This window comes from Amphibalanus amphitrite, unplaced genomic scaffold (genome assembly GCF_019059575.1).
Source record: "Amphibalanus amphitrite isolate SeventyFive unplaced genomic scaffold, NRLGWU_Aamphi_draft 000311F_arrow, whole genome shotgun sequence".
Lineage (NCBI taxonomy): Eukaryota > Metazoa > Arthropoda > Thecostraca > Balanomorpha > Balanidae > Amphibalanus > Amphibalanus amphitrite.
The window spans coordinates 298,414-370,502 of record NW_024881806.1 but is presented as its reverse complement, the minus strand read 5'-3'; the positions used below and the strand labels follow the sequence as shown (position 1 = coordinate 370,502).

Below are 72,089 nucleotides of genomic sequence, written 5' to 3'. Positions count from 1 at the left end.
GCGCGGCGCCGATATCCAGTCAAGCATTCAGCCGGTGCAATGAACACCCAACATGCACCGTTCCTCTTTTGGTGGGGTGATTATGGCCAAAATGGGCTGGCCTGGAACATCCCCACCCTCCCCCTACTCCCCCGGTCACCGCCCGCTCAGCGCTCACCGAACCACCCTGCTCCGAGAGGTCGAAATTCCAGCAATCAGTGCCCGTTGGCGGTTTGCCAACACGGGTCGAAATCGCCCCGGGCTAGCTGCTCGGGCGTTGCATGCGTGTGCGCGCCGGTCGCCCGGGGGCTGGTTCGGTGTTCAGAGAAGGCGGGCTGGGCGGAGCTGGTGGGCGAGGCGAACATCGAACTTTTGTGAGGAGCTGAGGTTGTTGGGAGGGCCGGGGAGGTCAATCAGCAATGAACGATCGAAAACGATGGGCGTAACGTTGAAGATAATACGATTATTGGTTATCCTGGCGACCACAGCCAAGAATGGTTGCCATGTGAGATAAACGAAGATTTTCTTATATTTGAAATTGCAAATTAAGCTGAGATGTCAAATAAAAAATAAATAAATACATAGGAACCAAATCGTTCTGATATAGCAAAACTAGGATGTGACTGTTTTATATGACGAAGCGAAACACGTATTTTTCATTCCTAATTACGTTGAGATACACAATTGACATTATTTATAGCTCACCAATTGTCTTTTCTACTTTAGTTTCCATTTATTGTGACTCTCGACGTATCTTTCTATCCTCAACACCACCCAGGGGCGGATCCAGAAAATCTCCAAGGGAGGGGCCATTAGAAACCAGGAGGCCCCCCCCATAATCCCACCTGTTGGAGGCCCCATCTTCCCACTTGTTGGGCCCCCCCAAAAAAACTACGTCTATTGAGCTTATCTAGCTGTTCAGGCAACATCTCAACATCTGTGCAGGTTTGGAGGCCCTCTGTGCAGGTTAGGAGGCTCTGTAAAAGTGGTCATTTCTGTGAGTATAAGAGACCTCCAAGTTATGAAAAGCTTTACCAATCTTCTAACAAAGAAGTCTTCTCAGCTAGTCTTCTAAGAAATAACTAAGTGGGTAGGTTAAAAAAAAAACTCATCGGATTTCGGCCACTTTATTTTCAGGAGGCCCCCTTTTCAGCTTTTTAACTTTTTAACTTTTATATTTTATTTTTGAAAAAAATCGGCCAAGGGGGGGGGGGCCATGGCCCCCATGGCCCCCCCTTGTATCCGCGCCTGACACCACCTACCCACCCATTCACCGTTTCGCATTCCTCCAGTTTCCACTCCGTTCACCAACCGCTATATCTGCCTTCCCACTTCCCATATCTTCCTCCCCATCCCGCGCCGTGAACGAGCGGAACCAATGCGGTCCTGATGAGCTGCCGAATCGTCTCGGTGAGGGCCGCCCGCCGCCTGTCGGCTGCTGAGAGGACCATCAGAGGGGTGACGGATCACTCCCCCCCCTCCCCGGTTCCCTTCATTCCCCTCGGTACCTGCCTGGTCGGGGAGCCCTCCCCTTCCCGGGTCTTGCACCATGCCCTGTGTGACCTGCCCATGGCGTTGAGCCGGGCCCCTCCGAGTCTCCCCCGGCTATTCCTCCTCGCCCTGCCCCCCCCCCCCCGACCCTATAGATACCATCTGTGGTGGCTGTGCGGCGGCATCGGCGAAATGAAGCGGTCACTCGCCCAAAAAGGCCGTCGGTAATTCATTTACGGTGGGCGGACTGCAGAGATGGATCGGTGCGCCGCTTCCCGTCTCCGCCGCGCCGCTACCGTCGCCGCCGCGCCGCGTCTGCCGAACAATAGCAACGGGCTCCGGAAACGACACCGGCGCGCCGGGATCGTCACGGGGCTTAGCTGCGCCATTCTCAGCCGTGCGTAATGGATCTGTTGGACTAGTCTCGGCCCGACCGTCCAGACACCGCGCACGAGCCTGATAAATTCATCCTCGGTTCGGTACGAGACGTTACGAGCGGGATTAAGGTATTTGTCCGGTTTGCGGTGATCTCCACTTCGATCGGAGCACTTTCGGTCGTGTTTTTCACCGTTTGGTTTAATGATGCGCTGACAGAGGCGAACGGAGTGCCACAGCCAAGAAACTGAATGACACCGTAGAGTTAAATTCGTAAACTCTCCCGTCTCGCGAAACGGAGTCAAATGGTGAATGAATCAACCCGGGGTCCTCGGCACAACTTTGACCATTAGTGGTAAGCCAGCAATCGACCCGGCGCGTGTTTTCGACGTGTTATCCGGGTATATCGAGAGCCGCCAGTGACCACGGTATGCACATTACGCACACGGGTGGACGTTTATGTGACCTGTCTGTGTGTCGGGGCGGGTTATTGAGACGGACGGTGCGGCATTACAATGGCGGGGACATCCGGTGGCCAGACAGAGACAGATGACTGGGTGTTTGATTGAAATCTCAACACCACTTGCCATCGCTCTGTCTCTATCGCATCTTATCTGCACAGTACTGTGCAACCAAGCAAAAAGGTTTTTTCATGTGAGGAAGTTTTTTTTTGGCAGCTTCTCTTTCATACGGCTCCAAATCCAATTATATCTTTGTCCCTTTTTATGTGGTATTTAATTTCTCCGGTGAGGTTTCTTAAGTGATATGATCAATTTTCACAGAATGTTTTTATCTGTTCGGAATAAAGATTTTATGCCATTGCAAAGTGTTTCTCATCACTGTTAAGCCATATCTGGTGATGCTGGTAAGTTTCAAAAATAAAACCGTGCTATAACGCATTTTTAACCATTGCAATATCCTGTTAGCCCTCCACATTACGAAAACCAATTCCGTTTAGTCTGTAGCATTCGAAATGACAGCACTGAGTGACAAAGTGCCGCTCCAAGTGACACGGGGCGTAACAAAATAACACTACGTGACAGTAAAGAAGACAAAGTGACACTCGTGTTGATGCACTCTAGAATTGTAACACTCATGACGTTCCAACGACGTAGTAACCTCGCATTAAGTACGACAACAAGTCGTCTCGTCAGCGTATAAAACTGACCGTGACTCGCCGTTGTTTCCGAAAATTGTTGGCATTTCGCCAATAGTGGCGCCTTTGCCACCATCGCAGCGCATTTGTGACGTGTTTGCGGTCCCCAAACGGCAGTAAGTTCCGCCAATGGGACGTTAATTGTAATAATGAAGCCACTTTAACGGAAACAGCTTAATTGTGCCAATTAGACGGCGCCAGTCGGCTGCCATTACAAAAAGACCACAACTGCCACTGCTGAGCCATTCTGTCCTTCGGTCTGTAGCGTTTCCTCCATAACTACGTCCCTACCGTGTCCGAAACCCAAATGTGTGCGTTAAATTCGCCGTAAGATTAGCCCACTCTTCTGACCACCCCTGCGCTAAAAATACCCAAACATAAAGGATACTGCCCGGTAAAACGACCCTACCAGGGCCGTTATGGGCGTTCATGCCGCATCATGCGGACATTTGTTGGCGCACAGAACGACTGGGCAATCATCTGAGCGGCCGAGTACGCCGCTAATTCATGGCTGCTAAATTTATGGCGTATGTTCTTGTTTATGCAATGGTTTATGCCCATCTCGGGCGGAACGGCCGATAGCTGTCAGGGTGGGCATTATTCCATTACTGGGCCGGTAATGTGACTCGTTTTCGGCCGTTTAAGCGCTCCGAACACGGCCCAAATTACCGCATGTGCGCTCGGCCGCGGCGGCGGGGCGGCAGTGCGCACGGCGCAGCACGGATAATTTGGCCGTGCGCACCGGCACTGGCATGGCGCACACCCGGGTAAGGAAACACCCGGAGTGCAGGGATCCACGGAGCATCCGAGTTATAGGTTCAGAATGCTTCATCCTGAAGTGGAAACAGACAGAGTTGGGCACAGACAGTGCTGGGCACAATTCATAAGTATCAAAGTTTGGTAGAACATTCTTGTCAGAGCATAAATGAGTGAAATCCTCCTTATGGACAAAATTTAATAAAAAGCGTCAATATGATACTTCGTTTACTTATTTGACCATCACTTTCATTTAACAGTATCTTCATATCCTGGCATGACATCACTGCAAAATTTGTCAGACCCATTTCTAATTCCTTCAACATGTAAATACTGGCTTATGCATCATACCATGCCCCACGTATCGTAATCCAGAGGACGCTTTATCATTATTCATCAATGGGAGTTCTTTTGCATTTAAAAGGGGCTGTAAAACGCTCGTAGAAGCTAAATAAATCAGAACTACAGCTGGTTGTGATTCTGTTTTAGTGGCGGCGTCTCTTCATCTCCGAGGCGACGCTCGGGCGGACAGCGGCTACATCGATGGCCAACCGTCCAGCAGGTGGAGCGGAGGGGGGAGGGAGCTTCTGCAGAGGCTGCACACTGCACGCCCAGGCTAGTCCTCATGCAAGGTCGTGGGCTATAGGATCGGTGAAATGGTCGAGACGGCGGAGGAGGTGCGGTCATGTGAACTCTGTGCAGGTGTATGTACTGATATGAAAACAGAGGTCATTCAAGCGCCCGATATGTGCGTCAGACCTGACGTCAGGCTTCTCTTCGCAGCTAAGTTGATGCAGGCGTCGTCCTATATCAGCGTAATAACAGTGTAGCCCCTGCCTCAGTCCATGGAACAAACCATTCAAATAAATTATCTTCTTCATCTATACCACCTTAATGTTCTTATGCACTCATGCCATGAATGCCTGCCTATCTCACCCCTCATAGCCACATCTCAGCCCATCTGGCGCCTTCCCCAGTCCACCCACCTTCCCTGCCCTCTCGCCCACCACCCCAGCCCCGCCGGCGGCCACTGACCAGCGGGTGGCCCGGTCCCCCGCTGGGTGAATCAGACAGAGAAGCCAATCCCACTCCGGCCTCCACGTGCTGCGGTTCGAAGGTGAGGCCGCAACATCGCGCCGTCCAATCCAAACGGGAACCCCACTGTGACACCAACGGGCGGGAGGCTGGGAGATGTGGGAAGATGGCGGGCGCCCGGCGCAGTGCATCGTGCGAGTGAATGGGATGGCATGGTGGAAGAGGGTGGTCCAAGGAGACGTTGCATATTTTTTTTTGAATGACTTTAAAGTTTGCTTGTGATTCTAAAAAATATACGAAAACGATGCAAATGTTTCGCTTTGTTCTGCTTTCAAAAGTATTTATTTACTTTGACAATGTTATTGAGGCTTGATGCCTTGCACGTTTATTAGTGGTGCCCTTCACACTCTCCATAATTTGCGTCCAAAAACATTGATATTGGATGAAAATGCCAAACACTCTAAAGAAAATAAGTTCTTCATTTTGCTGTTAGATACGAATCCTTCCTCGCTGGGATGATGCAAATCTAGAACGTAAAGCTACATCGCCCTGTCACTCGCAGAGGCCAATCAAGAAAAAGTGTTTCAACAGCGCGAATAACACGGCATCTCTTTTATCTGATCGGCACCCGCCGGCAATCGCCAGGCTAAGTGCGTTAGCGGGCCAAAATTAAACTAAGTGTACCACTTATATGCAAATAAGAAGACATCCATCACATCAGTATTGCTGTTTTATGCCGGTCAATGCGAATCGTACTGGAATAATGGCAGCCGGTGATGTGCTCACATCCATCATTTCAGCTATCACCCAACAGAGCTATATTCCAATGCGTACATGCATATGTATGTTCACAACGCCAGTCCAATGAGCAGGCCGAAAAACGTGATTTATTGTCATGCACGTTTGACGTCAGATGAATTGGTAAATGCATTGGTTGGTGTATAATTTTGCTCGCCGGTCTCTATAGAGGACTGAATGCAATAGGAAAAACCGGTGTATCAGACATTAGCCATGACTGGGCAAGCAACAGTAACGGGCGAGAGTTACTGTTTAAATGCGCATTTGAATGAATTTAAATTGTGTTCAGACTTAAATCGGGCTGAGCTTTGATTGGACTGCGACGAAACTCTTGCTGAGCTCAAAGACAGCTCAGAGTGAGCTTGAAGCTCTACGTTTGGAGTTCTCGTAGTTGAGGGCTGAGTGTGCCGAAACTTGGAAAACGGGCCTGATTATTGATTAGTCCTAGTCCGCCTCTGCGAACCTGATGACGTTTAACGTAATATGACTAGTGTGAGATCTAATGCATGCAAACTTGTCTGTTTCGTGTCACCGAGGGCCACACAAACTGTGGGCGGGGTCGCGCATCTCGGGTCATGAGAACGAGGTCAGCACTGCTGTTACACCTCAAACGACGGTCATGCATCAAGAAACTGCGTCAGACCAGCTACCTCGGAGATCTCGCGAAACATGGGAGCTTAACCCTCGCATGTGTAGGGGGGGGGGGGGGTCGGATGGACCCCCCCCATGGTTTTTCGCGAATAACTCGCGTAAAAAGCGGCCGATCGCGACGAAACTTTCAGTACCCTCGCATTGATCAATTTGACACCTACCCTGAAAATTTCATGACCCTGACCCAAATGACCTTTGACCTGTGACCTCTTTTCCGAGACCATGTTTGGCCGGAATCGCGATTTCGCGTATGTCGGCTCGCACTAGCCGCGTGTTTGCAAGCTTTTCGTGGTTTCAAACGTTCAAACATGTGATATGATGTTACTCCCGTGTGTGTCAAGGTCACCTGAAGGTCAGGTCAGGTCATTGACCTTTGGTGACCTCGGGTGACCTCGGTTCACTTTTTCGAGTTTTACATGTTTCTAGGCTAGTTTTTGGAGCTGAATTCGAATTTAGCAACCATTTGAACATTTACGAAGTAGTTTTGGTGCCTTCGTAACATGTTACGAAGCTGTCAGAGGCGGTTGACACGTACTACGAATACCCGTCACGACGCCTACTGGTTGACCTGACCTGACCTGACCCGACCTGGTCTAAATGCTTCAAGACATCATCTGTGATCAAAACTAACACGATATTCGTGATCAGCACCCCGAAAAACCCCTTAGCAGCCACACTTTACGACTTTATAGCAGGTCCCGATTTTCCCGACTTTGGGTCATTGACCTGACCTGGAAGGTCAACCAATGACCTAGGACCTTAAAATTGGGTATCATCGGCTTCCTCTCGTCACGGGCAACACGCTCGTTTTTTCCGCGAAGCTCTAGCTCGATCAGGGGCCAAACGGCAAGGGGGGGGGTCCAACCGACCCCCCCCCTACACATTAGAAGCTGGCAAACGCCGCACACATGCGAGGGTTAAATCACAGCCTCCCCTCCCTCCAAGATCCCCACACCCACGCATGACTTGCAACAGAGAATCCCCTCCCACCTCTTGCTCTGCCGCTGCCTGGCACCGGCGAACCACCGAGCAGACCCACGGGACCGGTTACCCAGCGCTCGTGAGGGGGTGGCCCCGAATTGACCATGATTTCGCCGCGAATTGGCACCGGCCCAGCGCTATCGGACCATCTTGCCGGCGCTAACCGTGGCTTGTCGAACTCTCGTGCAAAGCTGGTCCCGATTATTGTCGAAATAAATCCCGGATTGAGCCGTTTTCTTGTGGCGCATTGGACGTCGCTGGGCCGACTGAGTCGTAAAGAGGCGTGGAAACGGCGACTGAGCCGAGCGAGTTGTAGGGCGGGGTGGGAGAGTTGAACAGGTACGAACTAAATCGGTTCGGCGTGGTCGGTAGTGGAGCTGTGAGAATCCCATAGTCAAAAGTGGACGGGAAGATTCTAGCTGATAGCACTGAAGTCGATTAAAGTTAGTTGGGTCGGCCAATGTTGGGAAGGCAATGACTGCAGGTTGAGCAAGGCCGAGGACTGTCACTTTATACATTATTTATATTTTCGAGAGGAAGACCTACCTCACTGGCAGAAACTGGAAGCCAATGTGTCATTAAATTAAGAAAACTTTTTGATATTGGGCCTTATGTATAATGTAGAATGTTGATTTATTTTCGCATGGCTGTTGCAGAGTGATGTGTGTTATATTTGATCGGCCCTTTGCATCTTCAGCTGGTGCTTTCTTCTCGATCTCCTGTCCCTCGAAGGAAATGTGTTCTGTCGATTTAGGTCTCTAGCCTGATCCGGAAAGCCTTTTCAGAAAATCTACCACGTCCCCTACCCATACACTTCCATGCCAGCTCACCATTTCGATCACAAGATCACGCCATCGCGGGCACAGTTCCACACTCTTCAAACCGGTGCCGCGTTTGTGTTGAAACTCACAGCGACCGGTGACACGGCACAATTCTGACAGCCCCGTTCTGAGCGACCCGTTTCACTAGTAGCACCGCTGGGGCGTGTGCGAACTGACGTGACCATTTATCTTTGGGCCCGCTGATTTTAGACAGGAGCGTCGCACGGTGTTTTCGTGTGACCGCGAGCTGCGAGAGACTCTCTCGCTCGAGGTCACTGGGCGAGACGACTTCTCTCTCGACTGCTGGGTGTGGTAGTTTGCGAGTGGCTTCTGCGAGATAATCTGGGTCAATGAAACAGTCAGTATGGGTTTTAAGGGTGGTGTCATTTTAGCTTAGAAAACACGATTTTAGAAGCGGTCTTAACTTCGGATTTTTAATTCCTACATTGATGTTAAAATGATGTCTCGAAAAAGTCATATGTTGCGGTAAGTGGGGGTGCATACACATTTGGCAATGTCAAGTAAAGTCAAATATTTGTCCCTTGGACTATTTGCACCGCACTTCAGTGACAGCAAATGGAGGGGAAGTCAAATACTCGGCATTCATCGGAGGGGAGGCTCACATCATTAGAAGCAGTCGGGAGCGCGACTTGGAGCCGTTCAAAGGCGCCCTTTGAGCGGCCCTCGCGCGTCGGCGCCTATTCATGCATTCACGGAGTCGCAGCCTGTAAAGCTCCGTTGTCCGCGCGGCTATGCATTTTAACTTGCCTGCGGTAACCGGCGTGACAACATTACCAATTGTCCACGACAGTCGTTTCTGCGTCATTAAATATTGTCACCGGGCGCTGGTTCAATCCGGGAGAGCAATTTGCAGTCCAAAGGCAATAACGGCATAACAAGCGGAGAAAAGGAGCGAGGTTAAGCGTTTTTCCGCATTTATGGCCATCGTCACGCATGACCAGACGTAGAGGTACACGGAAGTCTTCATCGGTGGACAAGAACGGTCTGGGCGTTACACTGACCGACGAAATTGAAATACGACGAGGCGAATTTGTAGCGCGACTTGGCGGCCGGCCCTCGGCCCGCCCCTTCCGGCGGGGGTTCTGTTGACAAACCAATCCGCCCGTGCGCCACCTTTGTCACAAACGCGCCACCTCGCCGCGCTACAAATCACACGTCGATTTTGGCAGGCGCCGCGGCGGCCGCCGTGATCAAGCGGCGAGCGCTTGACAAAGGCGGCGCGCCGCGACAACTGTGGCGCCGCGCCGGCAAAAAGGCGTCGCCATTGTGGCGCGGCAGCGGCGACCAACTAATGACGTGCCCATTGTGGCGCACGGCGGCGGCCGGCGCGTCAAAGGCGCCGGCCGACCCAGGTGTGTCGGCCCGCCTCCGCCGCCGTCCCGCCGCTGACCGGCGACTGTAGGCGACAAATGAGCAGTCGGCTGCTATTCTACTGGAGAAATTAAAGATACAAATAAATATGAACATTGTTTGCTCTAGCAATTGATTTTTAGACAAAATATTGCAGAACAATGTTTGCAAGAAATGCTTGCTCTGCAATTAAATCCAGAGTCTGCACCTCTTTTCAAGCCGTTGGGCACACAAATCATTCCTCTTTTCTGAGCTAAAAGATGATAAATTTGAGGACTTCCGACGTTTTTTATGTTCCTCCTGCCGTGGCCAGTGCGGCGCTACCCTATACCGACGGTCACGCCCCAGTTTTATCCGGTGAGGGACAGGGAGAGGCGACGAAATTTGCTTCCGTCGCACTCTGCCACTTCAGACGAGCCGAGAGAGACAGAGGGAGAGGGGGAGAAACTAATGTCAGTAAGAGTGGAAGGAAGAGGAGAGAAGAGGAAATGTGAGAGGAATGTGATTGACAGAATGTGGATGGAGAAAGGAATCATATTCGCAGATAATTATCGGACCAATGCAGCGATAATTAGTCAACTCCTTAATGAAATTAGTATGTTCAGAAGTTCTTTCATATAATATGGTGTGACTGTGTGTTCTATACTGGCTATAAACTGTGCATAAAATAAACTGTGTATGACTGTGTTCTATACTGACTACACAGTCTGCTCTACAGATGATACCGATCAGAGCACTGCATCAATGGCCCGCTGCGAAGATATACAACCGTGTTCTGGTAAGCAGTGCTCGCTCGCAAATCATGCTCGACATGGTCTCACCACCCGGTGGCCCCTGCGCCCAACTACAATCGTGCTGGGCGCAGTTATAGTCGCACGAATCGGCGGCGAGCAATAAAACTGTGAGTGATGGTGATATTATCTAACACTTATCCGTCTTCCACCATTCATTCGATAATTAACATAGCATCTTAAGCTCATACATCAACGTGCAGAAGGCTATTATGAAGCATTGCTATGGGTTATTCGTTCAGTTCATGTCTGTCTTTAGAGCCGACTATTAACACTTGCAGTCATGTGCGCTGTGCATGGTTTAATTGTTCAGAATATGCATACATGCATATTTTCCCATAAGGTGCAGACAAGTGTTTTAATTACAGGAAACAATGAATCCGGGGCAGAGTCATTTACCACGCCAAGTTTGCGTGATAGGCCCACTTGCAAAGTCATTGCCTACCTACCTCAAGAAAGCTGGAAAATTATTATCCTCCATTACATGTTCGGGAAATTCCAGTTTTGTTATCAATGGCGGGGATTTCCATAATTATTTAAGCAATGAAGATGAATGAAAGTAAAAGGAACCAGGAAATAATATGAAAATGTTGTAAGCGAGCAACAGCAAGCTTGGAAAATAATAATGCATGTCACATGAACTTCTTTGTTAAATAGCGTGTCAATTATTTATCTTTAATCTTAACCCGCGCCCAGATGGGGTCTGCCGAGCAACGCGGTCTGATGGGGGGGGGGGGCCATTTTGGCCCCCCCCCCTCATATCTCGAGAACCACGCAACATAGCGACAAGCGGTAAACGGTGTTGGATAGCCCCAACGGGGAACTACCTTGTGACCCAATTTCATTGACCTCGGTCAATCCGATGACGTCACAGGTCAGGTCAAAGGTCGAATTTTCACCGTTTACAGGCATTTCAAGAAATGCGTTGTAAAATCGAGTAAAATGCATTTCATTGAAAATCATCGGTGGAGAAATGTTCTTCAAACACATATTTTGCTATTTGAGGTCACTGATACCAGGTCAGGTCACAGAGGTCAGGTCACTGGGGGGTCACAATATGAAAGTGTCGTGTGATACATGTTTTATGGTCCATTTTACATGACAAATGCGATTATGTGGGTCAGACAGACTTTAGGGCCAGCTTAGGTCACGTTTTGGTCAAGGTCAGGTCAAGGTCAGATCAAGGTCAGGTCAAATTAGGTCAAATTTCAAAGTTGATATTTTTGCATAAAATGGGTATCGATTCGATGCAGCTCGTCACGGGGAGTTCAACGGTGGTCTCCGTTTAGCGCTACGAGGTCTAGAATTGCTCAAAATTGAGTTCAAAAATTTGACGTCATCAATTTTTAACAGTTTTTTTGCTATAACTTGGCCAAAAACGAGGTATCGATCTAAAATTTGGTATGTATATAGAAGAGCGTAGGGACTATCACATATATTCCGGTTTTTTCGAAATTCGAAAAAAATTGGAAATTTTTTGAGTTTTTCTAAAAAAATCAATTTTTTTGATTTTTGGGGGTCAAAATCCCAAAATTTCGAAAATCCGAGATAGCAGTTTTGTAGCGCCGTCTTTGCTCTACACAACCACATAAAGAACTTTAAAATTGCTGGTTAACTGTAGAATTGGTGAGCGTTTCAAGATGTCATGTTTTTTGCTCATTTTTGCTCGAACATGACCTCAGTTTGACCTCAATAACTCCTGACCTGAGGTGACCTGTGACTTAAAATTTTGTGTGAAGGTGTCAAATTGATGTCCGGTAAGGTACCCAAAATTTGGCGGCGCTGCGCGCCGCCGTTTTCTCGCTATTTAAGAAAAACCACAGGGGGGGGGGCCAAAATGCCCCCCCCCATCAGGGCGCGGGTTAACCATACCATGCACGAAATTATATATTTTTGACCTTCACCAGCTCTACCTGCACTAGCCTGGAGGACCATAGGTAGGCCCCAGGACCACCCTGGTCCCTGGGCCGCCACCTGGAGTGTTATACCCCTCCCCGTGAGCAGTGTCACAGTCCTGCCACCCTCAGCGGGGTCCAACGTCTACCACCACCGGTCTGGCTGTCTCATCACTCTGCACCCCCTCGACTCCTGTCCTCTATATCGCTCTCCTTTCTTCCCGGCGAGAGTGAGCCGGTAGCTCGTCAGTCTCGCGCTTCCGGTCACCGCTTTGATACCGCCGACAAAGACCTCCCACGTGCAGAAAAAAAGCGGAGTTGGTCGCCATCCGTCTCCCGTCGTCTCTCCAGTCGCCGGCCGGCCGCCGGTCGGTCGCCCTGTGAGGTGGCGAGCCGTCTCCCGTAGGGTTTTGTGCCGACTCTTGTAGCGGCGGTCAGAGTCGCGCAGACCCCCGAGAGGGGAACATCAATCGAACGGGCAGAGCTGGACGGGTCAGTTCCGGTAGAAAAGGAGCGGTGCGAGAGAGATGTCACGCAGGCAAAAAAAAATGTCCTCGGAAGAAGACCGGTAGCTGTTTGGAAGAGTTATCGCCCGAGTGTTGTGTCGAGTTGGAAGTCACTGGGGTGGGGTCCAGGGGAGGGTGTTTTCTTTCCAAACAGTCGGCAACTCGGCACCTTTCACAAGATAGCTGAAACATATAGCTCCTAAGATTTATCCTATGGGCATGCTCACTATCTTCATTATGCTATTGAATAGTTTCGTTACCGTAGAAGCAGGCTTATCGATAGTTTTCCAATCGATCGAATCGCATATATGTATAACATATATCGCGCTTTCATAGATTGGTGGCTCTGAGTGTCTTTGAAACCCGCAAACAAGACTTAGTGCTGAATGAACTTGCTCAAACTTGGTGAATGAACTCGAAACATGATTCATGCCTTTGCTTGAGTGTACCTACTTTTGTGCATATGTCAACACCACGCGCACACAAGCCTTTTGTGCAATATGGTCTGCCAATTTGGTGCCAGTGACACACAAAAGAAACGCAAATTCATGACGCATCGATTATTGAGTTTTCCCTTTACGATCATGCGCCGACAATGGTGCCATTAAACTTTGTTATGGCGAATGAAATTACAAGCTCCTCCTGATGCATATGTAGTAGCATTACGGTTGCTACGACTTTTGACACTTCTAATGGACGCTTTGAAAAGCTCCATGACGCAAGAACACAGTCTCATTGACTGCAAGTACGACAGCCTGGGATGCTATAGATGAGCGTGCAAGCCGTAACAACGTCCCCGTCACACTGTGACTCGGCTGTATCGAATGCTGTGACTGCTTTGTTTTCTGTGACGGTCGTAACATCCTGGTCGCTATGATGTCTGTGATGACTGTGACGGTGGCAGCCTCTGTGACGGTTGTGACGGCTCAGCCTCCAACTCTCTGTGAACTCCATGGCTATGGTGGTTGTGACGAATGCAGAGGTGATATGTTCATCACCACGCCTGCCTCAAGCCTCCAGTCCCACATTTCCACTGAGAACCTCTCGTTCCAGCCTTCTCTCTTCCTCGAATACGAAACAGCTACCGACCGGCAATGCGTTCGACGGTTTATCCGGGGAATATTTGAAACCACCCAGAGACAGCAGTTACCTTCCGGCTGTTCAGGGTCGCTCTTGTCCGTATACGCTATAGTTATGATTTTTTTTTTGGTTGTTTAGAAAATGTAGGTAGGTACTCGTATCGTCCTTCGTACCTACAAATGCCTACCTGTATGTGAGAAATGGGAGAGAGAGCTCACATATTGCATGTTTGATTAATACGATAAAATAAAGACGTTTTCTCGACTAAATGGCTGGCCTAAAACAGTCACTTCAGTATGAAACCAATGCAGGCCAGCCGCAGGTCGAAGCCCAGTTCTGGGGCAAGCTGCGGACTATAACCGGATTTCGGCAAAGCTGCAGCTCCACCCGGGTTCCGGAACAGTCACAGCTCCGGGCCTTATTCCGGGACCACGGCTGCGGTCCGGCCCGTCCCCAGGCTCGCCAGCCACAGCACGGGTTCCATCGAGTCGCTCTCGTGTGACCATCGGCAGTTAGGCCGGCGGAATTCGAGCCGGCGGCAGTTAGACCGACCAGATTTTCAGCACTGACGTCATCACTTTGTCCCCAGGCGATCGCTGTGGAATAATGAAGAAAATGTGCTGCAAGCTCTTGGAGACTGAGCAGTGCCTTGCGAAAGGCTTGGAAGATTATTGGATTCCGTGAACGATTGAGCGTCTGACGTGCCAAGGCGTTACTAGAGATGCAAGATGCTGAGCGAAAGTATCGAGCCGTCAGTGTTGCCTTTGTATGTGACCAGCATTCATTGAAACATTTGTGTCTGCTTGTATCGTATCATCACAACTCACAGGCGGTCACTGTGTTTTGCCATTTGTTCCGCTGAGCCCCAGCTTTGGCGGCCGTTCGAGTGCCTAGCGTGACCGTCGCCGATGTGAACCTAATGCAATATCCTGGCCGCTGGTGGCGGCGTGGCGTGCGGCAGCGACATCGCGGCCGGTGATCGGTTCGACAGAACCACCCCCGTTCCACCCAGTCCCCCCTCCCTCCCCCCGTGCTCGTGGGGGGGGGGGGGGCACGCCATCTCACCCTGCCGAGGTCGACTGACGTGCTGATGATGTCTGTATCGAAGAGTTTCCGACGCGGATTAACTCTGCAGAGCACGATCGGATTAAGTGTGAGTGTGTCGAATAATCCGGTGAGAAAGTGAGATAGTACGCATGTGTTGAAAATCCTGTCGGCTCACTTTCGCTATCGCTCGATGCTCGGTGATCTGTCGGTAGCTTTTAAGAAACTGCGGTATACGGCTAGTACAATCAAGCGTCCCTCGCGAATAAAAAGACTGAAATGTGCATAGCAGTGTTTGTTATTATTGTCATTGCCATATTTGTACAGAATATTATGAAGATACCGCGCAAAGAACAGTCACTATTTATAGCACATTCGACAAGCGCGGCACCCGACGAGCCACTAAAAAATCAACAAAATAATCGTCACAACAAGTCCAGCAGTCAGCCACGAATAAAACGTGTCAGCGCGATCCGGTGCACAACCGAACAGCACGCAAATCATAATATGCCAAGACCCCCTTATGTACATCGATGGCGGGGCCGTGCCGCGCGGGCGGGGGCGGGGGCGGGGGCGGCCGACCGCCCAGGAACATCACAGTTGTCCGCGGAGGCGCGCGCTGCCGTGCGCACTAGATAACACCCGTGATACATTGTGGTTATTTTGGCACAGACACGGCGCGGGCGGGCTCACGGGCGACGCACAAAACGGGGAGAGGAACTATGTCGGCAGCACGCTCGCGCCCAGCGGACCACGGAGAACACACGCGACAGCAGCGACAACTCACGACGCCGCCGATACGACGGCGTCGACGGCACACACATCGACGGCACAACGAATCGACAGTCACACATACACACAGACAGACATACGCACACGGTGATACGGCTACAGGGCGGGTTTGACGTCGACAGGTGAGGTGGCCGCACTGCCGTGCAGGGGAGGCGTGTGCACAGAGGCCGGGGAGCTCACCGACTGACCCTCGCTAGGAGACTCGGAGTCCGAGCCGGAGCCCTTGCAGCCGGGCTCGTCAGAGTGCGTCTTGGAGTGCTTGGCCAGGTGATCAGACCGCATGAATTTCTTGTTGCACAGCGGGCACGCGAAGCGCTTCTCGCCGGTGTGGGTGCGCAGATGACGCTGGAGCTCGTCCGAGCGCGTGAATCTCTTCCCGCAGAAGAGCCAGTTGCAGACGAACGGCCGCTCACCGGTGTGCCAGCGCAAGTGGGCCTTCAGGTGGGAGCTCTTGTTGTACACCTTGCCACAGCCGGGGATGTGGCACGAGTGGACGCTCTTCTTGCGCAGGTGAAGCGCCGCCGCCGGGCCGAGTCTCTCCGCCTCGGCGCAGTTGGGACAGTCGCAGGTAGCCCGACCCGTGTAGCGCCTCTGGGAGCGTGACGAACCCACCGGTCCGAGGCTGCTCTGAGCGAGACCGAACGGCGAGCCCACCGCTCCCGGCATCGTCTGGCCGGGCAGCATCGACTTGTAGGTGTCCTGCAGCAGGTGCTGACCCGAAGACGCCAGCAGGTGGGCGTTCGAGCCGAAGCCGAGCGACGAGTAATCGGACGTCACTGGGTATGTCATCTGCGTCATCGCGCCAGGCATGCCACCAGCGAGCGCCTGACCGGCAGCCGCGTTGGACATCTCGATCCAGTTGGCCTGCGCAGCGGCCGCCGAGTGCATGTCCCACCAAGAGTTGGCAGACACCTCGGGTTTGACGGCACCCGTGCCGGCGGCTCCAGCGAAGGGCCACTGGTCGTAGGGATGACCCGGAACGCGGCCGTATACTGAAGACATGGGTGAGAAGTGGGAACCCACCGCGTCGGCCCCCGAGCTCATGGCAGCTGCCGAGAAGTACTCGCCGCTGCCGTAGCCGGAGAGGCTGCTGGATGAGCTGCTGTTGGTGGCAGGTCGCGAGTAGCTGAGCGCCGCAGCTGCCGTCGAGCTGGCTGCCGGAGACGAGCGGGACGGCTGCGCGCCCGGGGACGACGCGGCGGGACCGTTCTTCTTCCAGGGGGTGAAGCCCTTACCGACGGCGGCGTCGGCGAGAGCTGGGGGTGACTTGCTGGTTAGCTTGTTGCACTGGGCTGCCAGCATCGCCAGAGGAGTGCCGCGCAGCGACGGGTGGTCCTGCAACAACAGAGAGAGGCTAGATCAACGACGGGTCACAGAAAGATCGCGGTTAGGTCACGGAACTTCACATTAGGGCAAGTTTCAACAAATGCTAATGATGCATCAGATTCTGATAGGAGTTATTCGCAAACGTTATTTTTGAGAGCACACTTACATTCTCTGTCCGCCCTCCCACCCCCCTACCCCTACCTTGCACACCATCGCATATGAGCGCCTAGCCCACATGTTTCCCACGTGTCACCACCACCTCCCGACCCCCGTGACCCGGCCACCCGTCACCCTTAATCAGTGACCGATTCGTCCCGGTCACGGCGGCCGACCGGTCACGAGCCCTGCCGTGACATTAACGACACTCCCGTGATATGGGTCATACCGTGACGGGATCGGGTCCACGCGGTGTCTGTCCTACATGGGTCACATTCGCGGCAGAGGCGTCCTTCACACGGGCGTGCTTTTATAAGGTAACCCCACCGTCGGCAGCGCTCCGGTAATCTCCCCACAAACTCGTCAGTGTTATGACAGTCGGTGGTTTTTATATGACGTTGATAGTTGCCTGAGGCCCTCGGCTGCTTCGCTCGCAGATTCATCAGGTTCTCAGGGGAAGTTTACGGGAGATAGCGGCGCCCGGAGCGGCTAGAGATCCGGAGACGCCCCGGAACTCATATAAACTCTCAGAGACGCCCGGGGCTTCTCCGGACTCTCGGAGATTCAAACGTTAGGAAGCTGTGGGATAGTCCGAGATTAGGAACAGCTAGCAACAGTGCCGAGTCAGCCGACCGAACACCGGCCACCCGGTCTTTGTGGCCGCCTGTGGGCGATGTCTCTGTTCCGGCAGGTCCATTATTGGTTCTGGGTAAACTGCCACGCTGCAGCGGCGGCGGCGGCGGTGGTGGCGGTGGTTCTGGGGTTACCGCAGCGCCCAGCCCAGCTGCAGGCTGCAGCCAGTGCCGTGAAAACGGCCCCACTCCCACACTGGGACCATATCACCTGGCCGGGCCGGCCCCAAGGCCACGTGGCCAGGATACTGCCAAATAACGGATAATGTATCCTGGTGGTAGTCTTTATGACATCATATATTATGGAAAAGGATGTACGAGCGCATACGTTTGATCATAAAATTTATGACTACTGCCGCCTCATTCCAAGCTGCCAATGCCCATGAAAATTCGCGCTTGTTCCGTCAAGTTGAAATAAATTTTGAAAGTGTAACTTTTACACACCATTTTACGATGGAATAAGCCACAGAGAGAATACTTGACCACCTAAGAGAGTCATTTGATGACCGTTCAGGCGTCATGCCTGGTGAATTCATGCCACAAGAGGCTGACCGACGGAGTCGATTCTACCTGACAGTCCCGTCTCATTCCGTGACCGTCAGCGGACGGCTGAGGCGGCCAGTCTTTGGTCAGCTCCGGAGGGCAAATCGCCGGTATGTCGCCCACTGACGAGCCGCTTCCGCGCCGCTCCCACCGCTAACTACCCTCTGCAGCCGTCCGTCGCCGCCGCCGCCGCCGCCCATCACCCTCCCCTGCACCGCCCGGGGCGCGCCGAGCCGCACCGCGGCCGCCTGCGGTTGCCGACTGCACCGCCGCACGCGGAGACTTCGATTACTCAGCGGGCGCTAACACTCGGCGGCGCCCCGCCGCGCCGGGCGCGCCAGAAATCACGAGATGAGCGCGCGCCGGCTACCGTTTAGCGCGCGAGGCATGCCGGCCGTCTCGGGATTTTATTACCGGCGCCGGGGACCCCGCCGAGTAGAGCGATGATCACTGTAACGAGCTCAGTAGCGGCCGGCGGCGGCGTGCTCGGTTAGATTAACCAATATGAGCGCGAGGGTGCGATTATTTGGCCGGCGCCGCCGCCGCCGCCGCGCGGAGAGCCGCCTTTAATCAGTACCGCTCAGTCGGCACTGGGCAAAACATGACCGGCACCGCTGGACGCGCGATGGTATCGTGGAGCGGCTCGCACCTCGCGCTGTCGGCGCGTTAGTGGTGCAATTATTCCGGCACCGCGCGCCGCCGCGGTGGGCGCATTTCTCAGTAGAATGGTCACTCAGCTCCTTCATCTACCAGCTAATGTTCTCTCTCTCTATCTCTCTCTCCCTCTTTCTCTCTCTCTCTCTCTCTCTCTCTCTCTCTCTCTCTCTCTCTCTCTCTCTCTCTCTCTCTCTCTCTCTCTCTCGATCTCTCTCCCTCTCTCTCCTCGCTCTCCCTTCGCGTGCGGTGTTTCCTCTGTCCGCTCTCGATCTCGTCTCGGTCTCTCTGAAGAGCCGCCGCTGTCCCAAATGACGCCGCCACAATGCCGAGGTTAATGAGGTCTGTAAACAGAACGCCCTTCTCATTCCGCGCACAGGCCTCCGGCCGGCCTCCCACGTGAAAAATCGCTCCGCTCGCGGTCCTAGCCGCGGTCTATCCTGCCACCACCACCGCCGCCGCCACCGCCGCTGACGCCGTGCTGCCGCCCGCAGCTCCAACACCGGCCGGATGCTGGGATGCTTCTGCGTAAAACGGCGGCGGCGGCGGTGGCGGCGAGTTCCAAGAGTTGCCTGATTCATTGCCGATCCTGAGCGGCGCGCTTCTGTCGACAGCTTGTCGGACGAGCCGACAGAGACAGAGGGGTAGGACGACAGAGGCGGAGGGTTAAACGGAAGCCGCCGGCGCGGTGGTGGGGACGGAGACCGGAAGGGAACGAGCTTCTGGGGAGCGTGGATGGCGTTTGTGTGACCCAATTTGAAGATCATTTGGAAAGGAGTTATAAATGAGCCTTATTAGTTATTTTTTTGACTTTCTGATATTTCTTGTTGGTAAAATAGCACTTCTTAACGCTTACTGCATTTGCTGGCAAGTTTTTCTTTCTTCGGTATTTTTATCGGCTGTAGCTTCTCTCTCTTTCTCTTTCTCTCTCTCTCTCTCTCTCTCTCTCTCTCTCTCTCTCTCTCTCTCTCTCTCTTCCTCTCCCTCTCTCTCCCCCTCTCTCTCTCTCTCTCTCTCTCTCTCTCTCTCTCTCTCTCCACATTCCTCCCGTCCTCAAACGACCTGCGTCCGCCGCCGTTCTGGTCAGCTGACCTGGCACACGCCAGATGTGGTCTGGCCGTTAGCGGAGGAGGCCCAGATGTGAACCGGGCTGACCGAGCTATCCGCCCACAGCCGCCCTGCTACCGGCGCTGGCGATTCATCAGTGTGGCGTGTTCCGCGTGCCGCCGAGAGGGGTGACTCAACGAGTAGGTCATCACGGGTGGTGGAACCCAGTGATGCGGATTAGGGGTTAGACCAGATGATGTTGGTGACCAGGGAATATATGGACAAGTGATGCAGACCATTGATAAAGACACAACAGATATGTAATTGAGGCTTATGATAGATCATTCTCCACATTCCAAGCGTCTAGTCAAGTTACCGGCTCACTGTGTTTACTCTCCACCTGACTCTGCCCTTTTTCAACTGCACCCTAGCCCCGACGGTGGTGTGGGCTCGTCGCGTGGCCGCCTCTCCACCGTCTGTCGCCGTTTACGGCCCGTACGACGGGCGGCGGAACTAACGTTTGGCGGCGCGGTGCCTGATTTACTGGCCGGCGCGGCCGCGGTCCCTAATGGAACGGCCGTAGGGTCGTCGGGCGGCGGCGGCGGCGGCGACGGTGGTGGTGGGGCTTCCAACCACAGTCGTGGCAACGGAGGAGACCTCGGTAGCCAGTCGCGGCCCTGCAACTCTCCTGACCTTCGTGTTGACCCGTATTGAGAGTGCAGCAGCTTGAGAGCTCCCCCGGGCGTTTACGGAGAACTTTGTGAGCGCCCTGAGACACGCCTGCGGCCGCGGCCCGCTGTCCAGACCGAGATTGGGTGTTTTGTACCCAGTGACCCGTCCGTCACTCAGTGTGTTTTGCTCGTTTGTTTACCGACTAATGAACAGCATACTGATGAGTTACAAATACGTCAAAACGATGGACGTTTGGGGTGTTGTGGGCCGTCTGCTCGGACACAAAATCGACAGCGCCTCGCTCCGATTTTCTCCGGCCGGCTGGTGACCGTACTTCGCCGCGGGTCGGGACAAATGACTAATTGCCAGTAAATTAGTCTGAATAATTATCTAGCGGCGATTTGCGCTGATGGTAATGAGTCAATTAATGGACCGGTCCTGTCCCCAGGCCATGGTTCAGGACATGCGCGGCGTCGCAATGTCCTCCCCTGCGATGAAAAAGGGGAAGGGGTGCATGCACTCTGAAGAAGACGCTTCCCAAATGGGGCATAGGAGGCCCAGTAAGTGCATAATGACCTTGTGTAGCCTTGGCTCGTTTTGGATAGCGCAATGGACCTAATGCACATTACACTAGAATTGCGTGGTCGCCTGATTTATGAACAGCCCACAATGACTGGCGGACGTAATAAAACACCGCGGCACGACAGCCCTAATTGAGCTGTATCAAAAAAAGCCGAATCAATAAAAACATCAAACAAAACAGAAGCGATAGGCGGCTGAAAAGTTTCCCACTAAAAACAATTTCACTCTCATGACCGGCGACCATCGGCGCTGCTGGCACTCTGATACAATTAAAATGGACGATCTGGCAGTCAACTAACCGTCTCGGTTCACGGTATCCGTCCCGATATCGGACTCAGCCCCGACAGAAGCCGAGTCCGTCCAGCCAGCGCAGTAATGGGGGTCTGCAGTAGGAAGGGTAGTTAAGCTGTCAGCCGCGGCGATGACAGCGCCGATTATGCGTGGGAGGTCTGTGACAGCGGTGACATCGGTGTCATTGGGTCACTTGAGCCGGTGACTGAACTGTCATATGGACTGCCACATCTAAGTGGGCACTGCGGAGAGTCTGATCAACCGATCTCTAACAGACTCTGTTGACAGACTCAGTCCAAGACCTTTGGATGTCACTGAATATTGCATTGGCATCAAGGTCTGCATTTTACCAACCAGTGCATCTCTTCCATCAGCTGAAGATATTACGTCATTGGACTACTGGTTTCTCTCTCAATCCCATGACGTCATCAGATCTGTTTAGCGTCCCAAATGCCCCTCCGGAGAGTCTGTCAAACGTCACCGTCACGTGACTGCCGGCCGCCACCCGGAGCCGTCACACGTCGGTGAGCAAATGGCGCGGAAAACACGGCGCCATAATCACCTCAAGGTCGGCGCCGGTGCGTCGCTGCACGCCACCGCCGCGCCGCGCCACGCCGCAGAACCACGCAGCGCGCCGCGGCGCGTCAGCACAGCGTGCAATCACATCGCCGTGCATTGAGACGTGCTCTGCCGTACACATGACCGTGCACGGGGCGGCGTTCCTATGCGTGCGTGGTGGAACTTCCCGAGGTCAGTGAGACCAGCGCTCTGATCGGTTCCTATAACCACAGTCAGGTGATCAGGTCACGGGATGATTCACCCTCTCTGACCCGGTGCTGGTCAGAGGGGGAGGGGTGCAGGTCGCGGCACACTCACCACTCGGTGCGAGCCCGAGCGGCCACCGGCGCCGCGGAGCCTGCAGGCGCGCGGCGTGCAAATAGATTCCAAGATCCACCACGGCGACGGGCCAGTGGCGTGATTGGCGGCCACAGGCGGCGTTGGCATGGCAACCGGTCGCGTGAGTGGTCCGCATTGCGCCGCCAGGATAATTCTGACCAGATCGGCGGCTATTACGCCTCCGCTGCGCCTCTGGAGATGGCGCACCGCCGCTGAAGGCTGCGGGCTCCGAGCCCCGACCGGCGGTGGCGGCGGCGGAGACGGACGCTTTTTGTGACGGCTCGCTCGGCTCAGAAGGTCGGCCGAATGGAGCAGCGGCTTTGCGTCGTTCGGCGCCGCTTTGAAGTTGGCCAAAGTTCGATGAGGAATGGGTGACTCGGAATGGGCTGGTGTGAATCACCAGCTGCAGCGGATCGACCGACAGCACGAACGGCAACTTACTGACCCCGCCGCCCGCAGTCGGCGCTGTTAATTCCACACTTTCCCGGTAGTTAATTTTCCAAACTCGTTCACAAACGGCCAGACGAGTATTCTCACCGATAATTGATATTCCCTTATTCTAGCTCGGGCACCGTATAACCAGCCAAACGGCACATTCAACTAAGCCAAAGCTCCGACATTGCAGTTCAGCCGGGCTGCAGCTGTTGTACCGGCAAACGCGGCACTAATCGGCCCTGGCCCACCGCCACCACGACCAAAACTCCGACGTTAGACCTGCACCACTCCAGCACGACTTCTTGAATCACCCAGCATCAGCAGAACAGTCGCAAGCCACGAACATTTTTCGGTAACGAGCGAAGGCTTACTCGCTCCCTCTTCGCTCCGAACGCTACGTCGCAAACGACGGCGTCGACATGCCGACGTTCCGGTCGCGCCGACGCGTCATCGGCGACGGGCCGCGTCGAGCGCCGGCGGCAGGTGACGCCAAAAGTGCGTGACGGCGGAGACGGGACGCAGACAGTTCTCGCCACGGACTGTTGCCCAGCTCCTTCACGCTAACAAGCTCCGAGCAGGCGTCAGGAAAGCGCACGCTGCCATCGGCTTCCCACCGCCGCCCCCGCTGGAACATCATCAGCGACTACCTGCCGCTACCATCGACAAACACCCTCCCTCACCTACTCTTCCCCCTCCGACCGGCAGCAGCGACGCCCGCTCCCTGCCTCTGGTGATGATATAACCAGTACCGCCGTCATCAGCTCGGCAAAAACGCCCGCTCGCACGGCACGGACCCGGCAGGGGCGCCGGCTCGCCCGGCCGACCGGCAGGGGAGCCTGCCTTGATGAGGTGGCTATCGGAGTGGAGGACGGTAACGCTGCTCTCTCAAAGTTGGCATTACTCCAGCGAGGGCGATGAAATGAAATGAAGGCGGTAAAATGATGTGCTTGATTAGGAGGTGATATTTTAGGTAGATTGAATGAGGATGTAAGTTTGGGTATTAGGTATATTGGAAATGGCAATGATGTGAGGCTCCCTAAATCAGGCAATGGGGATGAAGGTGAAATGATATGTAATAAAACGCAAATGAGTATCATCAGCACGAGTTTATTGACCACAAAACTGTGAAAGATTATTTAATTGCTTTGTAGGGAATAGTGTGCTGGATGCACGAATGTGTTGCCCCGTTTACTAAGCCATGGTAATTCACCATAGTAATTCATCGATGGTCTTCTTAATTATTTTCCTCAGCGGTGAAACTCTCATTCGCTCGCCTCAGCAATACCAACTTGTACTTTACGTGCAGCTTTAAATATACATCACTTGAAACGTCTCGGTCTCAATGTATAGAAGTTTTGTTTTCTAGGAAAAAAATAACTGGGAAGTTCAGATACTTTTGCGACCACGAACAGTCATATGTAAAAGGTCATCATATTTCCTACAGTTCCAAAGAACCTACCGCTCTTCTAATGCGTGTCTGCGTTATAACCGAAGGACACCGCTGCCAAACGCCGCCAAACCACGCGACCCTCAATCAGGAAGTCGTCTCTTTGTCAGAGCGAAACTCACGAGTTTCCAAGACTCACAGCCGCAATTCTCACGGAGAAACTCACTGAGTGGCGGCTCAGTGAGTGGAGAGTTGTTTATCACAGGAAGAGCGCCTGTCCTTGAGGTGTTTCACCGTCTGACCGTTTTAAGGGTGGTTAGTGGTTATCGTTATCGTCTGTCCGGTCAGTTGGACACAATTGGACACAGCGGTGCGACCGGGCGGCTGTCTCCATCAATTGGACAGGTTTCTTTCCAATGGTCGGACGTTTTCTGAGCTCTGAAACCGCGGCTCGGTCGGCTTGTCCGAACCGACGTCGAGGCACTAAGCACCGTTTGTTTTCGAGTTCATTTGGATCAAGAGCTACGGGGCTTTGGCTGACATCAAAGACAGGTTCTCACGGACGGAACCTCCCTTTGGGTCGCCCACCTAGTCCAGACCGGCAATCATCGTTTGTGAAGTGTCACTGGTGACACATTGGACGGATGTGACACACTAAAGACCACCACCATCGCTCCCACCACAAACCCACAATGGACACAGGGTTCCACAGAGACCCACCGCCGCACATTGGGGCTGAGGTGGAGCCAAACAGGGCCAGACTCTGACTCATTGAGGCCCTACCTGGAGCCAAGGGGCCTTCCAAGACCTAATACCCAAAGAGGCCCACTCAGGACCCCTGGGGCCCAACTGAGACCCACCTTGACCCCACAAGTCCCACCGAGTCCTCCACAAGCCCCAATCTCTCAATACGCCGACCTTACACGCCCACCATCCCCGTATAAGCCGTAGCTCGGCCCCAGGCCACCCGTCTAAGCCGGCGGCGGCGGTGGTGGGACGTCCCGCTGTGATCCGCCGACCTCCCGTCGCCCCCGACAATCCCATCAATAGGTGTGAGAGGGTCGGAGCGCGGATCAGCCGCCGGCTCGGAATAAGAACCCACGGGCGGGAGCGGCCCGGCGGTCTCCGCGGGCGCCGATAGGCCTTTGACTGGATTGACAGTTGGACGAGTGTAATCCCGGATTAGTTTTGTTGGTGTGTATGAGGTGTAAATGTAATCGGGTGAAGCTATCGAATTGACTGCTGAAGGTAGACAGGTGTAAGAAACCGTGTAAATTAACTATTTACAGGACAGCGACGGATTTAATCCTGGACAAGGTTTCACCATTGGGGAATTTCCTGTGAAGGAAGTATGAACGACGCCAAATAGTGTCATAACAGCGCTGGAAATTACCCGGAGTTGGAATAATTAGCAGGGAATATAGCACCGGCGATACCTCGAATAGAGTCCAATGGGTTATTCAGAGAACGCCGACAGCTCGGCTCGGGCCTACTGCCGATGGCCCAGTGACATGACATATGACAAATGACAGATTTCAATAAGGCCAATTGGTTTGCACTCTGCCATCCCTTGACGGCCCTTTATGGGTAATACTGAGCGGCAGGCACGATCTGGACGCGTGTCCGCTGTCTACTCTTTGCAACAAAGTGAGCAATGTGGCAAATTTTGTACATTTTTGCACTAATAGGGCTGATATTGTTTTTCGTATAATGATATGGTTAATGATATGATATGATATGGTTTCTTACCACCATTTTTACAGATCGGATGTATTGTTGTGCACTTGTGCCTGCTGTTCGCTAAATTTTTGTCTTCTTCCTTCTAGTTGATTTATATTGATTAGTAAGTACCTAAGCAAACAAACTTTGTATGTTATAGGCATAGGCAAAGATTTGTATTAAAAAGTTGTTCGATAGAGGCAGAGCACATTTGACACGGTGCAGCCACCCATAACTTCTATAGGCTGGGTGTGCTTGATCTGTCTACCAAAAATATCACACAGGCAGCAATACCATTGGATGCCGGGAAAGCCGACAGGCCAATATACATAGAGTCAAATCCCATGGTCCCGCTTGGGTTGACAATTTTCGTAGAAAACAATTTGCGTAGGTGGCTATACTCTCGGCAGTAACACCATCCCAGGACATCCCAAAAGCCCCACCCTTTCTCACTTAGAAACACCCCGGCAGCGGGCGGACCGGCCCCGCAGCTATCGGTCGATGGACAGAGTCCAGCACTCACCATGGTTTTTTCCAGGCCAGCCGTCGGGTTGTAAATGTCGTTTCTGGGTATGTTCAGATCAGTCAGCATCTTGCCCTCTCGCTCACGTGCCGCACGCCCGCGTGACACCGATACTGTTCGCTCTGCTCTCTCCGAGGTGCCCCGAGTCTCTGCGCGCGATAATTACTGGTGCGATAATTACGGCCGCCGCTGCCACACTGCCGCTCCTGAGCCGCCCGGCCGGCAGCAGCATGGGAGGCACCCGGGTCGGTGCTGGCTCCGCCCACCGCGCCGCGCCGCCGCCGGCCATTGGTCCGAGCCAAACCGACCGACCAATCAGCGGCCGCCGCTGAGGCCGGCGCCGCGCGGTCGGCAGCGCCTCGGGCGATGGCCAGGTAACTGCAAACTTACGGCCAGCTGATGACATCTATCGGGAAATACCTGAAGCTCCGTGGTAGACGGTTCAGGTAAAAAAGTGGGATTGGTTATGCTCGTTTTTTATCGGAGAGGAATGACCGAGCCTCTCCTCGACCTCACCCCGGTGGCGTGGCATGTTGAATAAAATAATAAAGGATTAATAATTTTCTTGCCAGTTACCACTAGCAGCAGTTTTAGTTGGTTTTTCATGCCTGTTGGCTTCACGAGAATAAACTTTTCAAATTCTGCTTGGCGTTTTCGTGGAGCTAATCTGTAAGGATCTGTGGGTTGCTGAATAGCAGGCAACTTCCGTTACGTTCAGTTACGCTCTCTCCCTCTTCTTGATGAATGGAGTACGTACTTGTTCGATGTTTTATGGCGTCAAAGTGCCTCACTCATGCACTTGCTCCAAAAATAATGATGCTGAGATATTGCAGTTCCCTATTTGTTCGGCACTTTGTAAGGCCAAGCCTACACCCTCGGCCCTATAATACCAACACCAACAGCCCACGGCCACCCCGTTTGACCCGCGCCTACCTCACTCTTTTCCGCTGAGTCTCTATGGGCTGGTCGTCGTTACAGCCGGTCCCATGACATGGTTTACGACTCTCCAAACACCCACTAATAGCACGAGTCCCGGCTCTCTGATTACGTTTTACGCGAGCCAGCACGCAGCGATTATGATTTAACTACTAGGCCGGCACCAGAGGAGATGCTTGCAACTGGCTATAACATGGATTAATAGGATGCATCCCGAGTGTTTGAAACAAACAAGGTGGTATGCTGGGGCTCATAGACTGTCAATACCCACCAGGCATACGATATTATTGCGTTTTTTTAGTGCGGTTTTGAGAATGACGAGAATTCGCTAAATGGGTAATCAGACAGGGCGTAACCATGTGGTGTGATACTTGGAGTTCATTCAAATGTGATTAGATAATGAGTAGGTTAAGGTGACAGGCAATTCACTGTTTTAGCTTAAATTGCTTAATTAGAAACTCTAGTTCGTATCACATTTTCTGTTAACTAACTCAGCATATGGTCACCAATTATCACGCTTAACCGAAACAACTGTTGAAACGTTTTCAGTTTTCTATGTCTATAAAACAAGAACGTACTTATGTGCTCACACACTTCTATCGTATGTTTCTGCTTTGCTGATGGCAGACACTGGACGCGAACATAGCGTCTCCGGGCCTCTGGCGACGCTAAATACTGCCCATTGTTCCCTTGATGCCTTGTCAGGCCAAGGACGGCCAATGAAATGGAAAGGACCTGACCGAAAGTCCGACGTGAGAATTCCGTCGCCATGAGCCTTCAAAGTTTGAAGCATTTATTTTGTTAAATTAGGTAATACTTTATTGGACGCTTTGCATCTAAAAAATACATGATATATTGGTCTAACAAATGACACCACAGAAAGACCGCAAGGTAAGTACGTATATGTACATCTTAAGCCAGATTTTATCAATGAAAATTAGGAGCAGGCTTGCGAACTGTTGCAAACGGCTGTCAAAATTACCGATCAGACATGCCAGCACCAATTCCACAGCAGCATAAATCACAACCGCTCCGTTCCCGCAGCGCGTTTTCGTTTCCTGTCCGACACACAGGGCCGTTCTTTGTCTCTGTTCCGATCACGTACCGGTTTTCGCAAAATCAGCCTCGATTCCCTACCCCAGTTCTGATTGGCTGCAAAATCCCCCCCCCCCCCCACAGGAAAGCGGCCACTCGCCACCTTTGAACTTCACCGCAGGTCGCGCGCGGCGCGTGACACGGACAAGGTCACCGGGGGCGGCCTTTGAAGTTGCCGCCGGCAGCGCGCGCGGGGCACCAGGTGCTCCCGCCGCTAAATGATTCATTCGATGGCGGCCAGCGTTGCGTCAGTGGTGGTCGGTCGGGCGGGCGAATTTTGTACCTGTCCCCTCCAATCATGTCAGCTGACTGGAGTGAAAATCGTTACCGGTCCGCCGGATTTCAGCCCAGTGTATACGAGCAGCTGCTTTCCGGGCTCGATACCGAGGGAAATGTAGAAATGGGCTTCGCTAATTGAAACATTTGATAGAAGGGAACAGCTGTTGTTTGCTTGTTATTTGTTAAAAATGTCTATTATATCTTTGCAGACAAGATATCCCTCTGTTGCAATGCTATCGACATCCTTATCAGCGAGTAATACAGCTTTATATGAACTTCCTAACACAAAACGACGCCATTTCTATTTTTGATGGTGTGTCTGCCTTTTCAATAACTCAGCAGAACTGTCCTCACTACAACCCCTCACAGCTGTAGAGCCATTCCGTCGGCACAGGCAGCTGTTTTCCCCGAATTGCTGACCAAGCTGCCGTGATAGGGATTGTTTGACGGCCCCGCGGAACTTTCGTATCGACTGTGTCGGGAGTGGCGAGGGTTGAGTGGCGGGGACTCGGAGCAGAAGTGACTAGACCGGTGATGTTCGACAGGGTCAAATACGAGCGAATGCTCGTCAGTGGGGTGAGAAATATATGTTGCCAATATTGGCATTGTGTTTTCAGCTTCTTTTCGTGACCTTAACGTCTCGCTGAGCCTGTGATTGTCCACATACGACTAAAAATTAATCTGGGTGATTTATGGGTTAGAGCTCACTTTGTACGGTAAGTCATACGAGCTGACATTTAGAATTGCATCCCTATATAGTGGTAGGTAACTACTGCCCGGAAGTATTCGTGTCTTAACATCATGTTGAAGCACTCAGGTGTTACAAACTCAACTTCAAACACCACTGCGCCATTTGAAACTCCTTCAACGTGCACTAATTGAAAATAAACTGAGAATAAGACCCGCCCCGGTAGTTGGCCGGCCTGTACTCAGTACCGCGGCGGCACACTGGCTGGGTGGACGGGGCGGGCCGGCGGCTTTGTCGACTGTGCAGCCCGCCATTACACCATGTTTATGACTGCAGAAGGTGCCGGTTAGTTTTTGTGACCGTTTAGATGGTCGGCGTGGTACCGGGGTGTGAGGGAAGACGCGGTGGTGGTAGTGCTACTGCAATATTCGATGTCCGTTGATCCATAATAATATGCAAATGTGACAAAAATTTCTGAAAAATGAATGCTAAATACTGAAGATATACTGTTTCGATATTGCATGACGCATTTGGTTTCCGATGTAAAACATTCATCGGCATTCTGCTATCCTGTGATGACAGCAGCGATATGGCTCACTCAGCAGTGAATCTTTGGGACCCACTTGTCAACAGAAATGAACAGCACTTTATCACAAATCTCCACTAGCCAGCTTCTAAGGCAGCGACAGGCGTGATGACCTTCCTCCACGACTGTCACCCCCGTCTATCCCCCCCCCCCATCCTCCCGAGCCATCCCAAATGAGCCAGTACAAAAGGACCGATAAAAACATCGTGTCATCTCGCCGGAGCTTTCCGGCCGAGTTATTCAGCGGTGTGCCGATCGAATTTCTCCTCCCGACGCCCGGTGTCTCCGAGTCTGGTGCTGCCCTCAACCCTTTGGCGGGGCATTCAGGGAGAGGAGCGGCGAGGGAGAGCGGTGGGGTCATCCGACACTCGTCGAGAGAGGAGCTTCCGGTCGTCTTTCTTCGTGCCGACGCGTCGAAGGAGAAGAGAGGAGAGAAATGGCTTGGATGGCAGCGAGTGAGGATTTGAAGGACGAGTTTCGGAACGGTTTGTGCCAGGTGTGGAACCCAAGCAAAATGAAATGTGGGGAAAGCAGAAAGAACAAATACGGTTTTCTATTTGACGTTGTTAGAAATGGTGTGAGATAAGTGGCAGTGGTTGGATTACAGGTCATGCCATGTCAGCACTCTAAGTTATCAGCCTCGGGTTTCTGGACAGATGCTATGTCAATTACTAAGTGCGCATGTTAGGTAGTAGTTTGCACAACAATACACTCCGTCGTGCGTTTAATTTATGTTAATATATCCTTGCAAATTCAAATATACCAATTAAAACAAATCAACTCACATCTAATTCGTTTTATGTACTCAAACTGACCTAGCGTTTTCCACGCATATCCTGATTGCTATAATCACTCATTGAAACACCACCATGCGTGCGGGCTGCGTGCTGAAACCTTCCCTGACACTCCTTACTCAGCAAATATTCAAATCAACCACCTCCAACTCGACCCTCCCGAGTTTCACCGCGTATAACGCCAATGTGAAGCTATCCTCGGCGGAAGGAGCGTTGCATGTTTGGCCTCCAATTAGCGATACTGTTTGTCATGTAGCCGCCATGGGTGGTCGCTGTGTCCCGCCCCCGCAGCTACCGTGCGACGCGCTTATGGATGGTGGGCTGACACCGTGCAACAAAAATGTCTGATGAAGGAATGGGGAGGATTATTTATACATCGTTGCAGTTTCAGGGTGAGAGTGAATTTGAAGGTTTTCTCACAAATCATATAACCGGAAATGCAAACGTTTGTATTGAATGTCTTCCATCTATGATGACAAAAAGATGACAAGCTAGGGATAAGTATCATGCACATTGCTTTTTCTAAGTCAAAGCCTTGAGTCATTTTCCCATTTTCGAGAGTTATGATTCACATACCTATCTGAAATGATAAACTTAGGGCAAGCCCTATGTAAACTGGCCCACTGCTGAAGCTAGCTTTGAAAATAGCACAGAGCAATTCAACGGCTACAGCAAAGCAACTGCCAGCAGCTCCTACATACTTATTCCCCTTCAGAAAGGTCCATAGCCGCCGCCAGTTTGCTTTAGTTCTCCCACCTCCCAACAGATGTCTCTGTCTGACAGCCCTGCCTTCCGTGCCACCCACCGCGGCCGGTCAACAAAGGTGCGACTGTCACTGGCGACACCCCTCTGCCGGCGCGTGTTGCCGCTCTTCCTTGGCACTCTGTCCCGCTGGCCTGTGACGCCCTCTGCCGCCGCCCCTCCGCCCTCTATCCACCGCGCTCCACCCCTTTCCCGCCCTCAGTGTCACCGCGACAGAGACAGGATGTGACGACTTCCGCCAGGCTGAGGCACCTTTTGAGGCCGGGCTGACGCCGAGACGACATGCTCAGTGGTTAGGGATGGGACAGGATGGGATGGAATGGGATGGGACCATCGCACCGGTCGGGACAGTGGTGGCTGGTGACTGACAAAGCGGGTCCCAGGTATGAGGTAGGGATATGAAAAGAAGCATCAAAGACTCGTATGACAAATATTCAATGAAAACAATATAGTGTAATCGAGATTTCAGCAATTACGCGATCAAATGCAAAACTAATAAGCCGGCAGGATATGAAAATTATTAGATGCTTTGTTGTCAAAGCTAGTAGCTACCATAGAGGTTTGCAAACGGCAGACAGCCAAATCCGTGTCATGACTTCACATTAACCTAACTCTCAAAAACATAACCTGCCGTCTGTCCTCTGTCGGATGATCTACACGCGCGTGTCGCTGGTCTCTCGTGTCCATTTCCGCTTCCGCTCCTAGTTAGTCACCCAGTTGGTTAGTTAGCCAGCTAGTCGTCGGACTGAGACGGTCCAGACGGCCTGTCGAGCCCGCAGCGGTCAATATACCGACACAAGAGGGACCGACCCGGCAGAGGGGACGATCACGGAAGGGGCGACCCGACCAGACACCCCGCTTCTCACGGTCCACCGCGGTTGACTCAAGTTTCAGGTGGCATGCGGCACGCTTAGGTCTCCCCCGCGGCGGCTGGGCGGTCAGTCGGCCTAATTAACCCCTTCTGTCGTCCAGATGAACCTCTGACCCGAAAGTGGAGCACGCTCGCCCCCTCCCATCATCGCCCTCCCCGGAAGAGGAACAGGAACTCTGACGCCCTCACGCGTCCCCACACCACGGAGGCCCGACCCGACACGGGGACTGTTTTGGAATGTGTCGGCACCCGGCGGTATTTAAATAATCCCTGTGGAATGCGGATTAGTGGTGTAGCGACACCCCACGGTAGTGAATGCGGTCTGTGGAGATGAATGGGGGTCAGCGGATTTGGGCCGGGGACAGGGCCCGTGTTTGTACAATGTGGGGGATCAGCGCACGAGCGACCCTCGAGACCGAAGAGGACGCACGTGCGGGCATCCAAGAGGGAAAGTTACGGGGCCGTGAATGCGCGCAGACTCTAACCACGGTGAAGATATTTTTTACAGCGAGCAGCTTCATACTCTGCCGGGCATGCATGTCCTTAGACGACGGAATAAAAGAGTTTCGGCGGAAAAATAGACAACAAAATAAATACGCTGAAATAAAGATGGCGTCGAGGATACTTTGTATGATTATCTGTCGTCAAAAGGCCTCTTATAACGGTGCATAGTAACTAGGCTGATTCTGGCCGCCGCCCAAATTGGGCGCAATTTTGTGGCATTAGCTAACAAGGATAATCTCCGATATAAGGCCTAACTAGCCCGATAACAAGGTCTTTTCTCAGGTCGTCATTACGGCAGCATCTGCCGCTGCGATTTGCCGTCAAAGGCAGTGTTTGTTCTCACGACAAACACAGACAAACAGCATGTTGTAGCACGGGATCATCACGTTCCGAAGTCGAAAATTGGAGCCCGCAGTAATGCGCCTTCACGGCTCGTTGAGGCGATGGCCCGCGCTGGTAGATTGTGGGGAGTTTATGTGCCGCCAGCTGCCGACGAGTTTATGTCCCGTCAGCTGCCAAACAAGGTGCTGGTTTCGGGGTTCATATCCACCTGGTGTCTGTAAATGTCCAAACTGCGGTGCATGGACATTATTTGGAAAGACCGAAGACGGGATGGGCATGGGGCTTACCCTTTCAATGGGTTTATTCTGAATGCAACCGTCCGCTTTTCTAAATGAAGGCACTTACATCTTTTGGTCATTATCACTGGATATTTTGCGTAAGCAAAAAGTTGAATGAAAATTGAAACTGATTTTACTTTTTATGTATATGTTCTTTGGGCGATGGCAGAAATCCTGAGCTACATACATAACTGCTGACATTGGTTAATTTCTAAAATCATCGAAGCTTCTCGTCCTTCCGACTGTTCTCCCTTTCCATTGCTCTGCTCCGATCTCCTCACTTTTAATTCTCTCTCTCTCTCTCTCTCTCTCTCTCTCTCTCTCTCTCTCTCTCTCTCTCTCTCTCTCTCTCTCTCTCTCTCTCCTCTCTCTTTCTTTCTTGCCCTCTCTCCCATCTTTTCGCTGGGCGACACCAGCCATTCATCTGTGCACTGGTCGCCTCGACACACCGTCTCCGATTACTCCCCCTCAGACTGTGACAAAAACGTGTCCGGTTCACCGGATCTGGCAGCTCTGAGCCGCGCTTCACGGCCACATCTGAGCCGGGCTTTAAACGCACAATGTGGTGGGATGGTGGATAGGAATGCGGGCAGTGTGCCGGGGACGAAATAGTTGGACGGTGTCGACTGTCGCGTGGAAACTGAACGGAGGTCTGTGTGTGTAAGCATTGGTGTTGATAGGATGGTCCAGTGTGTTAGTGGTTTGGTATGAAGCGAAGATAAATTTTGCCATTTGGCATTGCTTTCAATTTTTTGAAGATTTGTATCGAACGTATTTTAATCTTTTTCACTTTATTACTTTGTTTATTAGAGAAAGCTGATTTTACGCCGCTGATGGATTTTCTAAAGGGACACCGCACTTGTCATAACTTAGTTCAATATAGTATTTCATCTTTTTTCGAAGCTGAGAAAGAAGTTTCCGCAGCCGAGAGCCCTTAGGCTACAAAGGAAGCATGGTGGGCAGTTGAGTGGGTTGATACTAGGAAACATACCTGCAGCTGTATTTTAAGAAGGGCGGGATTCAAATCGTCATAACTTCAGCTGTGGAAACATTCATGTTCAATATCATGCATAACTCGAAGCTCGAATTCGCTTATGAAATGAATTGCGCTTTGCAGTACCCTCACCGATATAATCAGTTCAACTGTTGACAGGCCAATAAAGAGGATACTTAGTAGGAAGCCCGAAATCCATATCAGATTAGCCTATTCAATGTTCTAATTCAGCACCAGTGTTGTGCAATTAAACTACCGTCTGCAGTCGGTGCCGCCTGATTAATATAGATTATCTCCATCGATATACCGTTCAACATATTGGCTACATGCAAAACGTAATTGGTTTGTGCAGCGCGCTGCCTGTATAGCGGAGCATCCACTTGCCGGAGGGATTTTACGGGCCTGGGTTCGGCCCAGCAGCAGCCTCTACCCCGATGAGTCTGATTCACCACTCGATTATGCAATATGCATTGTTTATGCACTCTGGACTGCGGGGGACGCTCCTGTGGTCAAAATGAGCACACTGTCCGTGACAGCAGTCAACTGCGGGGTTCAGCGCTCGTCGCGGGATCATACGCCAGCAAAATGGAGCGCGGGGCCATTGCACACGTGCTTTCGTGTCCGGGTAGGCTCGCAGTTGGCTTCTGAGAAACGACAGGCCATTACTTTGAGTTATGGCAACGCAAATTTAGATGAATGGCCGGCCGAAATTTCATTAATCTCGTGGCGGCAATGAAGACGAGCGGAGCCGTGCACGTGCTGTCCGGTGCAGAGTTGATTACGTCACGGAGCGATGGCCGACGGTTCGTGGTGATGGCCGGTCAATAGTGACTGTCTCGGGGGGGGGGAGGGGGGGGGGGGCGACCGCTGAGTGCTGGACGAATGGCTACATTTAGGAAAGCCAGGCCAGACATGCATAGGCAAACATGATTGGATTGTGTGCGATAGAACAAAACAGCACTTTAATGTGAGGTATGTCTACTAGTAAAATTCACTGGATAGTGGATAAAGGCTCCACTTGCGGATCCAGAAAGGAGTTGTTGAACGCCATGGGAACAGGGAAAATACTTCCAAAAATCTTTTACATTTTCAAAACTCCTAAGATTTTGAATCCTAATAGGTTGCTGCGCAATTTGAAGCAAACTTTTCCTTAAAATACTTGTTTTGTTTTTCTTCCTTGCGAAGGAAACGACAAAATTTCGCCCTTCCGGACTGTGCAGAGGAACAATTGCCCATAATGCCCTCTTCAATCTGCTAGTGAATGCTTCATGCCTTTGCCACGTTTCTCCATTTGATCCACATCAACCACTACTAGTGAGTCACAACCCCATTTTTTCATTGCCCTATAGGTCATATGCATGCCATCGCACATAAGCAGCGCGTTTTCCTTTACCCACAGTGTCACGCAAAGCATGTCTCAGGACATTGATCATTGTTTGCCAGAACTGAGTTGACCTCTGGCCTTCACAGTACCGCTCTGAACCTGAGGCCAGTGGTCAAAGGTCAACACCAGGTGCCCACGGAGTAAGCTGATTGGGGACTATAATTTCAGCGAATTCCAAGGAGCTAGCTACTGCGCATGCATTTGGACAGGTTTCTTTAAAACAGAAAAAGCCGAAAGACGAAAGACAAGATCATGAAAAAATTACGCCATCGTTTGTCTTGCCTGTTTTACATTTTTTTTCATATGCTCATCCCTTCTTTTCGCATGAATGATGAGGCTGCCAAAAATAACATTCAAGGCAGGGCGGCTAAAAACTGATTTAAACTGAAATCCAATCAAAGTAAACAAACTGCCTTACCGTGTATAGCTACAGTTGTTATCAGTTTTCAGTTATCACTACCTTTTTGGAGGTAATGGGCTGCCCCATTCCTGCCGAACTTACCTACCTTATCAGTTACCTGCAGAACCATGCACCATTGTCAGGAACAAACTGAACTATTTACACTCTATATTTGAGCTTCGAACCAGCCCAGCTGTGTCAGGAGACAGGGCTAGCGCAGCGAATATGACGTGCCTTATGACGAATATGACTCCGTTGACATGCCTGTTGTCTCGGGTCTTCTAGTATTAGCTGGCTGCCAGTAACGCCTTGGCATACCTACTGTCAGCGGGTGCTATATTTACTGGGGGCGTGACGAGGGGAAGACAGGAAGTGATAGTGGAGCTCTCATGGTTACTAGGACAGGCTGTGATGTGGAGACGCCACTGGCACACATAGTCAATATTCAGCGATTTGCAAGATATTTACAGCCTTGCGATGGATTTCGAAAAAGCGTAACAAGTGCTGCAAAGCTCTTCCGTTTACAATGCATGTTACATTTCTTTTGAGCAACATTTTTTTTTTTCACAGTCAGCATTTAAATATTTCCCACAATTTTTAAACGGATCTCCGTTTCAGTTTTCGCGTTTTTCGGCAATTTCCCCTACAACTCGTCCGTTTTCCCTCAAATCTGTATCGCCCCCTCCCCAATCCGGAGCACGCGCCAGCCGGCCGGGCGGCACCTCTGATCCAGGGAGGCCAGCACCGAATCAAACGCACCGCCCGGCCGCGCGGCGCGTCTTGATTCGCCGCGGTCACGTGACTGCGCCGGGCCGCCGCGGCGTAAACACACCATTACAACAGAAAACAGCGCTGAGCACACCTGATAAATCACGTGGTGTCTCGACGGACCGGACGCGTGGAGCCGACCGGACACGCCCTGTCATTAGGGGGGCCGCCGACACGGACGCCCCGCCCCCTGGGCCGCCCCCGCCCCCGCCCACCAGGCTGGCCGGCGCCAGTGTGGGGCGTCTGGGTGGCAGAGACGGTCTCGAATATAGGGGAAACTGGAGCGGCCAATTCCTAAGGCAAACCCTCCACCTGGCTCCGGACCAGCAAAGGGACCGGCGCTGGATCGATTCTTCCAAAGATTTAGTTAGGTATTTTCCCACGATTCGCATACAATTTCACTTTTATAAATCTTATCTTGTGAGTGTACAATAAAATTGTGCATGTCAAACACTTCCCTGATACTAATCTATTACAAACAGGTGTACAAGCACCGCTCTTAAATCAATGGTTTGGTGTATGACAATAAAACACATTCGTAAAGAAAGCAGTACAATACCCGAAGACAGAACATTGGGCAAGATTTATTTTACTAGCAGTGATCTGTTATGGATTTGGACATCCTAGCCTCTTTCGCCCTTGAGTGCATCTCTTTAACCACTCTCGACACAGTACCGCGGCACGTTATTCATCCATCCCTCGTGCCAGGCACATTCCTCCCATTGTTGCCACGTTTCGCGCACGAGACCACCTCTGAAGCGGCCTCCTCCGCGCCGCCGCACCCCTCTCAGCAGGACGTCCTCAAACCTCTTCATCTTCGTCTTAGATCTTCCTCTTCAGAAGATCAGACCTTCGTCAGCAGCGCCAACTCTCACTCGACGCGTGCTTGGGGGGAGGGGAGGGGTGCATTCCGCGGAGGTGGCTGCCGGCCGGATGCCCCCCTCCCCCACGGCCTTTGAAAGCTCCGGTTCCGCCCCCCGTCGGTAGCGCGCGTCCTGAATACATCCCCGGGCCAAATTAGCCGATATAGCGCTCGAGCGCGGCACGACGCTCCGAATTTAAAGGCATACAGTGTAAAATGCCATCTACAAATGAATGGCCTCCAATCTCTATGGATGAAAGGAGGCTAAGGATAATTATACGTGGCCGGATGTAGCCAGGTGGGTGCACGAGCGCCGCATGTTAACTCCACAAAAGCGTTTCCAATTGGGCGCGTTTAACCCCTGCAGAGCGCGCCCGGCAGCCGGACGAGCCGCAGCTCAGACATGCAGGGCGCGTTTGTAGTCTCCGGAGCGCGGCAGACGGCTCATTCTGCCCCGGTGGCCATTGTTTGGACTGGTGCACTGAAGGGTTGCCGTTTAGGGCCTCTGACGTGTTGATTGTGACATAATCGGCGCAGCGGTGGTTTGGCCTGTGATGAGAGAATCGGCTGTTTTAAAGCTAAGTGGCTCGCTTTTGAGCCATGTTTTGGGGTTGTAATAAAAATGTGCTCAATAGAAATTTGATGATATACAACACCGACAGCCATTTAATCGATTTTGCTTCGTTTCTGCCCATTATGCAGTGCTGATATTAAAAAATTGTTTGTAAATTATTTTCCAAAGCTGCAAAACAATTGTAATGAAACATACATTACATCTTCAAACATTCATTTTGCTAGCTTTTAGTTTCCTAGCAATCGAATTCAGAGCTGGTACTAGTTCATCACACCCTGAGCATTGTAACTGTAACGTTTTCTTCTCACAATTTATTTATCAAAACTGTTTGTCTGCTCTTGGCTCTATTCAACACGGGCCCACCGGAAGGTAGTGCGGAGGCCACGGCGCCTGCGCACTAATTACACGTGCGCGCGCGATAATTATCCTGTTTTGGCGCGTAAAAACACGGCCAAATTATGGGGTGTGGCGGCGGTGGGGCCGGCGAGGCTGGCCGGGATAGGTCACGGTGTCACCGTCTTCTGTGTTGGACAGCGGCCCGCGCCGGTCCGTGCAGACACTGGTAAACAGATCACTCAGTGCAGCGCGGGATCGCAGACTCTATGCAGTCGGCAGTAAAGGGCGGAGGTTGGGACAGGGAATATGACAAACAGCAAACAGCTTGCTTCTGAAACAATGATTGCATGTGTAGTCGGTAGATTCAAACTGGAAGAGATACCTAGTCCCTTTCTTACTTTGCAGTCTTTAGGAAAGTTTAGACATTGGGCCGCGTTTTTTTGTATCCCTTTTCGCTAGCGGTTTGCGCCAAACCAAAGATCATTTGCCTTCCACAAAAAAGCCAATAACTGTCTTCTGCTCCATCTGGATGGCTAGCAAGGAATAATGCCAGGATGGTAACATCATATATTCTTATTCAACAATAGACAGTCCCATATAACCCTGCGTGTGATCGTCCATCTACTAGCGTGGTGACCTAGCGCGGCTCGTGAAACGCACGTCCGACGCCGCCAGTCGTGCTCGACCGACGTTTGACAAAAACGACACCTGCCCCCCCCCCCCACCCCCACCTGGAGGGGGTACGGACGTGTTTGGATATGTCACCGTCATCCGGCCGCCACAGGGCATGTCGGTTCGGCCTTGGTTCGGCCCGTTTGATCCGATCAAAGGCGGTTAAAAAGCGGCCGAATTTCGCGTCAGTTTGCCGCGCGCACGTGGTGTTTAGCGTTGGGAAGCTGCCACTGTGGAACGGTGAGGCTGTCGGTGGACTATTCGACTGGAACGGAGCGAGTGGCGACCAGTGGCGTCCCTGGGTGGACGCGGTGGACGGTGGATGGTGGACGGGACAGGGTGCAGACGAGGCGGGGTGGATAGTGGACAGTGGAAGGGATGGACGGGAGAAAGGCGAATGGGCAGTGGATCAGCGGTGAAAAGGATGAGGTGGACGGTCAACAGTCAATAATTGAGCCGGTTGAATGTGTTTGAAGGTATCTTGGGCTGAAGGGCAAAAAAAAAAATGATCAGCGACCAGGAGTTCAGCGTAAAGGCAAGGGGAAACCCCTCAACTGGTTCCTGCGAATTTGGCATACTGAGTGTCTGTGCATTCTGCAATTTGAGACACCACGCAAAGCATAATTACTCTAAACATTGCAGGAGGCAGCAGGTTGCAACAGAACTCTCGCTTGTTAAACATGAGAAATAAGACAGCAATTTAAGATTCGAAATGAGAAGGAATATTCACTTACAGATGGGATCATAACGACGGGGTGCCATGATTTAGGAGGGCTGTCTCAGAATGGACAAGCACATGCAAATGGGCCATTATATTTCTGAAATGGCGTTTTGGTAACACTTCTTCCGTTTTGATTTATGTGTCCGTGTCCATGCAATAAAGCCACTCGTCAGGGCCCTAAGTGCCGCCGGTCCACTCACGACGTGTGCATATGTTCATGTACCGGCATCTACATAAACGGCCGTGATGAGACCATAAATCCGGCAATTTTCCTGCTACTAATTCAAACTGCTAATAAATACCACATCATTAGTTTTACGATGAGAGCATTTCAAGTAGCTTTGTTTATAGCCGTTCGCTCCCCGGGAAATTTCCCATATGAAACGGCGATTCTCGGAATTTTGAATGAATGAACGGCGGGTGGGTGGTCCAACATTCCTTATGCTATGGGAGCTTCTCATAAAAAGGACATTGACTTTTAACATTGGGCTACCTTACAATTAGCAATTTTATGAAATTTGAGGTGGCGACTGGCGTAACAGGTGAGAAGCACGAACAAGTAACATCTAGGGGATTCCATCTCAGGCCATCAATGCCAGATGGTAGAACACTTTGGGCGGCAAATTATCTATACCTTACTACTGCATCATGTGTTTTGTTTTTTTAGGCCCCAGCACGAGACGTCTTTATTCCCGGCTCCCGTCTCTCCCATCCGTCTCCCTCTGACTTCCCCTTCCCACATCGACCGTCCCTCTCCCCACCCCTGCTCCATCTCCCATCGACCGTTCCTCCTCTCCTCCTTCTTCTCTCCCTGCGCCATCAGTATTCCCTGTGCCGTCTCTGGCGCGTTTTTGTGCCGCGCTCAATCTGGCGCGACCACGCCCCCAGGACGCGCCGGCCTCGGCCACGCCCCCCGCACTCGGCCATTGGACGAGCGCGAGCCGCACGGCGCGAGGTACCGGCGGCGGCGGCGGCGGCGGAGCATGCAGAGCAATGGGAGCCGTGTGCAGTTGCACGCTCGTTGCAGGCCAGTGCTGACACCTGGTGGGAGATATTCTGGGGGATACTGGCTCTTTCCAATGAGCCCCGGTTTCGCTTATTCTTGTCGGTTTTTGCTACATCAGCTTCCGAAAATATTCAACCACCTATAGGTGGATACAGAAATAACCAAGTACCTTATGCAAAGTGCGTGTCTCCGAACCATTTCAACAAACCCTCCCCATAAGCCCGCCTGTGTCGCCAGCCGGCCGGCGTGCGGCGGCCGGTCCAAATTCCTCCTGTCCGCTCCTGACGGCCGCCCGTTCTTCACCCATTAGACCTCCCTATTGCCAGCGGTCCCCGCCGACGGGGGCAGGTCACCGTCGCGTGCCCCGGGGCGGTTGGACCGGGCAGCTCGTCAGCGGCGCTTTATAGCTCTGTTTCGGGACGGCAGGTCACGTGCCAGCGGCCGACGGCACCGGCGCAACGGCTCCGACGCGACGGTCCACTAACAGTGCGACGTGGGTCGAGCCTCTGTGATCAGAGATAGTCGTTGCAGACTTCGGGTAGAGAGTTAATGTTGGGTGGCACGGTCAACTCTAATCATTGGTAGCTGATCGTTGGATGGCTGTTCATCTTTCCCAAAGTTTCGATGAAGGTTGAAGCCTCTCTTTGATGCTAACTTCACCAATATTCATGCATACATCGCAGAATATCGCTTGATAATCATGGTGCCTATTTCGGTTAGCTAGACGGACAGAAATGAAATATGCTCATGTGGGTGGCTATCAGAAAATTAGAGGGAGGTGGGCTGTGTGGAAAGGTGGCCGCCCCACTGCGGCGAAATAAATTCTGCGACATGAATCAATTCCGCCCGTCACTGCACCCCGTTTCGCCCGGTGTGGGTCGCTATACCGTGCTATAATGGGGAGTGGCAGGGTTACACCGACGCGTGGCTAAAGAGCTCGAGCAGCGCTTAACGCTCGTTCCAGTGTGAGCGGAACACCTTGTAATGGCGCCTGTTCGCACTCTGTAAGCTTGGTTTGTGAGCGGCAACAGCCCCAGTAGGTGATTTGAGCTGGTTTATTAACGCTGTCTTACTCATCAGCGCTTGTTTCCGACCTGTAATTTTGTTTTCTGACAATGCGTCAAGAGGCCTCGTGAGAAGTCAAATCGCAATGCAGTTTTGGTCGGAACGTTTTTAGCAGGAGGGTTCATGACTCTTTTGCAAAGTGCGTTAATGCAATATATTTGACAGCGCACTGACCATTGCATTGCGCCATATGGCAATTCAATGGAGCATCGATGTCACCATTAAGCCAAAATACACACGCCTTCGATAGTTGATTGCCCAAAAGCAGCAATTACATCAGAGCAGATGGAGTGATGGAATTTCTCAGATCCAAAGGCGCTCCCATCTGACCTGATGACGTCACTGCTCACCGGATGACGTCACTACCGTCCGGATGACGTCCTCTCAGCTGAGATAATTACCTCCTGAATCTCTGTTCGGCTTAGATCCGCTCCTCGTCTACAATTATCTCTTCACCTGTGTCTCGCCAAGGCTGGAGGCGTCGTACGTGCGTTCAGTAGGGCGCAAAACACTTGCCGATCTAAAGGCACTAATTAATCTTGGAATGGACTTCTAAAATCACGCGAACACCATGTTCAGATGATGTTAATAACTAGCTTCCAAAATGTAAGAATTAAAAAATCGCATACTGATCTCTCCATAAGCATGTGAAGAATGTTTTTTTTTTCTAATCCATAGAGATAATAGAACATATGGTTTAAATGCGAATACCAAAAAAGATAAGGATATTTATTGTCGACACCGCATCAATGACAAAAATGGATAACATTTTCTCATAGGAGCCAGCTGCATTATTTCAGGAATATTTCACTCAATTCTTGGTGCATGATAAACTTCAACTGCAAGCATTGGTAAGATCATCACAACTTGGTACATAGTGATGTTCCGGATATTGTTATGCTTACTTCCTAATGCATTATTTATCAATCCCAGGAAGAGGCAGTAAATCCGAATAATACCTAGCTGCCATTGGCTCCAGCTTCAACCACCCGCAGCTCATAAAACTTTTCTCCCATCTCCTGTTTATTCATCCCCAGTCTACCGGACGCAACTCGTTCCAGAAAACGCATTTCTTCATCAATATTTAATAGCCCTTCCCGTGCCCTGCAATCTCCCTGCTGTGGGAGCGCTCCTCTGGGTCTGTGGGCGCCCGTTGCGGGGCAGTCTCAGCCACAGTTCAGCGGAGGCTGGCGGCCGGCCGGCCCATCGTCCCGCCCTCTCTAAATTGCCACCAAAATATGGGCAGCCGCGCTGCCGAGATGATATCTGAACCGCAGCGGCGGCGAGAGGAGAGAGGAGAGCGGAATTCCTCCCATCGCACACGGCTGGGGCGCGATCTAAATAAATCGGCCCGACGCGTCAGATCGGCCTGGATATATACGGCGCGCCGAGACAGGATAATAATTGTCCGGCGACGCTGCCTAATTACTGGGTACAAGCGAAGGGCCGGCCGACGGCTGACCGCAACTCTCGCCTCTCCAGCGCCAGTGAGTCGGGCTCGGAGACCGCGAGGGCGAGCCGCGTGGCTGGATCATCCTCTCGAGCCTAGCAACGGCTTGCTGAGATTCGTTAATATTGAAACACCCATCACAAACAGCGTGTCAAGCTCTACTTTGCCAAAGTTGCCGAACAATGTCCAGTTGCCAAAAGTTGACCGTTTGGCACTCCCCTTTAGTCGCTGCCGGCCAAGCCGCCTCACGCGTGGGAACTCACCACGCTGCCCCGAACACGGCGGCGCTATCGTGGCCACATCGACGGCCAGCGGCTCCCTTGAAAGGGCGTCAGAGTGGGGAGGGGAAGAGGGAAAGGTGTGGGAAGGACAGGGTGGGAACCCATGGGGGAGTGTGGGCTGGATGGTTGAGTTTGAGACGGCACCGCATCGCAGCGATCGGAACTGACGCCGGTATGTTACGAGAATGACGGCAACTCATCTATGTATCTATTGCAAGGTCATGGATGAATTAGACCTCTCTCATTCGAGGAAGCGCCATCGGCATGCGAAGGCCTAAGCAATGCCGTACTTCACCATGATGCTTCCCGCGCCCCTGAAGTCACTCACCCGCTCACTCGCTCAGCATTCACCCACTCATTTCTGCTGGTTCGCTGGTGTCTGACACCAGCTCCCTCACCCCGCCGCCTCTGAGCTGTCGGCGCACAACAGCGTCACAATGCCGAAAGCAGCGGCTTCCACTACAAAGGGGCCGACGTCCGACTAAGTACCTCCATCTCACGCCCGCCACTATCTGATCGGAGAGTCAGCATCGGTCGGCTACCGCAGGCTGACGAGAGGAGCGAGCGGCCAGGAGGAGCGAGCGATCAGGAGCCGGGAGGAGCGAGCGATCAGGAGCCGGGAGGGGCAGCGACTGCAGCCTCCGGGAGAAGTGTCGGAGACGGGTCACTTGGAAAAGCGAGCTGGCCGCGACTGCTGCTGTTACTGCTGGTGAAGGTGTTGGTGCCTGATTAACAATGGAATGGAAAGACAGAGACGGCGGGGCGGAAAGGTAGGAAGGTGAGGCGGCAACGACAAAAAAAAACCGGCGTTTGGTACGATCTGACCAAGCCGGCGACAAAGCGGTCTCGCTGTCCGCCCTCCTCTGTTCTGGTCCATCTAATCGATTTATCTCACATTTTCTCTCGTCATCATTCCGCGGCCTCTTCTTCATGTCATTCTGTTCTAAACTTCCAGTATTGTCACAGTCACTGCCACCATCGCGACCACTGTCAGAGTCACTGTCACCATCGCCGTCATTGCCGTCACCGTCATCGACATCCTAACCACCACCAAAGCGTCATCGCGTCGCCGAAGCGTCGCCGCGCAAAAACCAAAGGCGTCCAGTCATTGTGTGGAATGGCTGCGGCGGCGGCGGCGGTGGATACAATGCCGGTCTGGGCTCGTTGTCAGACCGCTCCATTATCAAAGTCTCGTCAGACGATCGGACGCCGGCGAGCAATCAAACTAATGCGCCCTTTGTGACGGCGCAGCGACGGTGGCGGCGGTGATGGCGCGACGGTGGCGCTAGTGGTGTTTACATAGAAGTGGTTCAAGGTAGATACAGAACGACAAACCTAATCAAAGCAAAAAAAAAGCAAAAGTATCATCTAAGTTTATTTATTTATCTATTTATCTCGTAGTGGCTAGTTTACTGTACCAAATACAAAATAAACACTCCTTATTTCCTTTGGAACCAAACGTTGTCTTCTTTGAACGCAAATGACCCTGTGGTCGAAAGGTCCTGAGCCCAACTTCATCAGCGAACTGATCCTTTTATGCAACAGCGACTAACTAGATGAATTAAATAAAATGAAATAATTTTATTTCCTGCCCCATGTATTCAGCTCCAAATAATGGAGTGGTTACGCGTAACTTGTCGCTAAGACACCGCGGTTGTTGAACAGCTTGAGCATCAACAGTGTTGGCATGCCTCTACGCTTCAACCAAAATCCTTTTAACCGCATTACAGTGGCGGATCCAGGGGGGGCTGCGGGGGCTGGCAGCCCCCACCTAAGGAAAACTGGCGCCACTGCGCCGAAGGCGCAGTGGCGCCAATTTTCAATTCGCAACTCATCGGAGTGCCGCATACTAGGACTAGGATGCAAAAATCAGTCGAATAACGTCGTTTCAGTACGCTCCGCACCGATATTTCCAATCGTGTGGTGTCACTGTACATACTGATCCTGGGCGCCTCTTGTCAGGGCCACTGGGCGCCAATATTTCAGCGCCAATACGATGCGACTATGGCGCCCATCCGGGGCGTGGCGCCCAATTATGACCTGCAGCCCCTCCCCAGTGAAAATCCTGGATCCGCCACTGCCGCATTATACCACATTTTATTTGAGAAACATGATCTCGTCTCATTGGCAAAACGTTCACAGCCCTGGGCCACGATACTATTAAATAGAAAGAAGAATGTATTGGGAGGCCATCAAATGGTTTTTGATGGCCCCACAGCCATCATCTGTTATGTTTACGAGCATAACTTATGGTTACGGTTATTGTTACGACTAGACCATATCGAGGGGGCCAAGCAGTCACCATTGGTTCAAGTACAGACCGGCAAGTACAGGTACAGGCCTGGAAACGTTTGATAAAAAGTTTCGATAACTGCATTATACAAGCAAGCAAACGTTTGATAAAAAGTTTCAATAACTGTATTATATAAAAGACAAACGAAGCGCACAGCTGTGCCATTATTACGCCTTTTGACTAGTAATAGAGGAGCTACATAAATCGCATGAAAACAAGTTCACGAAGATGGCGTTTAAAATATTGCGAGTTTGATTTATGATTCAATTTATTTGTTTGTTTATCGTTGCGTTAAATATGCATATTATGCCCTTATTAGAGCGAATTGCTGTCCAATTTCCAGCTCTGCATGACAACAGCCTATTTCCATTGATATAGTTGAACTCGACCTTTCCATATAATCACCCTGGGTAAATACGCGGTTCAAGCTAGCGGTCGAACTCTCTACCACAACGAGCGCCCTGCGAAACCCACTGATGGCGATCACAACAAGCTACCGGACACAGCACCGTTCGACTGTTCAGCTGAATTGTGGGAGTCCGTCCCGGGCCCGGAAACCGGCGCCCAGCGACCTAGCGCTGCCAGTTCCCGGCTCAGACCTCACGAGCAACTGCTCGCCAATCAACGACATTAATGAATGATTTCCATGCGTGATAGGTCATGAAAATGATGGCGAGTATAAGCCAAAGTCGGACCGCCGGAGGAGAGTCCATCTGACGGTGGTCGCTTGAGTGCATTCTATGCATCCTTGGGTACATCATGAGCGATTCGCGTGCAGTTAACTGATCTACTTCGCATGTGGATGATGATGATGGGGGTCCTAAAAACCCACCGACCTCTCGACTCCGGCGTCACACCAGCGGGATGCAGAGGCTCAGTCTCAATCTCGCCTCTTCGCGGCCGCGATTATCGCGAGCATCATGACCGAACGCTGCTTTGGACAACAGGAGCTTATCCTACGAGCGCATTGACGGCTTGCTCCGGCTGTTGAGACGTCACTCAATGACGTCACGATGATTGCAGCCAATCAGCTGCGCCGCCGGCCGGTTCGGACGGCTGAGTTTCGGTCCGCGACCGGCGGAAAATTGCCCACCTAATGGTCCGGCGCGGCCGACGAATTACGGGCAATTATTGCTCCGGGAACGTATTGAAGTCAATCCGCCCCGGGCCGCGGCCGCCACGCAAGATGGCCCCGGCAACGGTGGAATGGTGGGCCCGGCCGCAGCCGGGCAGATTGACCCGAGCGGCGGCCCGGGCACAGGAACGGCCGACTCACTAAATTGGCCGGCGGGGAAGCGGGTAGGCATTCAGGCAAATCAGGCGAGTCAGAGTTCATATAAAAATGAACATATGAAACTCAGCTGAAGCTAGCATAAATGCAATGTTGAGCTTACCAAGAAGGAAAAAAGCTGGCGAGCAGGCCCGATAAATTCTGGGAAACCCCAGACTACGAGGGGGTATCGAAAAGTTCTGATCATCACATAGAAGATATAGACCGATTTTGATGATTTTTGGTTGGTAGTATATTTGGTTCTTAAGAACAAGGCTCCCGCAAAGAGAATCCTGAGAAGTGGTTTTATCTTATATAGGAGAGACTTAGAAGTAAAAAAGACGAGTATTGGGCCCATTGAGGACCGAACCGTCATCCAACTAATGCATTTGAAACGGTATCACACTAAGAAAATACAGCAAGAACGTGAAATTAGTTTATGGCGAGGAAAGCCCATCTCATGCACTTACCGAAAATGAAGAAATAATTTTCAACTTGGTTGCATGGCCCTTGCAGGGGAGTCAAGAAGTGAGTGACTACCAGTGACTGACAAGGTGGTGACTGTGAAGGAAGTGGAGGACCTCATCCTTACAGATCGTCGTGTGGACTTTCAGATTATTGTGCAACAGAAAGGTCTCAATGCTGGCAGCGCCTGAAAATATTATTAGCGAAGAACTATAGACGATAAAGGAGTCAGCCCGCTTAGAAGTTCATGTGTCTTCTTTGTTCAAGAGAAAAATGCGTCTTGGCCTTTCGAAATGAAAACCAGGTCTTTTTTAGGAAATTGAAGACATCTTCGATCATTTGATGACTTGTGACGAATGCTGGGTCTATGTGCATGATCCAGAGACAAAAAGATGATCAAGAAGTTTAAGCACGGCACATCTGTCCTTCTTAAAAGGCGAAGATGCAGAAGCCGATATGGAAGGTCAATGCTATCAGTGTTGTGGATCTGGCGTAGGATAGTCATTACCGACTGTCTTGATGATGGTCGGATAATAATAAGCAAGCACTACTGCACACTTTTGAAGAAGTTGCGAGATTGCCTCAAGCAGAATCGCCGCCAAAAAGACCAAGAAAGACGTTTTATCCGCACTGACAGTGCCCCCGCCCATTCGTCCTGAGCTGCGATTGAAGAAACTACATGATGTGGACATTAAATCCTACCGCATCTAAGAAATTCACCTGACCAGGTATTAACTGACTCTTAATTGTTACGGGAGATGAAGAATCCACAGTATGGCCGGTGATTTAAGGACAGAAATGACGTCATTGATGAGGTGGAGCAGTGATTTACGGGACAGTGCGAGGGTCCTGCAATGACCGCCTGAGGCAGCTCAAGAAACGATGCAATAGGTTTGCGGTCGTGTGTGGTGACTTGTAAAGGAGTAATGAACATCATGTAAAAAAAATCAAACTTCTATCACATCTAATTCATGGTGATGATCAGAACTTTTCGATACCCCCTCGTACAATTGACGTTTCTGTTGCGCACGCCCCACTTTGCTGCAGTCTCCATGCTGCCCCCGCGGCCCGCTTCAATCTACCACATACGCTGGCAAGTCAAATTTTGTGCTAAACGAGGGTTCATGCATGACCCGGCCGCCCACGGTAAGCAGTTAATTACCCGACACGTCACACCCGACCCCTCGTAGCGCGATAATAATTGTCATTTGTTTCAATTCTGTCGCGCAGGCCGATGCCGTAGTGAGCGGCACATAACCGCCGCACCACGGCGCCCTTAAACGCGAAAATTACACACGAGAACGAACGGCTCGCTCGGAGGTGATTAACGATTTTCCGCACCCGACTGTCCGCTGACAAACGACGGCACGACGGCGGCGTTTGTGACGCGCGCGCGCCGACCGTGACGCCGCGCTGGCAGCGCCGAACGTGGCGCACTGTCGATGATTGGTGGCGCTCTGTCGCCGCGCCGCAAATGTCGCTGTGAGACAAATGATGCGCGTCAATGTGCGCCGAGCGCTGTGCGCCAATGCTCCAGTGATGTCTTCATGGCGAGACAGAGGTTCGGAAAACTGTGTGACCAGGTGTTTCGGGTGTTTGGGACGCGACGACCGAGAAAGCGTACATGCGTTGTCAACAGTGTTTGGAAGCGTAGTAGCAAAGGAACGATGGAGGAACGGTCCCAGTTTCCTTTCGTTGGGAAATTACAGCTGGTATGCTAGAGTTCTCGATTACTTTCTGGGCTTGGAATAAAATGGCATTTTACAAAGCAGCCCTGATAAATCAGCAGCCCGCATAATATTTACGCATGTTGGAATGCACGCTCGCTACGTCTTCAGCGGGTCTTGTCGACCACATCATAGCACTTCGCGCAACTCAGAGGCGCTCATTCACGCGCCTCACACGTGCACGTGGCACCGCCGAGGGCCATCCTCACACCCCAACACACGTGGCGCTCTGTACCCTCGCTACTCACCAGATGTCGAAGCAGTGCCGGCTCCATGGCTGGTGCTCTCCACTCTAGCCTATATCTGTAACAGAGCGAGATACCACGATCAGATAACATCCCCTTAGCATGGAGCCTTGCAGTACCCACCCGGAGCAGGTGCACTGAGACCGATAGCGTTACCAATTAGACCAACGAGCTGATCCGCTAACAGGCCATCCACTAACGAGCCAACAATGGCTCCTGTGACGTCATAATGACGCCCAGATGACGTCACAATGACTGCGGGTGCGGCACACAATGAGACTCGGGTGTCGCCGGGACGGATTACCCTTTATCCGCGGCGCGGCGCGGCTGTGAGCCTGTGGTGCGCCGTAATCAGTGCCTGGTGCGCCGGGTTAGTCACATTGATCTCTGAGGGGGCGAGGTGACCCCTCTGGGAAGGGGGGCTCAGGGGTCCGTCCCCGCCGGTCATAATCAGGAGTCATTTCGCGCCGGTGACCGCAGATGGTTAGGGGGCAGGGTTGACGGGGAACCGAACGCCGGACGGGGACAACGCTGAAATATTCCTGAGACCAGTTAAATCGATTGGTGATCGGGTGGCTTATAAATTCTGCTCACATTTTATCTCTTGTGGCAGTCCACGGCTTAAACTGAAGTGCATAAATTTAAAACCATTTAAAATATGCACTAAAGTTCTGATATACTTTATCAGCCAAACACCTATAATTGCTGCTTATTTGAATGCTCTTTGGCCTCAGAAATCACATAGCCATAGCCCATAAGCCACGATATTTGCGTGCTCATAGTTTCGTCATATTTATATCGCTCCCCACTGATAATCCCCCTACCATTCATCGTCTGACCGCTAATGAAAACATCATCTCTCCAATCGACCACCTGACACCGGCAGCGGCGCGGCTGTCTCCCCTCTGACTGGGAGAGCGCTCCCCAGGGGGTCATCTATCCCGAGCACTAAGTACCCTCACACGCGCGGGGGTCGCGCTGCCTCTCTGAGGACCCCCATAGACACACCAGCGCTCACACAAGCACAAACCGCGCTATTGCCACTTGACGTAATCAGGCGTAGCATTGGCTGCCGCGCGACAGATTGCGGACAAATTGCATTGTGCCTGGGTGGCCCGTATCATCGTGGGGAGGAAGATAAATAATGCCGCAGGGGGTGATTGAGGGGGGGGGGGGGCGGGGAGAGGGACCTATTGGGCCTCCGGGTTGTGATGGAAGTTTAGCAGGATAGCTATCTCATCCAGATTTTATCGATACGCTAATAATAATTGAATATTCTATTGCTGATTAATAAAACATTTTGTAAACAATATTTATCAGACTTTAGGAACCCCATCTGATTTGTCATACACTGTTGTTAATTATTTGTAAATGATTCTACCTTGCAGGCAAAACGTTAAGTGAGGCGGCAATTTTACCGGTTGTGCTGTGTTCCTGATGCTACCGATATTGATGATGTTGCTTTTGCTTGGTGTATAAGGGTGGAATGATAAATCATGCTGCAACGTCTTTGCTGACGTGATAATAGGCACATTGATAATTAATGGCACTGCTCTGAGTCACATTAATTGCAGTTGTGGTGATCATTTTTTGAAGAACGGCTGGATTATTTATTCAGGTAACGTCATAATCGTTTACGTTTCCAATCCGTGCTTGGACTTCAATATTGCTGTGCTTTGTGCCTTTCACCATGCAAGATAAGTGTCGCAGCAAAAATGAGAGCCACCTATGTCGATCTATTTTCCGAACCAAGCAATCATTACTGATGTCTTTATCTATATCATATCATGCTTCGGACTGACCGCATCAACCCACCTCCTGGCCCTACCATCCCACCGCCACATTACTGCTCGGTTTAGGCTGGGATCCCACCATCCACCAGGCGGTCCCACCAGCCCTATACCCCACAGTCGTCACCCCACCGCCGCGCCGCCGGGTCCCACCACCACCACCCTACCCCTATACCCCACCCTCCGTCCGCCGCGCCGCTTGGCCTCTAGGTCCCACCGCCCTACCCTTAGGTACCCAGCCCACCGCCGCCCGGCCCCCTATCGATCGCCGTGACTCAATGGCGGAGCGGCGGCCCAACACCACACCACAGACAGACTGGTGAGAACCCACGGAAACCGGTGAGAACCACACACTCGCCAGGAACCACACTCAGACAAAGGACCGGAGTCGCTGCAGGCTGTTGACAATGCTGGAAAATGATCAATCATCGGCACATAATTGATTTTCGATGATGACAGGGTGCACTCGTTTACAAGGCAGACGCGGTGACGGAGGCTCGTATAGTACATTTTGGATATGACTCAGCAAAAAATGTGATAGTAAAAAAAAAAGACGACTGAAAAGTGCTAACAAAATTTGAAGGAAAAACAGCGTTTATTCCCTGCATGATTAAAACTCAACAAAAATAGTTGTTTGTTTGTGATGAAAGAACAAAATGCCCAATTCTATTAGACGTTGACTCCATATGTTTAAAAGGAAATGGAGAAGCCTTTGAGCACGTCAAAACTGCATGTGATAACTTGATTTTCTTCTGAGTACCGAAACATTTCATTCTTTCGTAAAGTAATGCAATTCTAAATATTTGATTAAAAAACTGTTGTTTTATTGTGTTACGCATCAGTGTAGCAGGAGTAAATACGTGTAGATTATAAAACGACAGAGGCATATCAAACTGTGACTGATAACTATCCATCTGTGATTTCAAAACAAAATTGCCGTTTCTCTGTCGCTCTGATAAACTTCCACCTCCAGCGGTTCCAGCCCAGCGGTCAACCCCGAGGGACTAATCATCCCTTATTTATGGATCAGATCTCCGTCAGAAGACACATTGGAAGGCGGCGCCAACAAAACACCACCCTGAATCGAGCCGTAATCGAGACTGGACACCGGACGGGTCGCCCCTCCCTCCCTCTTCCTCTCCCCACCCGACAACACACCCCACGCCACGCATCTCGCGGTCGGCCCATTACAATAGCATTAGGGCATTCTTTGGTGATCGTGGCACGTATCTCTCGCATTATGATAAATGGAAACGCCGTAAGAATACGGCCGTCTCGTCGACGTCGCCGGGGGGAGGACACGTAGCAATTATGGACGACGGCCGGCCTCGGCGGCGCCGGGCCGCTCCGACGCTCTGCCGCCGCTCCCGCTGCCGGGCGCGTGTCCTCTCTCTCTCTCTCTCTCACTCTCTCAGTCTCCATCTTTCTCTCTCATCCCCTCTCTTTTTCTCACTCTCGCTCTCTGCTATTTCTTCCTCTCTCTTTCTCACAATCTCTTTTTCTTTCTTTCAGTCTCTCTCTCTCTCTCTCTCTCTCTCTCTCTCTCTCTCTCTCTCTCTCTCTCTCTCTCTCTCTCTCTCTCTCTCTCTCTCTCTCTCGCTCTCTTCCTCTTCTATCTCTCTATTTTTCATTAACTCTCTCTTTCCCTCTCTCTCTCTCTCTCTCTCTCTCTCTCTCTCTCTCTCTCTCTCTCTCTCTCTCTCTCTCTCTCTCTCTCTCTCTCTCAGGCCGGTGAATTTAATGCACGTTAACCCCTGACCGCGATATAATGGGAAACGTGCGGCCACAGGGCCTGAACCGAGTGGGCGGTCCTCTATTAGCGGCGCTTGGCAAACAGAACGGCTATGGTCCCTAGAGACGGGCGGCGAGGTTTTTAGGAAATAAAGTGTCTGATCCTTCGGAAGACTGGGGAGGGGAGTAAGTAGGAAGGCGCACTGTACGAACGCTGTTACTCTTGACGATTTAAACTCAGTTGTTTCAGGTCCATATGAGAAACGGCTGTTGAATCTTATGATATCCGGTAGTTAATTGTGTTGTGGACCCTTCTACCTCTTTTGAATATACAGAGCGGGATTTTTTTTTTTGTAATGCAGAGACCTTTAGAAATATTGAGGCATCAAATTAAAAAAATGGCATCGCCTTGAAAAATAGTAACTTCTAGCTGGGAACGGACAACTTGTGAGTTGTAACCGTACCACATGTTCAAACTTTGGCAAGTGAGCGATCACGCAAACAAGTAATCACCCTACAATGCCAGATCAGTGCTCATCAGATTCTGCAGAGACCAAATAAACTATTTCACTTCCACCTTTCATATCCATCCACCCAAACAAGCTCTAATTGTAGACCCGTGCCATTCTCAAATTTCTTATTCGACAATTAATTATCATTAATCGACCCATTCAATTTGGGTCGCTCTCGTATATTTTGGCCAGTCATCTCATAACTTAGAAGAGGCTTTTCGACCGATCGGCAAAGTTGCTGATCGTGCTCTCCACAAAATAACGGGCTGAGAACCGCTCTAAGCTGTTCCACAGGCTGCTGCCCTATTATTCACTTACTGCCATTCTTTTTATAGACAAACTAGGGCTTGACACGCACAAATACACGCATAACACAGTTATTTCAGTGCGTAGGCTCGTTCTATCGGCTATCGGATGACTTTTGACGACGTTTAAACGGATACAACGGACATAACTTTGCAAGGATTGGGGAAGCCTTTTACGTCCGACAAGCATAAAAGTCAAACAAGTGGGCTATTTCTAAAGTTATGCTGCTACACTTCTTTGCTTTTAACTTGCTGGCACATATCAACCTTTCCAACCGGCAACCACACAACTGAAAGCAAAAACAGTCTGTGACAAGACAAAGGAACTCGATAAATACTTTTAAACTCTTCACTGCATTGAAATTGGAGTACCTAAACCAAAGCAAAGTTATCAACCTTACAGTAGCATCAATCTCCATGAAAACTTAAATCTAATATTTTTATGGAAACAGCACTTTGTTTTGCTTGCGCAATCAGGGCTTCATCAGGTTAGGCGGGTAATACTGTCAAAGTTAAACGAGCAGTAGCACAATCAGTAGGTAACTTCGATCATCCTCTTTCCGCACGATCAGCGGGGAGCACGATCTGTAGGTAAATGAACGTTGAGCACCGGCCAATCGGAGCACCGGAGAATGATGCTCGAGAAATATGCTGATCATATTTGACCTGCCGAAAACGCAGGTTTGGTGAATTCATTGGAAAATCGAACAACAAACTGACTATAGTCCGGATATCACTTTGGATTTACCATAGGGAGCCGCATGAGCGGGCCTTCGCTTCATCAACTACAATTCACTGAGCAATCTTCATTTCTGTCCAACGATAAGCTACATGCCAGTAATTAAGGATACATCTAATAAATACACTTAACGACAAATGCAGCATACGGCTTCATTTAGCGGATATGAGTCGGCTCCTCAATAAGCCAGGTTTAGCATAATCGTGCTCCGGTCCGAATATATGCACGGTGCACCTTCCAGGAAATGTGAAACTGAATCAATGTCGCCACCCCTGCAGCTACCGGGTGGTGTCATTAGTCCAAAACAGCCGATAAAGCACAAACTGCCGCCGTTTGACCCTCCGTGGCAGCCATACTGCCTCCAGGCAGGAAACAGGGGCAGGACGGGGCGGGGGTGAAGGTGGGGGCGCTGCAACCCTTTGTCCCCCGATATAACCCTCCCACCCGGCCGGCTCCCCATAGCCGCTGTTTGATGACTGAGCCTCATTAGGCTCAGACCACAGCACAGTGGGGATTTTTCCGATCTAGCGCCTATTAACCCGCGCACCGACGGGGGTCTGCGCCAACTTAGTACCGACGGGGGGGGGGGGGGGGCGGATGACCGCCCCCCCCCTGAGATCTCGAGAACGAAGCAAGATAGCGACAAGCGGTAAACGGCATCGGATACGCACGGTCAAGATCTACAATTTTTACAAAGGTCATTTTCAGGTCAGGTCAAAGATGACGTCACAGGGGTCGAAAAAGTGAAAATGGCGGCGCTAAATGTTCAGAGAGTTTTTCTCGAATAACTTTCGAATTAGTCAAGATAGGAACAAACTAAGGGCATCATCGTGATCCTCTCGTCAATCCGCATCGAATGATATATATGTTGACCTCGAAAGGTCAAGGTCAAAGGTTGACCTCAGGTCACGTGACCTCGAGGTCATCATGTATATCATTCGATGCGTCTTGACGAGCTGAACACAATGAGACCATCCACGCGTCTGTATCTTGTTCCTGTACGGAGTTATTGGCCAAAAACCTTTGGTGACCTTTGATGACGTCACATGACCTCACAGCTGCCCAACAGCAAAACAGACCTCAAGGTAGTGAAGGTTGATCGTATATGAAGTCATGTATGGTATATGGGGCCATTCCGACCCGTTTTAGTGGTAAAAACAGGGAGTTGATTTTTCCCCCATTGACTTATAATGGGGAGGTCGCGAAATTGACCTGACCTTAGGTCACCGATATCAAAATTCCGAGATATACAAATTGTAGCTACTAATGACCTAATAACATCCTGCGACTTTCAAAGGCCTCCGACATCTACTGTAGCTCTGGCACGGTGACAAAGTTGCAAAAAAGTGACTTGAGGTTGGGTCATTCAAAGTGACCTGGTGACCTGACCTTGAAAGGTAGGAGGTTCAAACTTGCACACCATGTGTAAAATTGATAAGGGAATAGTCATACCAAATTTCGCGGCGTTCCCGCTATTCGCGAAAAACCTCAGGGGGGGGGGGCGGATATCCGCCCCCCCCGTCGGTGCGCGGGTTAATTCAAAAAATCTTTTTTGGATTTTTGTTTATTTTTTTGTGTCAGTGGGGCTAAGAAATGTCTGAATTTTTCATATATGACATTGTTTTATCTGTATGTCCACAGCAAGACTAGGAAAAATGCGCCCAAAGTTAACATTCATGCGTGATTATTCAATGGGCTCAGTAAGGCCCGAAAGTATAGCTCAATTTCATTGTCCTGTCCTGTTGGTTTTAATCTTGCGAGGTCTTAAAGTTGCATATCTTCTGAAAGACACCTTTATTGGGAATGGAATGGCAAACAGAAAGTATGCCACAACCTTACTAAGGTCACAAAAATGCCATTTACAAAAACCCTTACAGACACCATGTTGAAGGAATGGTATTCTAAATAAATGTAGGAAATCAACAATGTTTTCCACACTTTTCCACTCCGAAATATATCCTATCAAATTCGCCACTTTCTCCTGCACAAGTCAACGCCTAGTTTGGCTGCCGGAACTTGCCTGAACACGGAATATTCACATTAGAGTATCTTAACACCCCACTCTAGGAGCGTTAGGGCAAACAGCACGATATAGGTATGTTCCGGACAGAGGCGAATAATTTTACTTCGTGATTTATATGAAGCATATTTTCTGAGACACATTCATTAGGAATAGGATGACAAGTGTAAATAATACATACCGTAACCTTATTAACCCTTGCACTTGTGGGGAGGGGGAGGGGGAGGGGTCGGATAAAACCCTATGGTTTTCCGCAAATTACTCGCGCAAAAAGCGGCCGATCGCGACGAAACTTTCGGTGCCCTCGAGATCATCAATTTTACATCTAACCTAAAACTTTCATGACTCTGACCCAACTGACCTTTGACCTGTGGCATATTTCTCGAGACCATGTTTGGCCGGAATCGTGATTCGGCGTATGCCAGTTCACATTATCCGCGGTTTCCAGTCTTTTTGTGGTTTTAAACGCTCAAATATATGAAATGATGTTGGTGCCATGCATTATGGTGGGTGATAAGGTCACGTGAAGGTCAAGTCAAGGTCATTGACCTTTGATGACCTTGGTTCACTTTTTCGGGTTTTACTTGTTTCTAGGGTACTTTTTGGTGCTGATTTCGAATTTAGCAACCATTTGAATATTTACGAAGTAGTTCTGGTGCCTTCGTACCATGTTACGAAGCTATCAGTAGTAGGTGACACCTGCTATGAATGGCCGGCAGGACGCCTACTGGTTGATCTAACCTGACCTGACCCGACCTGGCCTAAATGAATGAAGACATCATCTGTGATCAAAATTAGCATGAAATTCGTGATCAGCACCCCAAAATACCCCGTAACACCCTAACTTTGCGAAGTTTCAAGAGGTCTCGATTTCCCAGCTTTAGTTGGGTCATTAAACTGACTTGGAAAGTCAACTAATGGCCTTGGACTTTGAAATTGGATATATTCGGCCTCATTTCGTCATAGGCAGCACGCTTGATTTTTCCGCGAAGCTCTAGCTTGATCAGGGGCCAAACGGCTGAGCCGGGGGTCCAATTGAACCCCCTATACTATGTTGACTATGCACATTTACAGGTAAAATTCTCACCAGAACACACCAGCCAACATCTGTGCACAATCTGGCTACAATATTACCTATGGTTTGCCCTCTACGAATAAATACGTGCTAGATCGGAAAAATCCCCACTGTGCACAGTGGCGGTTTGTTCAAGTAAACTACAAACGTCACGACAGCGGACTGCAGTGCGGCGATGGTGGCGCGCCGCGCCGGGTGATGACGTTCGCGGCACGGTGCTGAAAGGAGTCAGACGATGTCTCTATTGGCGCCGCGACAGCCCGTGCTGGGTGGTTAATTTATATTGCCGTCGGCAAAGGTGCCATGAGGGCACGTTTGTCAATTTGTTTGGCTGAAATTGTGGCCCATGGGTGCCAGTAATGACAGCGTGCTGGGTTATTAACAATTTTCATATGGTAAACTTATGGTGGCTTGAATGGTCGTCCAATTCAATTCCATTCAGCTGGATGCAAAGTGTCGAATCATAATGCAATGATGAAGCGAAGCATAAACATGAGGCCGAAATGCTTTCTTTTGATGCTGTTTCCACAATTAGTGGCGGCCATGTGGCGAGAAGTCATGAATCATAAGCGAGGGACAAGTTAGACCAGCAGAGTTTGTAATAAACTTTACATTAGTGGTGGGGTCACAAGATGTAGGTACGAATTACGGTCACGAACAAACCATGATGAATACAGCTGATAATTTGGTATCGAATACTCGGAAAATGATAGCGGCTTGAGTGCTAAGTAACATTGCGTTCAGCTTAATGACTCAAGCTCATTACCAAACATGTTTCATGTATGTGTTTTCGCTTTTTATTCAAAGGTGGGTGCAGCTAAACTGAAGAGAATAGCCGAGCAAGCAGCAAGATAAATCCTTTGCTCGCCCTCCATTCTTCAAGTGTGCTGTTTATTATATCATAATTACATTGAATATACCGATGTACGTACTTTCTATCAAACGCGAACAAAATGCGGTAGGTACCCTGTAAAAATGATCTGAATTGAAGCTAATCGCTCACCGCTTAGAAACATCATCCAATAAGAAAATATAGCCAATTTTATAATCTGACTGTCGGGCTTCCTAATCCGTTCCTGTACCAACTCCATCCCCATCACACGCTGCGTTTATCCTTTGCGCACGTGGCGCGCGCGCCGCGCGGCCCCCGTGGCGCGCTAACACGCCTCAATTGGCGCCAATGGCCGTCGACACGTGGCTCCGTTGTGCGCCATTATTCCGAATTTCAATTGACTTTTTCTGAGCGGGGCTAATTTGCCCCAACTGTGGACAGAAGGGAGAGGAGATGCCGGGTGGAGACAACACTGGGGATTGTGGATACACCTGCGATAGGGGAGAGGGGTGCAAAGGGGTGTATGATGTAAATGATTAGAGTTGAAAAACTGGTTAGTATGAGTGCATTGAATAGTTTTCTTTTTCTAAAAGTGATCTAGTGATGAAAAGGTTTCGTAGTCTATAGTCATTGGTCATGGTGTTTTCTCCTAATTGAGAAAAAAGATTACGACAGAAATACGAATAGTTGCATTCTCGATGAATTTCCGCCTTCAAATCAACCATCTCAATACTGACTTAGCAGCCTTCCGTGTTTCGATGAAGATCTCCAGATCAATTTCTTTGCAGATAGGTGTCCTTATTTCTATATTTTTTTTTCAGCAGGCGCTCAGTGCCTCACCCCGCGCCGGTGCCGGGGTCATTGACACGACAGCTTATGTTATTGACCGATTGAGTCATGACCACCCTGTGACCATTTTACCCCGTAGCAGGGCAGGTCGGGAGAGAAGAAAAGGGGATTGGAAAGGGGCAACGTAGTGCAGTTTCCTAATAATCAGGGGCGTGGATGACCCATGGAACTTTTTCATGATTATTTCGTGACATTGGCACCCGTCACACATTTGGCAGCTCGTTTTCCGTCCGTCACATTCTACGTACCCTACCCCGTCCCGTCACATCCCATTTCACCCTGCCCCATACCCTGTCTCCTTCTCCTGGTCTGTCTCCGTCTCCGTCCCTCGCCATCTCGCGGTGCCGGTCGGCGCGCGGTCGTCTTCTGACGACCATGTTTCGTGTCGAAAATTACACCCCACACTCCATAATTACACCGTGTACGAATTTGTACGCCGGTCATACAACATAAGCGGCCGGCCCCTCACAGCGGACAGGCCGTAAAGGCGACCCGCCCCCCGTCCACCGCAGCAAACGCGCCCTAGTCAACCCTACCGCGGCGCGCGCATCCGCCGGCGCAAAATTATAAGAAAAATCTCTCGGTGATGTATAACGTGAGTTCGGTCCGCCCGGTCACACTGTAATTATCGCCCGGTGGTTCAGCTGAGTGAAGGTTGTGCGCGGCTCGTGGCGTGGAGCACGGGCCGTGGACCGACCGCCGACACAACCACCGTCAGACGCCAGAGAACAATACAGCACCAGTGTAATCGCCGATAATCTCATGTTGGACAGCGGGGCGCTGTGTAATCGGTGCGTTTCATGTTTTTGCCGCGGCGGGGAGAAGAGCCGGGAGGAGCGGTCGGGCGGTCGGCGGTCTGTCCGTCGGGCGCCGGTTCGACCGCCGAGACTCGTCACTCTTGTGTTCGTACAGGTGGATTACGGTAATTTACTAATCTGCCGGTGTAATTACACTGTCGAGGTATTAGTCTTACAAGTGCCGACACAATGCCCGACATGACTCGGGATGCCACCCGGCGACCGCGTCCGCCGCCTCGCTCCGACTTCCGAGCATTACACGTATCAATTATCTGTCCGCGATTTTCTTCGGGAAAAAGTTAAGTGTCGACTGATGTTAGCTGGCTGTTTCAGAGGGGAGATGAAGACCAGAGTGCGCATTTTAACAAGAGCAAAAAGCGTCGTGCTCTTGGTGTAATGACAGGTCTGAAAGAGTGATAGCATGACTGAGCAAACGTGGCATAGTCGACCGGCGATAATGTAACATTACGGATTAGTGGGATGCCCTTCCTGTCTGGCAATGTGTAATTTTGACTCTAGCTTATGGCACCGACGTGCAGCTTTGCAGTTGAGCTACATGCCTACGTAATTGGAAAGTGTTGGTCCAAGTGTGGTCCCTCTCACGTCGTTTTTTGTTGTCGGGCTTGGTGGGGATATCTGTTGGTGAGGCATTACATTGTAATAGAATGACCAGGATTATCATAGCTTCGTGTTTTTGTTAGCTGAATCGCATGCCTGATTCAACGTTGATCAAAATGTCTTCAACTCAGAAACCTTCGGAGATGTGTTTCGCAAATGCTTGTAGCGATCTCGTTCTATTTTTGTGCCTTGCAGACCAACCTAAGCCATAAACTTCAATTTTTATGCCGCCCTAGCATTGGTCATAAACTCAAAAGCGCAATAGACCGTTTAGCTCCGCCGCTAATCGCGCCAGAAGAGGCATGCCTAGCCACGAACGGATACTGACACGTCCCACTGAGGATCGTGCATCATTGCTCCTGAGTCAGAGTTGGGGTCAGAGTTGGTGAGCTATGGCTACAGTTCGCGTAGTTAGTTGGTTCAGTTAGTCGGCTGTTCCGGTTAAATTCAGTGACAGGGCCATATGTTTTTTTTTGTCGCTGTTTAATATTTATGCACTACCAATGTAGTATGTAGTCGGGGCTGAGATGTGATGTAAAACAAAGAGTCCGTGCAGCTGATGTGTCCAATTGATGGTGAAAGGAGGCAACATCTTTATTGATTTTTAATGTCGTTTATCTCTATTGATTACATGCAGGTAAACGAATTACCTAAAACTAAAAAGGGCTTGGACTTACTAAATAAATACCCCTACGGGAGACAGGTCGTCGAGTGTTCACACCTCTTTCAAATTCAGCTTAACAACACCACAGTCTACATGGAACCGTCTTTAAACCATTCGTGACCGTTATTTGGCCACCATTGCTGTTCCGTGCACTGTTCATTGCTTAGCCTCCTCCCGGCCCACCAAACGCTCCACAGCCGCCAGGTGCCTGGCGTTGAAGTGCACCAGATGCAACTGAGCCCAACTCACATAACAGTCAACCATGGCTGCTACAACTGGGCTTGCAGCGTGGATAGCACATACTCCGTAATGCCTCGGTGCGCTGAACTGCTATACGTTCCATGCAAATGGTCATATGTATGCAAGATGAGCTGCCGTACATACAAGTGGCTCTGCTTCTGCATACAGTGATTGCAGCTGTTCAAACTAAAAACTATTTGCGCCTACGTCAACTAAGAGTATTGTGGGTGCCTGGCCATTACATTATCCTTCCATTGCCTATGTCCAGTGTCCAGTGTCCACCATCCACTATCCACCGTCCACCGTCCAATTCGTCCGTCCACCGTCGTTCGTTCGCATGCAGCCACGCGCTCACCAAGCCTGAAGCAGCGGCGGCCATCTCCCAACGGTTAATGAAGCGGCTAATTTAAATGCAAACCAGCGCTGGCCTTGCCGTGATGGGTGGGGCGGGGGAGGGGCAGGGGCGGGACAGCCGGTTCGGCAGCCTGCTCGCCGGCCGTGAGATGGGAGCCGGTGGGTGGAAGGGAGGAGGGGTGGGTGGATGGGTGGAAGTAAGGGGTGGATGTAATGCATGCAGGGAAGCTGTGTGAAGAATGCATCGACACCGAAGGCAGGGAACATGCACGTCACACGCACCCGATGGCCTGTCGCAGCCGCCGCGTCAAAAACAGATTAGTAAATTGTTTTTCGCCACAAAACACGTAATGATCGGTAATTGTCGGGCACAACTCTACCCTGTGTGGCGGTTGACGGCGGGCGTTTTTACTCGAGTCGACTGCGGCGTTTTTCTGCGCAGCGCGGCAGAAAAAGCCCGCTGTCCAATCGGATTGGTCGACGACAGGCCGTCACGCGTCTGAAATATGACGTCATCCGTCACAAAATCACCCCTGCGTTGACGTGACAGCAGTAAGCCGGCCGTCACGGGGAGTTTCACAGCGACTGCTGATCGTCACCCCTAGCTGCGTGAGCGAATCGCCGGCGAGGCGGCCGACTGGCTCGGACAGGGCACATGTCACGCATTGACCGAGTGAGAAATGGCGTCTCTGATGGCCGTCCATGTCACCGGTACAGAGCTGTCCGCCCCTGTGACGATGGCGGACGGCCCAGAATGGATGGCCCCGGGACATGAACCGTGCAATGAATGGTGAGAACTGGTGGCGGCCCGACCATGGCCGCGGCTCTGGGTACGGCTGCGGCTCCTGTAACCCTCGCCCGCACATGGGGGGGGGGGGGTGGTTGCCACCCCCCAGGTAGTCTTTCTGCTCTGCACTCAACATTTTTAGAGCTAGAAGGCTGATTTTTCGTATAGCTGCTTCTCTATCCTTTCTTGATGTCCACTGCAAATATCAAGTTTCTGTGATTATTGGTTTCGGAGATATGACCTTGTTTTTCAGGTCATGTCATGACCCGAATGGCCAATTCTCACCATCTTGCGTTTGCCATGGGCCTTATGAGCTTTTGACACCCTGATTTCGGCCTTTTTTGCCAGTCTTACCTCCCACCTATCATGGAACATGTTGTCCGACGATGTACAGGGGTCAAGGTCAGGGTCAAGGTCAACCTAGGTCATCTAAGATAATTGCGTTTTAGGCAAGCTGAATTTACTTTTTTTGAAGTTTTTTGACTGCATTTTTGGTAAAAGCTTCTTATATCATGATTTCATGCAATATGGACCCAAAAACAATCGGTGCACACATCAGTATACACACAGACACACACAGACATACAAACACATATAATTGACCTTGACCTAACTTGACCTGAAATGACCTCAGCAGCAAAATTCTGGTCGGGTAGTGTGACAAAGAGGTTCTAGCTGGCTTGGCACCAGAAAACAGCATCATCATCGGTATCTGATAAGCAGCACACTTGATATTCAACGGTGACCTAAAACAGCAACATTTTTTAGTTTGACCTGACCTGGAAGGTCAATGACTGACCTGAGAAGGTAAAACTGGGTATCGTTGGATTTGTCTCTTCCCAAAGAATCTTTTTGGTCTTTACTGCTAAGCTCTATCTCCAACAGGAACGAAATGGCGCGGGGGGGGGGGGTGGCAACCACCCCCCCCCCCATGTGCGTTCTAGGATGGGAAAATGGCATGTGCGGGCGAGGGGTAAGGCTCCGAGTCCGGACACTGCCACCGCCATGGTTCCGGCCGTAGCTCCTGTCTCGGCGGTAACCATGGCGTTCTTGTGAAGGCGTGAGTTTGTTTGGGGCCGTTGGTGCTGTGAAAAAGCCAGCGGCGGCGGCAGCGGCGGCGGCGGTGGTGGTGGTATGTCACCCTATGTAAAAACCTCACTGGTGGGTGCGAGGCCGCCGCACGACACACCACTAGGCGACAGACACAGCGGCGGCGGTGCGAGCGCTGCGGTCGGACCTCTGGTCGCTGCCGGGCCCGTTCCCACGGTGGGTCTGTCGTGGCCACGCCGGTCTGACCGGTGACGAATGGCCGCTTCCAGGGACAAAAGAAAGAAAAAACAAAATGAAAGCGAGAATTTTGAAGAAAATAAAGACCTTATTTTACGCCACAAATGCGAATTGAAAAACATAAATAGAACCAGTAAAACGCCTTTTGGGGCGACAAACGAGTGAGCGAGAGGGTGAGCCTTGCACGTGCGGAATTGTGAGGGGGTTTCTTCCAACTGACTCGTGCATGGTACCCTACTAAACGGTCTCAAGCGCTGTGCCAAGTTTGAGCACAATCGGCCTAGCCATTCTCGAGATCTGGAATCGACCCCTGCACATGCGCAAGTGCAGCTGCACCCCAACTGTGGCACATGAAAACGCATCGTCTAGTGGGTGCCTACCTACATGCCAACTTTCAGCGCAATCGGCCAAATAGTTACCGAGATATTGCAATTGTTACAAAACTGACTCCTCTTCGTTTTGCACGTGGCACGTGCATAAGGGGTCATCCACATGTATCCAAAACACTCCAATGCTTGGTAGAAGGAATGAAGCCACCCTACAAAAAATTACCGCTAGTAAATCGGCCCATGGCTTGATGAGTTATGCATAAGCCTCTCAAAAGCGTTACAGGCCGGGCCGGGTCTGGCCGCTCATACTGAGATCTTCCCGATTGAAAAGACTTCGCTTCGCTCGCTGCGCTCGCTCACTCGTAACAACGACTCACGGTACGTACTCCATGACCCCTTGAATTTCCAAGCTCACAGATTCACAGAACTCTCTGCTGGACCTCACCCACTCTTCCCACTCTCCCTGACGTGGCGTGACACGCCGCCACGCCACGGGACACAGCGTGACGCCGCGTAACGCGCTGTGACGCGCTGTGACGGCACAGAACACACCGTGACACCAGACAGTGACAGTGACAGCGGCAGCGGCGAGCGAGCGGCTATGGTAGCGTCGCGTCGCGTGCGGCGGGGGCGGGGGCGGGGACGGTGGGCGCGGCGGGGGTCGGTCGGACGCCCGCCCCGCGGACAGGTCACAGCGGGGTGCCGATCCTCAGCCCGCCCTCCGCCGCCCCAGTGTCAGCTGACGGTGGATCGCCAGCACAGCACGCAGCGGGATGTCGATCTTCGTTTGGCGAGATACAGAAGCCGCGTGATGAAAGTGTGATCGTGGCGAGTGTGCAGGATGCAAGTGAAAAGTGAGAAGGGCACGCATAGGTAGAACTGATTACAAATATGACCTACAGCCCGAGCTTTTCAATTTAGTTTATTAAAAGCTGAACATATTGGATAAGAATTTGGACGACGGGACAATACTATGAAAATATTTTTTTTCTGTTTGACCTTGCCTCTCTTCGTTCTTGCGTTTCCCATTCTTGTCTTTCAGTTCTGGCATCCTGTTTCCCTCCAAAACCAAAAGCCTGTTTTCTCAACCACTCGACACACCACCTGCGGTCAAAGCGGCGCACCGCGGCAAAACACGGCGCCGCACCGTGGGACCGAGGCGATCGTGACGCGGCGGCGGCAGAAGTGCGCCGCGCTCGCCACTGGTGCGCCGTGTCTGCCTCCGGTGCGCCGAAAGGCGGACAGCTCTGCGCGGCTGGCTTCCAGCAGGTCCGACCACAGCCATGCAGATCGCGGTCCGGGACTCCTCTCCGGCCCTCTGCAGATTACCACCGGTCCGCGGCCCAGCCCGCTCCGCACCGCCTAACCACAGGTTTTCGGTGCATCTCCGACAATTTATGAGCTCCGGGGCGGCTAAGAACAAGAGCGGCAAACCAGCGAACAAAGCGGGATTGTAGAGGCGCGACGCTCAGGGTGGTAGGTAGGCAGGTAGCGGGCTGTTCCACACGTGCAGGTAGTCGTGTAGCTTCGTGCTCGCGGATTGGTTAGTGGATATTGTTCTTGGATGTAATGAAGGTGGTTAGCGATTTATGAGGCATTCTTGCCAATCCTTATGCCAGGGAAGTCGTATTTTTTTCCAGTCCAGTTAGGAGAAAATATGTGCAGCCGTCCATCACTCGGAGGACGCACATGCCAAAATAACATCGGCCGGCATTTGTAAAATTGTGGGCACTTCGGTATTGTGTCGCGCCAGTATTGGCCCAACGCATTATAATTGCATGATTTTATGCCACGCGGCGCACACCACCGCAAAACAAGCAACTCTGCCTGAAAGGCAACGACCCAGCACCGGCGGGTGGCCGGCAACAATGAAAGACAAACACACCTTCCCTGGGGGCATTATTTCTGATCAATATCACACAGAAGAAAGAATGACCAGTTGGGTGGCCGCGCCAGTGGCCGTGTTATTTTCCAAAGAGCCCGACGGGCAAAAAATCCTGCAAAGTTGGCCGTAAATTGCGGATAATTGTTTTGTTTACGAATGTGGCGCACCGGCGCCGGCGGCGGCGTGGTGCGGTGCGCCGCGATGGCCGCCCCTGTGAGCGCGCACACGGCGGACGGCGAGGCGGCGGTCTCTATTGATTTAACAGGCCCGCCTACCTGTCCCAGCTGCACGCGACTCTGGCCCGCTGTGTCACTGCGCGGCCCACATCATAAGGGCCATTATCGCGTCACTCCACAGGCCGACTGTCACAAAAATGGCGCGAGACAGTGACCGGAAGGGCGGGGGAGGGTAGAGCGGGGCTGCTAACTGCGTGACGGTCCAGGGGAGAGGAGGGGAGCAGCTGTCACGGTGAGGTGACATGTCCACTGACATGGCCGGCCAAAAACGCCCGCCGGTGCCAAACATGTCGGGGCCCATTAGTGGAGCGACCCCTGACTAAATAATCCGTGGTGATTGAGAAACAGTCAGCTAAGTTTGGCACGAATATAATATGTGCGCGAAAAATGTACGCGGACTTTATCGTGTTTTATCTTATGTAAAAATATACCTATGCATGATAAATGTTCAAAACATTTTTAGGCTCCAAAACAATTAAAATGGAAGCGAAAGGTGTGAAATAAAAATAATCGCGTTCCTTTAAACTAACTACTTCGAATATCTTTTTTAATGACAGTAAAAAGCTGGAGCAAGATATTCCCACGACAAGCTTATTGTGCCGATTCTACAGACTGCAGAAGACAAGCGTGCAGAAGGCAGCCGTTAAACCAAAGCAAGCAGGCGAGGCATTTGGTGTGCTCTGTCCGATGTAAAGGTAACTGATCCAGGGACTAGCAAATTTTTCAAGTAAATAAATAAGCATTTTTGGACAGAACAAATTCATAGGCCCAATCACACTTAGTCTATTTATTTCAGAACCTCCGCTCGCCAGACCCGCGGTTTGATCCCCTATCACACAGGCTGTGCCGCTCTGAGCACGAGCCTCACCCGCCCGACCTCGCCTGCCTCAGTGCTCCATTTGAGACCTTGGTCGGTGCCTGTGTCCTCTCTACAGGCGCCGGAGAGGCCTTTCATGCGGGCAACTTTCCGCGCGTGTGGCACCGTTCAGGGGTGACAGTCGCCTTCAGTCCCAACGGATGGGGCGTCCATAAATTACCATACATCGACGGAGAATGCGAGCATCATTCAATAACGGCACAATGCATCGCAAACAATCAGAGTATGTGACAACGGTTGGGTGTTTCGGGAGGGGGTCGATTAGCCTCTGTCGTTATCCTCCGGTCGTTTTATCTTCAAGTGATCAGGAATGATGCGCTTCAGAAGGAAACCAAGACAAATAAAAATGTCAGAAGTTTTATTCAAACAATTCTGAATCATCGTTTCGTTACAGCCAAATTTGTGTGTTTCCAAAAATAATATTTGTGTTAAAATTTGAAGTGTCTGAAAAGTCTCTGCCTTTGTACACGCCAACATTTATTGTCTAAAAACGTTTTTTACTAATTAACATTGGGAACATCACTGAAAAATGAAAGCTTATAGCAAGTAAATTGATGGTGTCTTTTTGAGATATTAATTTACATAGAAACAATACCGACATGGATTGACGGTCATGCTATGATGCAATATAACAGTTATTTCTTCAATTTATTTTCATGAAATGGGTCACGCTCAACTTATTTAGTGTCGTCATCTTCATGCTAATGCACCATTCATATTCATAAAATTTTCATGCATTTGTAACAGCTCATGCTCCTGGACCGAAATATTGCTCCTTGTCTGACTTATGTCGGATGGCAATAACCGTCTTGGAGCAACGTTTCATGATTTTAACTCTGAGCCAATGAATACAAAGCTGCTTCTCCCGACCAGTTGGTGCTGATAGGCGGGGGTGGAGTGGGGGTGGGGGTGGGGATTCCATTAGCGTGTGGGGATGACTGATTTCGGGGGAGGGGCGCCCCGACATGGGGGGCTGGGTTGCAGTCCACCCAAATGTATCGTGGAGTGGACAACGCCCTCGGATAACAGCCTCGGATATTGTCCAATCCATGGAAACGTGGACAGCTCACCGGTCACCGGACATGATATGACCGTTACTTGGGCTTGTAATATTGATTGGGTCTGCTGAACGATGTATCGTTGTCACAACTCTGGGTTTATAAAATTGCTCCATATCGTCATAAATGCAGGGTATTTGAATCTTCGCCAAATTTGCCGTTCTATTATCACCTGTTTTTTTTTTTTGGCAGCTGTGATGAATAACTCAAAGATAAAGCAGTGTTCTGGGTCTGCTATTTTGCTAAGTACCTAGTTAGGTATTTCGCGGCTTAGAATAAAAGGTGAATTCTTGAATCATGAACATTTCCTTAGTTTATACTGTTTTAAAAAGACGCTTTAATATTGTTAGATATAATATTGCTTGATAGTTTATGACATGTCCCCTTCATTAAAAACGACTTTGCTATAAGTCATTTTCTTATTTAAACGAAAGTACTTTTTATTTGTCTATCTAAATAAAATGCAATAACAGCTCCTATGTGTAAGTGAGATTTGAAAGTAATTGTGCATAGCTCGGTACTCCACTCCAAATACCTATCTGAGCTTTGTGATGCTTTCTGCCAGTGTATATATAATATAATAGAGCGCTTGAAATTATATTCATATACCAAATAGTAGCTACGTTTCCATGGCACAAGCTAAGCCGATTTTGAAAAATAGATTTGCTCTATCATAGCATTTAGGCATAATTTAAAAATGTAAATATAGGATTACGATTAGGTGCTAGCTAAAACCATACCTATGCGTTCATTTTTTTGCATAAGGTAAATAGTTTCCTAGAAAAGCGCACGTGAAATTTCGCTAAATCGATTTAGACGTGTCATGGAAACGTGGTGAATGACTCGATATTTCATTCCAAGGTTAATTTCAAGCATAAAAAAGACGACTTGACATCCCCAAAAGGCACCAAAAATGCAACCAAATCTTGTCAAGTATTTTCTTTCACTGAAATATCTTTAAGTTTGAAATTATTTCGATACGATAAGCGCTAAAAATAACCACCAGAGCCGACGCGACCACCACCTCTACGTAGGAGCCGCCATTGCCGACCGCCGCCGCCGCCCACGCCGCCGCCGCCGCCGCCATGCGCCGACGATCGCGGTTTACGGCATGGCCCGGGCCGAAAATGCCGACACACCCGTCCCGGTCGCGCTAGCTAGGAAAGACTACAGGAGATACTGGAAGGACATGGGTATGTGCTTACAACTGAAAACAAAGTGGCTGGCTCTGATATCCGTAGTGTTATGCAGATGGTGCCATCGGATATCAGTTTTTCCCGTTACGTGCTTTCAAATCTACGAAATCAATTCGTTCTTACATCCCACAGTAATTAGTTATAAGTTATTACCTATTTAGTGTGTTGTAAGCTTTTTAGAATGTGAATGGACAAAAAAATAACATACATATTTTAAGGGATTTTGTATTTTTATTCCGTGGTCAATTTTTCATGCAGCTAGACCGCCCATATTGCAATCGACCTGCTTCGCTCATTAGGTAAGACAACTTTTCAACTATATGTTTGTTTTTCTCGTTAAAGAAATTATATGTGATGATAAAACGATAAAACATGTGCCTGTGTGACGGCACGGCGTGATTTTCGTGAAATGACGAGTTTCTAACCATTTTTTGTATCATATTCGATATTTATTCATGATACTTTCGCAAGAAATTGTTTTAAAATCTACAAATATTTCGCTCGGAAAAGCTGTAGGGGTTTCCCTATTTTGTCAGCTGACATCTCGCCGCTCGCCTATCACACAGGCCGTGGTGACAGACGGCGGCACCTCACAAGTGCTGCGCGACTCAGAATAACCTATTTAAGCGGGCGGACAGACTGACAGGTTGACGTTTTTAATCAGAGTCGAACACAGGTGCGCAAACCCAGAACATCTTTTTGACACTTTTTGTTAGACATTTGAAAGGCTTACAAATACTCATAAAAGCCAAAAGATATGTCATCTGTCGTTATTATCATAGTAAAGTATCTTTGCTATGTGAAGTTTCCCAACATAAAACCTGATACTGGTGGTCAATCTAGCTTATGCTTGCCTTTTTTGTTTGCCTGTTGATTGTTGTAGCTGAATTCATACATTTGTCGAATGAATATAGTCTGCATCGTGACTTGTCAGTCATGACAGAGACTGCCTCTTATTCTATCGATTGTTTCTAATCGATCGCCAGTCCTTGAACGTCCACATCTTTTGGTAAATTTCCACGGGTGGCACTCTCCCAAGGCAAACTTCCAGTGCATCAGCAATGAATCGGACACAAAAAGATGATCGGCACTGACCTGAGAGCGTCAGCGGCGAGCCTTCTCGCGTCGTGATCGTCGCGCTGCGCCACGGTTGTCGCGGTGCGTCGCCGTCGTCTGCGATGGCCGTCTGTCGTCGCTGCTCAGCCCGCCGTCAGTCGCAGCTCGCTGACCGGTCGGCGGCGCGGCGCGGCGGCTCTCTGACGTCACGGGGCCCCGTCACGGCCCGGTCCGCCCCTCAGTGCGTCACTCACGCGGAGGCGGCCACCCACCGACGATCCAGCCCCGCCGCGACGGCAACGACAACCCTGCAGCGATGGCGACGGACTGCGGGGCACGCGCGGAGACTGGCACACGATCCTAGCACCGCTCCGCCACCGAAACTGACGGGGGAGAGCGAGCGAGCGGTCCGACCAGCGTCCGGCCAGCCACCTCCCAATTCCGGCCGACAGTAATGACCGTCTTTACAGTCGCACATGTTATAATCAAACCGGGCGGCGGTGCATGGCGTCAAACAAACAACCAATCGGCGCCGCCGCTGTCGGTGACGTCATTTTATTATATGATAGTCGGCTCTGAGAGCGGCTGGCGACTGGACGGGGAGTCGGGGAGATGGGAGAGGAGACGGCGATAGCCGGGGAGACGGCCAGGTGACACGCGATCGAGCAGCGAGAGGGTGGCGGCCTGGTGGGGCCGGCAGAGGGGAGCAGTAGGGGTGCCGAGGGCAGCAGAGGGGAGCAGTAGTGGTGCCGAGGGCAGCAGAGGGGAGCAGAAGGGGTGCCGAGGGCAGCAGAGGGGAGCAGTAGGGGTGCCGAGGG

The 72,089-nt window shown here is 51.1% G+C and overlaps 1 protein-coding gene across 2 annotated transcripts; it reads right to left on the bottom strand.

The window, feature by feature from the left end:
- Positions 1-15,010: 15,010 nt before the first annotated feature.
- On the bottom strand, positions 15,011-71,656 carry LOC122388158 (transcription factor Sp9-like). 2 transcript variants are annotated; one of them, XM_043379002.1, is made up of 3 exons: positions 71,311-71,656; positions 50,038-50,092; positions 15,011-16,857 (listed from the first exon to the last, which is right to left on the bottom strand). In XM_043379002.1, exons 2-3 carry the CDS (start codon positions 50,062-50,064, stop codon positions 15,619-15,621), a joined length of 1,266 nt encoding a protein of 421 aa, XP_043234937.1. In that variant the 5' UTR covers positions 50,065-50,092; positions 71,311-71,656; the 3' UTR covers positions 15,011-15,618. The 2 variants fall into 2 exon arrangements, with proteins under 2 accessions (XP_043234937.1, XP_043234936.1); XM_043379001.1 differs by lacking the exons at positions 50,038-50,092; positions 71,311-71,656 and adding an exon at positions 26,387-26,625.
- Positions 71,657-72,089: the final 433 nt, after the last annotated feature.

Excerpts from the sequence above, each read along its gene's own strand:
- LOC122388158 (XM_043379001.1), bottom strand. The coding sequence starts at position 26,455 with ATGCTGACTGATCTGAACATACCCAGAAACGACATTTACAACCCGACG. Across the intron at positions 16,858-26,386 it reads CTGGCCTGGAAAAAACCATG|GACCACCCGTCGCTGCGCGG; the intron begins GTGAGTGCTGGA and ends CTGTTGTTGCAG.